Source organism: Lynx canadensis, chromosome B1 (assembly GCF_007474595.2).
Source record: "Lynx canadensis isolate LIC74 chromosome B1, mLynCan4.pri.v2, whole genome shotgun sequence".
Lineage (NCBI taxonomy): Eukaryota > Metazoa > Chordata > Mammalia > Carnivora > Felidae > Lynx > Lynx canadensis.
In genome coordinates, this window is record NC_044306.2 from 71,863,964 (window position 1) to 71,936,052 (window position 72,089).

Genomic DNA, 72,089 nt, shown 5'->3' on the forward strand with positions numbered 1-72,089 from the left:
GTGGTGTCCAAGAGACAGGGGAAAGAAAAAGCAGGACGCTGGTGTCCAGTGAGCAAGGGAGAACATGGCCCCTGGTGGGCTCCATATGGCGGAGGGTCATGTCACTGAGGAAGCTTTGACATAGATGGTAGTGGTTTCCAAGGAATAGCATATGCAAGCCAACAAAGAGAAACACTTTGCTTCTGAAGAAACAGCAAAGACCTGGTGTTTCGGGACGTTATTGATAGTAATCGCGCTCATTCACTAACTATGCAAACTTGACCGAAGGATCGAACCACTCATATGGATCTCATTTTTCTTATCTGTAAAATACGGGAATCTATAATGTCAAGGTGCCACTATAGACATTCATAAATTAAATCAAACAAAAGTCTAATGATCTAACATTGACTGTCAACTAACACTGTTATATTAAGCCTCTTTACTTTATGTTAATCATACTTGGAATGTGTTTGTCCTTCAGCCTAAAACCCTAATATGCATAGTTTCGTGGATGGGCAAGGTAGTATCCTAGCAACCAAAAAATAAGCATTTTCTTTGTGCTAAGCTAATTACTTTAATTTTGCTCACACACAAATGGAAGGGAAAATGCTAGAGCTCTGATAGAAACAAAAGTTCTTTCAGAAGATAACCAATAAAATTTATGTATTCATTCAGTCAACACATGTTTGTCAAATCCCCCACTAAATGCCAAGCACCTTGAGGATCATTGAGAACTTGAAGTCAGTGCCCCATGTAAAGTAGGGCTTTCATATTAATTAGAGTATTTATTAAATTAATTATTTATTCAAATTAGTAAATTAATGTGCAATGATATCCTTCCTTTAATTGAAAGTAGATCAAAGACAGCCACATACATTTGTTTATTTATTTATAAAAAGATTTATTATAAGGAATTTACTCATGTGATTCAAGAGATTAGCAAGTCCCAAGATCTGCAGGGTGAGTCAGCAAGCTGGAAAACAGGGATAGTACACAGTCCAAAGTCTGAAGGCCCAAGAAGTAGAAAAGCTTGATGGTGAAGTTCCTGTTTGAAGGCTGGCAGGCTCAAGACCCAGGAAGGGCTGATGTTTCAGTTCCAGTCTAAAGCCTAGCTTGAAGGCAATCACGCAGGAGGAATTCTCACTCCAGAGGATTAGCTATTTTATTATATTCCTTTTTGTTCACCTTCAACTGATTGGATGAGGCCCACCCACATTGTGGAATAGAGCCTACTTTACGCAGTCTACTGATTTAAATGTCAATCTCATCCGAAAACACCCTCACGGAAAGACCCAGAGCAATGTTTGATCCAAGATCTGAGAATTCTGTGTCCCAGTCAAGTTGACACATAAATGAATCACCATAGTGTCTAATTCTTGAGGTTGATGGAAAAATGAATATGAGTGATAACGATGCGGTAGAAAAGGAAAGAATTGCAAAATTTAAGATATTAGGAAGGTGGAGGGAAAGAGGAAGAGTGGGGTGTACAGCAAGCATATTCTATTCACTCGGATTATCCGATGCTTCTTCGTGAAGTTTGGAAAAGCAGTAGGTACAATGACTGAGGATCCAAAGTTAAAGCACCCTTCCCCCACCAAGTACCCCCACCGTGGTACTGCCACCGCTGAGTTGTTTTTTTTTTGTTTTTTTTTTTTTTCATATTTCTGGCTGTAAATGTATAGTATTTGCATGACTATGTGGCTGGGGGTTGGGGTACGGAGAAAAAATAGGTTTAAAAAATGGGGAAACTGACAAGGCAAAACTGGTATACCCTCCTCCTTTGCCAGCTCCTGCTTCTTAGAGACAGTGCTGCAGTTTCAAGGTAACTCACAAACACACGGTTGTGAGCAAAATATTAATGACAACCTTGAGAAGTCATACAGTTCAATCCTCTGCCTTCAAGTTCACACTTAGGTCTCCCAGAAATAGAATTCTATCTTTTTATTTTTCCCTCTCACCAAAACGGAACATTCCTGTGGTCAATTCATTATCAGAACTATTTGATTTCCTTTAAAATATCGTCACCCAAGATATTAGGACATAATAAGGTGTCTCTTAGAGTAGTAAGTACGCTGATAACGCAGTTATTGTTGCTACTAATAATGCGGTAGACCAGTTCCCTGCTCCACTGTCAATAGACAGCGATTGTGTGACAGGAGATTGACTAACTGGCCTCTTTGGAACTCAATTCCTTCAATAGTAAAATGAAAGTTTGGGTTAGAGAATCATTAGAGTCTTCTAGTTTTAATTTTGGATCTATGATTTCTAAAGCTCCATTTTTTTCCCCCTCTGTACGGGCTACATCCTGTCTTAAAAGGTACCATGCTGCCCTCATGTGGTCAGAAGTGAAATAATACACAGTCACTGAAACGTTTTGTTTTGTTTTGTTTTGCTCTGTTCTAATTAATGGCAAGGGAAATCCGATACTTGAAGTTAAAATTCATAAATGGTCAGTAACAATCACCTATCCACTAAAAGTGGGTCCACCTATCCATAGGTGATCAGGTTGAATCACCTATCCACTAAAAGTGTTAAGGTTTTACCCATTCACAGTGGTGCAACGTTTTCATGTAGATAGGTGGAAAATAACACAGATACTAACATTAGTTAACATTGATGACCACTATCTCAATTGTAGGCGTTATACATATTTTACATGTCTTATTCCATTTGATTCTTCAAAGGCTCTTTTTTTAATGTGTTGTTTTCCAGATGCGGGAAGTAAAACATAATTGGATCAAGTATCAGGACAACACAATAAATAAATAGGAAGACCAGTATCAATCCAAGTTGTCTGATGCTATAGCCAAGACTTTTTCACTCCTATATTCTCATCCAACCATTTTATTTTTATGAGAGTTCATTTTTAACATTCTTTTGTTTCAGGAGACATTCCTAAGGAATTGGACAAAAAGTCCTTGAAAATGTGATGAGATAATGCGTATGAAAACCAATGCCTGATAGGAAAATAAGAGCTCCAAGAATATGAACTTATTTGAATTCTGCATCCTGTTGCTAATAATGTAATGTTTCTTTTCTTAATAATTAATACTCACTATCAAGTGTGACGTGAATCAATAAAGAGATGATCTTACACCAACCGTTGAGGACTCATTTTCTCAACAGTTCAAATGTTATCAGGGTAAGTGCAAAAAGATTTGTTAAAATTTTTGCAATGAAAGGGGATTTGGTTTCAGGTTTATAGCTGTACTGACTGACTTCATAAGGCAGATCAGCAGTGGCTGTGTTTCACGTTGCAGAAGAGAAAAAGGAACCACTTTTAGTTTTAAAAGCAGATGGTGCTAACTCAAAGGATTGGCATAAGTCCTTAGAAGTGTGATAGTAGGACCCAGGGTACCTGGCTCACCCCTGGCTCTGCAGGCTACCTGTGGTTCTTCTTCTCATTAAACATGGTCTTATCTGCAAATTAAAAGGACTAGGCTCTAGGATTTGCTTATGCTCTGGTAGCTTCTAAATTCCACTGTCCTAGTGATTCTAAAAAGTCTTGGGTCACCTTCATCCATAGCCTACTTTGTTTAACAATGTCACAATCACTTCTCAGCTTTCTGGGCTAGGTTTCCGGAAGCCCAGTAGGAAAAGTTTGTGTTTGGTTAGGCTTTATTCAACTTATTCAGCTACTTCTCAAGCACTTCCTTGAGACTTGAGGTTAATGGTCTTATCTGTGCCTGTAATGACTTCTAGTGCATGCCATCAGCTCCTTTTAATGCATCACCCAGAGATGCTAGTGATTCGGTTTCATGTGACATTCTCTCTCCCCAAATTCCATGCAGAAATCATGCTCTGCTATCATGTTACCTCTATTTTCTAGAACCCTATTTCTTTAAATACCTCTAAATAAAGACATAGAAAAATCCTCCAAATTTGCTGAGTCAAGGAGAACATCTAACAGGAGATTATGGCTGTCTTCATAAAACTTAAACAAGTTACAACCATTAAGAATTACCTTATTTCTCTGATAATAATAGCTGGATCTTACACTAAATGACTACAAATGTAGTGTTGACATCAGTAAAGAAGATCAGTAAGATGCAGAAAAGACAAGAAAAGGCTACAATCTTCATAGATGAAATTATTTTTGTTTAAGGCCTTAACAATGAAGAGAATCAAGTCTACAAATCTACAATTTGGTTCTAAATTTCCAAAAGGACAATATTACAGCCAAATAATTACAGCTACTGTGAATCAACTTCTCTGACCCAAGTACTCTTTATCCACTACCTCTCATCCTCATAACAAGACCAGAACTAGAAATTATTTTCCATGTATATATAACATAATCAAGGCTCAAGAAGGATAAATAATTTCTTAAGGTCACACAGGCAATACACAAACAAATATAAGAACCCATGGTTGTCCAAATCCAAGACTGTGTTTTATCCACTATATTATGTTACACCCAGCTTGGCATTAGCTAAGGCCTTCTTCACCCAAGGATTACCCTGAATACTTTGTAATGTGCAAATACGGCATCAAAAATGGTGATGATCAGGAAAGAGGCAAAGATGTTCCTTCTCAGCACTGCTTTTCAACATCATACTTGAAGTCCTAGCTAATACAATAAGACAAGAAAAAGAAATAAAACTATACAGATTGGGAGGGAAAAATAAACTGTCTTTGTTCAGAGATGACAGATTTGTCCATGTAGAAAATCTAAAGAATCAACCAAAAAAACCCTGGAAATAATAAGTGATCACAGCAAAGTTGCAAAATATAATGTTAATGTACTAAAGTCAATCTCTTTCCTATATACCAGCAATGACCAAGTGGAATTTGAAATTAAAAAACACAATATCATTTATATTAGCACGCCCCAAAAATAAAACACTTGGTAATAAATCTAACTATATATATATATATATATAAAATCTATATGAGGAAAGCTACCAAACTCTGATGAAAGATATCAAAAAACTAAATAAAAGAAAAGATATTCCATGTTCATGGATGGGAAGACTTAACATTGTCAAGATGTTAGTTCTTTATAATTTAACCTGTGAATTCAGTACAATCCCAATCAAAATCCCAGCAAATAATTTTGTGGATATCAACTGTTTCTAAAGTTTATAAGGAGAGGCAAAAAACTCAGAAGAGCCACTTTGATATTAAAGCAGAATAGCAAAGTAAGAAGACTGACACTAACCACCTTGAAGGCTTCAATAAAAGCTACTGTAATCAATATAGTGTAATATTGGTGAAATAGCTCAACAGAATGGAACAGAAACCCCAGAAATAGACCCACATAAATATAATCCACTGATATTTGACAAAGAAGCAAAGATAATACAATTGGTCTGTGCAACCAATGGTGTTAGAACAATTAAACATCCACACACAAGAAAGTGAATCTAGACATTGATCTTATCCCTTTCACGAAAATTAACTCAAGATACATCACAGTCCTAAACATGAGAAACAAAACTTTAAAACTCCTAGAAGGTAACATTGGAGAAAACCTAGATGACCTTGAGTATGGTGATGACTTTTAAGATACAATGCTGGGGCACCTTGGGGCTCAGTAGGTTAAGTGTCCAACTTTGGCTCAGGCCATGATCTTGCAGTCCATGAGTGCAAGCCCCGTGTCTGGCTCTGTGCTTACAGCTCAGAGCCTGGAGCCTGCTTCGGATTCTGTGTGTCCCTCTCTCTCTGCCCCTCCCCCACATAAGCTCGGTCTCTCTCGCTCTCAAAAATTAATAAACATGAAAAATTTAAAAAAGATAAATAAATGCAATGCCAAAGGCACAATCTATTAAAGAAATAAATCATAAAGTAGATTTTATTAAAATTAAAAAGTTCTGCTCTCTGAAAGACAATACCAGGAGAATGAGAAGATAAGACACAAACTAGAAGAAAATATTTGCAAAGGACACATCTGACAAAGGACTGTTATTCCACGTATGCAAAAAAAACTCTTAAAACACAGCAATAAGAAAATGGGCAACCCCATTAAAAAATGGGCCAAACACCTTACCAGGCACTTCACCAAAGAAAGTGGTATACAGTTATATACAGATGGCAAGTAAGCATATAAGAAAATGTTCAATAACACATGTCATTAATGAATTGCAGATTAAAACAACAATGAATTACCATTACACACGTATTCAAATGGCTAAAATCCAAAGCAATGACATCATCAAATGTGGTGTGCTGTGACATGATGTCCAAGGATGTGGAGTGAGACAAACTTTCTTTCACTAATGATAGTAATGCAAAATGGTGCAGCCATTTTGAAAGACAGTTTGACAATTTCTTCTAAGACTAAATATACTCTCAATATATATATACATATATATACATACATATATATACATATATATATATATAGCATTTGTACTCCTTAATATGTACCCAAGTGGACTTGAAAGCTTACATTCACACAAAACTTACGCACGGATGTTTATAGAAGCTTTATAAATTGACAAAACTTGGGGGCAACCAAAATGTCCTTCAGCAGGTAAGTGAATAAACAACTTGTGGTATGTCCAAACAATGAAATGTTATTCAGCCTAAAAAAAAAATGAGTTATTAAACCTTGAAAAGATATGGAAGGGACTTAAATGCGTATCACTAAGAGAAATTTAACCAATTTGGAAAGGCTACATATACTATAAGATTCCAAATATATGACATTCTGGAAAAGGCAGAGCTATGGAGACAGTAAAAAGATTGTTAGTTGCAAGGGTCAGGAGATGGAGGGATGAATAGGAGCAAAGAAGATTTTTAGGGCAGTAGAATTATCTTGTGTGATTCTATCATGGCAGGTATGTGTCATTACACATTTGTCAAAACCCACAGAATATTCAACAGCAAGAGTGAACTCCAGTGGGGAATAAGGATATGTCAATGTAGGTCATTGATTGGAATAAATGTACCGCAATGATAGGGGGTGCTGATAGTGGGGGACGTTGCTTCTGTGTGGGGACAGGAAGTATATGGGAACTCTCTGTACTTTTTGCTCAATTTTGTCCCAAACCTAAAACTGCTCTAAAAAACATAGTTTATTAATTTATTTAAAAAATAGTGGTCACCAGAGCGCCTGGGTGGCTCAGTTGCTTAGGGCGACTGACTTCGGCTCAGGTCATGATCTCACAGATCGTGAGTTCGAGCCCCGCGTCGGGCTCTGTACCGACAGCTCAGAGCCTGGAGCCTGCTTCGGATTCTGTGCCTCCCTCTCTATCTACCCCACCCCTGCTCACTCTCTGTGTCTCTGTGTCTCTCAATAATAAATAGACGTTGAAAAAAAATATTTTTAAAATAAATAAATAAATAAAAATAAAAATTAGCGGTCAATCAAAAATGATTGAAGCCATACCATCCTTCGAAGCAACAAAACTAAATCATTCTGCAACTAACAGTGTCTGCAGTTTGGATACAAGTAGCTGTCTGTTTCATATGTGGCCTGAATGACAGAGTTTTCTACAATTATTTACCATAAGGCTAGATTTACAGTCAGGATGAGTCACCCTCATCTACACAATTTTCACCTAAAGACTGGTTTTCTTTATGCTTGTCTCCTTCCTGTGAGTCTTTGTTTTTCCTTACATCTCATCTTTGGATTTTTGCATAGGCAATAGAAGCCAAAAGGTATGTATTTCTCATAGGATCCATCTTGCTTAAGGGAAATTGAGAGCTAATAAACAGAATGTACATTAGTATTAGTGACGTAGTCAGAATAAAGGATACCAGAATTACTTTCTTAGCTCATGATAATGACAAATTTCCTCTACTTAACATTATTACATGAGAACGAAAGGGAGTTTTAGGCTCCTGCAAAATATTGTCATGCAAAATGTATTTTTTTTACTTGTGAATTCCAGATTTTTCTGAAATACTTACGGCTATGGAACAGTCAGCCTATGCAGAGGGAGGTGACGCTATTTTGCTGTGGGTGGTGAATCAAGGTTCTAAGATAACCCATTAGCTCTGTCTCCACCCATTAGCTCTGTCTCCACAGTGCCTGTATCGCAGCAGAGGCAAGCATTCCTCTGTTCACATTTATTCAAATGTCAGCAGAATAGAAATGAATTGAGGTTTCTATAGAAACTGCTTGTGGTTTCAGGTGTTTCTCGGGGCATTTTGTTCTATTAACTGTTTGGAGAAAGAAGGTATGCATTATGGCTTCTCATTAATGGCGTTCCCACATTCTCTTTTGTTTCACCACATTTTTGGCAGCCCCTGTGGCAGCCTTTCCCCTCCAGCTGAGAAACTAGAATGAGCTACTTCTAAAGCCTGACAAATCCTCCCCTTTAGCGGTGGCTGTTCAGACAGCATTTCTTCTTTTTTGGCCAGAGAGGAAATGTGAAAGTCTCGTATCTGGAAATTTATGCAACACATTTTCTTACTCAGGAGTTACATAGATGACTGTATGAACCCAATCAACAGCTACAACAATAAAAGAGGCAGGTGTGTGTAAGCGAGATTTCGTGGCATGAGTAAAATTTTCGCTGGAAAATCCAAGACTGAAGACAAGCAAATATTTCAATCCAATACTGGCTAATTAACTGCCTGGAGGAATGATATCCCTTTCCATAGCATAGGGAGAAAAGTTAAAAAGAAAAAAAAAAAAAACAACCATTCAATTCAGAAGCAGTCCAATAACTCAACTGCATTATGGGATGTCATGTTTTTCTATATGTTATATTAGAACATAAGAAAGTGCTCAGAGGGCACTACAAAAGGTATAATTAATAAAGAAAAGCCAACACAAAATAAAAAGAAGAAGAAGAAACAACCATAAAATACGCCTTGGAGTAACTCGGAGCAGCCTGGTGTAGCCAAAATCCACAGCAGGAGCTCTGAAATCTGACAGCTCAATTTACATCTTACTGTGGCCACTCACCACTTAGGATCTTGACTACATTGTTTAATTGGTCTACAAGTCAGTTTCCTCATTCGCGAAGTGAGGATATTAATTTCTACCTTGCACGGCTAATATAAGTATTAGAGGTAAGGACAAACTTCCTTATCAGTGTATTCATTACCCGAAACCCTGCAGCTATGAGGTCTGCAGGGATGCAAAATTCCTCATATCATGAAAACATCCACTAAAGAACTAATCTGTTACAAAACTAATATCCATTCAAATATGTTCCCCAAAGTAATACTAATATCTTTCTCAGCTTATGTTTCAAATTAGTTGACCATCTTTAGCTGATCGTTTGAAGTTATAATATTTCACGCGATTATAGTGATAACAAATTAATAATGCATATCTGAGAAGGTGCAGGATGTCGCGAAGTACGTAAATATGATGATGAACAGGAGAGGCTGCATAGCATAGACTAGTGCCCGATGGCAGACTCAATTGCTAGATGCAGTTACTAGATGCATAACCTTGAGCAAGTACCTTAACCTTTCTGTGCCTCGGTTTCCCCATCTATAAAATAGAAATGATAATACTATCTACTGCAGATATATGTCATGAGGAACAAATAAAGGTAAAGTGCTTAGCACATGCTTGGTAAATCATAATAAACCCCTAAGTGTTTATTCAGTCAAAATAAAAGCCAACAAAATAACTCTCAAACAAAGCCATGTAAAAATGAAGTGGAATGATTAAAAACTGGAGAAAACCCAGAAGGTTCTTGACAGGTTAGAAGCAACAATAAATAATGGTTTGAACAGCATAGAAGTTGAGAAGCATTTGTAAAAATGGATAGACTCCCAGATTGTTTTCATAGACAAAGATGACCATGTTTGACACTGGGCTGCTAAAATGAAAGATGAGGTCATGGTAGCTGGTCTTCCAGAGAGCACCAACTGAGGAGGGAGCATAAGGCAAGCTGACAGGCCACATACACGCCCAACTCTCCCCACCCCCAGGTGGGATATGTGTGATATTCTTCGGGCACTGCTGGCTGCCCAAGAACAAAGGAAAGGGGAAAAACAAATGGTTAACTGATAGAGATCCTAGTCCTGCAGGACCTAAGTCTCCATCACCCCTCCACAGTGATGTGGGAAACAAAGGCAGAAGGAAATGGCAGAGAGAACTAACTTTCCTTATAATCTGCAGCCCATTGACAAATGCTTGAGGGTGGTGGCAGAGTAAAACATTTCTCCAGAACTCCATACTGTCTTAATGCTCATGGTTTCCTGGAAGGAAAACAACCTTAACTTGACAACAGCTAGGCCTCCAGTCTCCTTGAGTCTTCTTTAGCATGTGAAAATCTCACTGGAAACTTCCCCTGGACTTTACCTCCTCCCAACTCCATTGTATAAAACCAGTCTCTCATGTTCCTGGGGCAGCTCTTCCTGCCCGAGGGTCCCGTCCCCGTGCTTTGATAAAATCACCTTTTTGCACCAAAGATGTCTTCAAGAATTCTTTCTTGGTCGTTGGCTCTGGACCCCACAGACCCCACTATCACCACAAAAACCTCATCACCGATGAGCCCCACCTCCCGGTATCCACACCCGGTGTAACCCCCCACTCCCACAATGCAGCAGGCTTTGTCTGTGTAACCAGGAACAGAGGGAAGGCATGCCCCTCCCAAGATTGTTATAGAACACCCTGCTGCTTCCATCGTAGTCATTCCCTTGCCAGTTCTCTAGCTCTCTAACCACTCAGCTGGAGGAAGACAGTCGTCATGCTACAAAGCAGCCCTCTGAAGAGCCCAGGTGGTAAGGATCTGAGGACTTTGCCCAAAAGCCTGAGAAGAACTAAGAACTCCTGCCAACAGCCATGCGAGCTTGGAATCAAATCCTCCTTCAGAGGACTACAGCCGTTCTGACTGCTTGTCCGTATCCTTCTGAGCCACGACATATAGCCAAGTTGTTTCCAGATTCCAGCCCCACAGATACTATGGGGGATAATAAATATTCGTGTTTTTAGGCCATTAGGTTTGGGGGCTCTTGTGATGCAGCAATAGATAACTAAATCACAGGTCAAGGAAGCTCCGTGCCATTTTGCAAATTCAATGAAAAGGTTGACACCTCTCCTACAGATGCAATTTACAGCGTTTAGAACAAACATTAGCAGATACTTGGGACCTTTACTTTTCAAGATAAAAGATAAGCCCTCCCCACTTTTTTTTTTTTATTATTATGTGATAGGTCATTTTGATTCCCCTTTTAACTAGCCTACAATCACCTGTACAGTCTTCTGTAGATATCTTCCAAATATCTGAATGTCTCAGTTCACCTTTTTCTATCTTTGGTCAACGTCTCCTCCTCAGCGAGGCCGGTCCCAAACACCTTACTTAAAATTACAACCCCACTTCGTCCCATTCCTGACTTTCCTTATCCCACATCATTTTTCCTTAATTCTTCTACTAATGTTACTGTGTATCTCTCCCCACCGGGTGCCAGCTCTACGGGGCAGGGATTTTTGTCTTTTTAGTCATGTACGGTTCTGACGTATCCTCATTTCCTAGAACAATGCCTGGCACTTAAAAGGTGCTCAATAAATGTGGATGTGAGCTTTGGAAGCTAATTTCGTTCAAACAGCTCTTTTATTGTACCGACTGGCCTGTGTTAAGGATCACTGCTATACTTAAATTTTCTGACTCAGTAGGTTGTTAATAAACAGTAGCAATGATCTAAAAGCAAACCTCCATTTAAAAATAAAAATTGTTAGATTGAGCGACTCACAAGAAAGGACAGAAGAGCTAGTGGCTGAGATGGGCATTGATCTGTGGACTTACTACCTAAATTAAATCCTTATCATTACAGATTCTAAGAGAAGTACGTGTCATCATATGTGCCTATAAAATGATTTCATGTCTTTCCTCTTCACACTCAAAACGATGTACGTTATTTTTTATTACCAATTTTGCAGCAAAGAATAGTATTATTCACTTTACCTAGACAAAAACTAAATACGTAAATCAGATGGTGGTTCTAAAAACTCTAAGAGGGGGCGCCTGGGTGGCGCCGTCGGTTGAGCGTCCGACTTCAGCCAGGTCACGATCTCGCGGTCCGTGAGTTCGAGCCCCGCGTCAGGCTTTGGGCTGATGGCTCAGAGCCTGGAGCCTGTTTCCGATTCTGTGTCTCCCTCTCTCTCTGCCCCTCCCCCGTTCATGCTCTGTCTCTCTCTGTCCCAAAAATAAATAAACGTTGAAAAAAAATCAAAAAAAAAAAATAAAAAAAAATAAAAACTCTAAGAGGGCTATGACATCAATTCTGAAGACTTCTGGAAGCCTTGCCTAGAAAAGAGTCTCATATAAAGGCCCATCAGAGCTGCTTTTATGGATGTGTGGCCTGTGCAGTCACACAGGACCTCATACTTAGAAGGGCCCATTACTCGGCTTAGTGCTCTGCTGATGCTGTCTTGGAATGCTTAATAATTTATGAATAAGGGCCTTTCATTTTCGTTTTTCCCTGGACACTGCAAATTGCATATGGCTGGTCCTGAGGCCCAGAGAAGACAGTATTACTCAGTTATCACTCACTGCCCACAGACGTAAACAGAGGTGGAATGACAAGAAGAGCATAAAAGTTCCGAGCGAGACACCCCTAACCCCCCCCCCCCCCCCCCCGCCGCCGTGAGAACTGGAGAAATAGCAGTAGCGGTTTAGTGCTTGCTACTCAAAGTGCGGCCTGTGCCATCAGCACCAGCAGCAGCAGCAGCAGCAGCGGCAGGCCCTAGGAGCTTGTTAGAAAAGCACTCCAAACCTGCTGGCCCAGAATTTATATTTCTTGTGCACTTTAAACTTGAGAAACAGAGCTGGGCTGTTCCAAGAGTAATCCAGGACACCTGCGACAACGGACGTTTGAAAGGGATCCTTTGGGGCGCCTGGGTGGCTCAGTGGGTTAAGGGGCTGACTCTTGGTTTTGGCTCAGGTCTCACAGGCTTGTGACACTGGGCACGACACTGGCAGTGTGGAGCTTGCTTGGCATTCTCCCGCTCTCCTTCTCTTTCTCTCCCTCTCTCTCTGCCCCTCCACCACTTGGCTCTCTCTCTCATAATAAGTAAATAAACTGAAAGAAAGAAAAAAAGAAAGAAAGAAAGAAAGAAAGAAAGAAAGAAAGAAAGAAAGAGGAAGAGAAGGAAGGAAGGGAGGAGGGAAGGAAGGAAGGAAGGAAGGAAGGAAGGAAGGAAGGAAGGATCCTTCAAGGGGATCCTGCAAGGGTCCTTCCACCAGAAGAATCCTTTTCCCCTTCTACCAAAAAATTCCTTTCCTGAGATGCTGCCAGATTGGGATGCTAACTGATTTGTACATTACTTGTGTTCCTTCCGAAGTCCATTCTCCAGGATTGGGTTAATATGAAATGATGTTGATGAGGGTGCGTGGGGCAGGCTGAGGGCAAAATACAAACTAGCATACTAACACCCCCCCCCCCCCCCACCTCGCCCCCAACTTGGGATTTGCGTGATACTCTTCAGGCACTCCTGGCTGCCCAAGGACAAAGAAGAGGAAAGCAAACAAATGGCTGATAGAGATCACAGTCATACAGGACAGGAGTCTCCATCAGTTTACAATGGTCTTGGTAAATTAAAAGATAAAGGCACTCTTATCAATAGCCTAATCTCCAAAAACCTATAGACTCCATTTCCTGGAGCCCCAAACATCACCCCTCAATAATGATACGGGGAACAAAGGCAAGAAGGAAAAGGCAGGTAAAACTAAATTTCCTCATAACCTGCAGCCCATTGACAAACACTTGAGGCAAATACAGAGTGTGGATGACATTTCTCTAGGAACCCCCCACCATCCTAGTGGTAATGCCTTACTGGAGGGAAAACAGCCTTTGCTTGACAATAGCAAGGCCTCAGGTATCTTAGGAGTCCTCTTCAGCATATCAAAGTCCCTCTGGAGGTCTCCCTTTTGACTTCATCTCCCCAACTTCATTGTGTAAAACCAGTCACTTTTCACAACCCCAGCGCAGCTCTTTCTGCCCTCGGGTCCTGTCCCGTGCTTTAATAGAATCACCTTTTTGCACTATACACATCTTCAAGAATTCTTTCTTGGCTGTGGGCCCTGGACCACCCCACCATCACCCCAAAACCTCATCAATGTGGCTTGAAAAAAATAAGAAGAAAGCATGAAGAATGGGCTTTTGGGAACTAAGCTGAGAAGGTGGAAAACAATTACAATAGAAGTGGGGGTGGGGGGAAGCTACCTTACCATAGAATAAATAGCTAAAACCAAACAATTAAAATACGCAAGGCATCTTACAAAATGTTTTAGGGGGATTACTATATTTAAATTTCACCACAAACTGCAGAAAGGCGTATTAACTACCTCTACCTTTCTTTGCAAATGGAGAAACAGGCTTGAGAGTTTTGAAATGGCCACAATCTCCAGATAAAGAAATTGTGCATTTTCACAACTGTAAATTTTTGTTAACGTATTCACAAACATCTGCTACACGAATGAGTGCCTTTGTGTAGATTCGCTAACATTTTAGAATTAGGTCCTGAACGTTAGAGATCGTCGTAGAAGGAATCACAGGCATCAAACCAAGTTAACTTCAAATACTGCCTGAATCAGTCTGAGATAAAAGGAAGAAAAATGAAGAACTTCATTCCGGAAGCGAAGGTGACACAGCCGTCCACATTGTCGCATACGGCACATGGACACTCAGGCTTTGCTGTCACAGCTGGGAGACGACACCAGAAAGCACGTGGCCAAGTGCCTAAGGCTTCCGCAAAAAAAACCCAGCGAGCACCGCAACGGTTTCCGGCTAACCGGATTCCCACCTACAGAGCAATGGGGACGAAAGCGGCGTCGGCGTCTCCAGCCCCCCGCGCCCCGCTCCGCCGCTCCCGCCCTGCAAACCCGGGAGGGGGAGGAGCCGAGGAATCGAAAGAGAAAGCAGGCGGCGGGAGCTGGCGGCCGCCGGCCTCCGGGAGCGGGGCGCGGGGATGGAGCTGCGGGCGCTCTGGCTGCTTTGCTGCTGCTTCTGCTGCTGCGGCCGCGCTGCGGACCCCCGCGCCACCTTCACGGCGACGGAGCCGCGGAGCCGCGAGCGACAGGCAGCCGCCTTCCGGGTACCGAGCGCGCGCCGCCCTGTGTCTGTTTCCTGGTCGCCCCTTCAGGTCCCGGGTCGGGGCTGGGGCAGGGGACCAGTGAGAGCCGCCACTCCTGGTGGTCACCCGGCCCGCAGCTCAGTGATGGGTTTGGGGTTTCTGACAAGTTCTCAAGTCAACCTCTCCCTCCGTTCCCCATGTGCCAGCTCTCCCTTGCCTGGGCTGACCAAAAGATTTGATTTTCCGGGGAAGATTCGTCGCGGTAGATTTATATGATACGCCCAAAGTAATCAATGGGTATGTTCAAAGTATTCCCGATTGGAAGAAGCACCCCTTTTAGCAGTCCCCTGGGCTGTTCTCAACGCCTTCCAACGCCGTTCTTTACAGTGAAAAGAACCAGATAAAGGCGGAAGAAACCCGTCAGTTTTCCTTCCGCAGGGGGGCGCTGGTGACCTCCTGTAACACAATGTTCTAAACAAAGAACCTGCATTTAGAGAGGTCACAGAATCCTTCCCATTTATGATTTGCGTGAACGGGGCCTCCTTCAGTTGGTGTAGCGACCTTAAAAATTCTTCTTCACTTGGTGGAAATAGATTTTGAAAAGGAGGAAGCATTTAATTTCCTTTTCACATTATTTTCAGAAGTCTTCATAATAATGCTTAGATTTGTACCCCAGCATTCAAACTCTAGAATGGACCGAATTAGCTGAATATAAATAGGTTTTTACTGAGATCAAGAGATACCGATTTAGAACTTGCCTCAGTGTGTTCTCTATATCTGATACCATTTAACAATTTTTTTAATCATGAAAGATGTCATTTCATTGTAAAAGAAAATTTATTTGTTCTAAATAAAAGTAAGTACGAATTTAGTAATACTGCTTTTTGGAATTTTTTTTTTTTTTTTTTTTTGCTGATATACTGTTGGGATTTCTCCTGGAATTCTATAGCTGTACTCTTTTCTGCTCCTCCTCTCTCCCCTAGAAAATTCCATTGTTTAGGAAGTCCTAACCTTGCCTGATTCTGTCCATTCTTGTGTTTTGCCCAAACGAAGATGTGTTTTATTGCTCTTGAGTTACATTCTAGCTTTTAAAACCAGAAGCACGGGTACAATTGTTTGAGAACAAACTTCCTGTCCTATATTCTACCCCTGCCCTGAGCTTGGTTGTATACTGTGGTGACCCACACCCTTTAGGGAGAATATAGTTCATCTCATCTATACTGATAATGGCATTCCTTGGCTGAATAAATAAACGCAATGCCTTACTCCTCAAGAAAATCATTTTGGAGGATTGTAGGCACAAGGAGGCCAGAGTAATAAATATATTTTTTAACTTATATAATTTATAAGGGTATGTATTTACTTATATAGTTATTCATGTTGGTCCTGTCAAGAGGCCATACCCAGGAGACGATTGTCTACAAAATGCAACTCTTCTCAGGGGCACCGGGGAGGTTCAGTCCATTGGGCGTCCTACTCTCCATTTCAGCTCAGGTCATGATCTCAAGATCCTGATGCATGGGGCTCCATGCTGGGCGTTAATTATTTCATTAATAATCCTTCCAGGACAGCTCAGTAAGGAAAAAATAAGATTACGATTAGTTTCAGTAATAATTTGCTTAAAAATAAACAGCCTAAAGCTATTAAGAGCATGAATGCAAAATGTCCTTTGTGTATTTATTCAACAACAAATAGTAATTAAACATCTATCGTGTGCCAGCCAAGTGCTCAGTGCGGGAAATGCGGTGATGAGTAAGACAGGCATTTCTTGCCCTCATTTTGCTTATAGGTTTAAGACACAGGCACACAGTAAACACATAAATCCATAAACAAATACATAAGAGCTAGAGTTGGAAACTTATCAAATGGTAATCCCCTGAAGTTTTATTGCTCCTGCATGGTTGGTTAGCGTTAGGAAATGGAAGCATTTTCTCATAGGTTAAGATAAGTTACAACATTCAGAGCCGGGGAATCTGTAAATAATGGCCACGTTTTCCCTCCAGATCGACAAGCCAATGTATCTTCCTGGGACATTTCCAGGATTGCCTCTTTTTCATAAAGACTTGTTACCCTTAATGAGATAGACATCTCTATACAGCTCAAAAAGAATCAGATTTATTTATTATTTACTTGTCTATTTTGTCATGCTTTGTTACTTAGTGCTGGGAAATACAAAGATAAAGACACACTTTCCAAATTCAAAATTTAATTAATCTAATGAGTTTCAGTTGGTGATAATTTTCACTAGCATCTAGTGTTTATTTGCAATTCATTTTATTTTTTCCAGTGTGTTAAACAAACATATTTAGTGCTTTTAGCATGCTTAGGGAAGAGGAATTATAAATGGATAAGAGATACCTTTCCTGGCCTCAAAAATGTACCTGAAATCAGATGGTAGTTTTCATACAAATGTCTATAAATCTGATCTGGGCCTCTTATGCAGTCTTTCATTGTGATCTTCAGGAAAGAAATCAAGCTTTGACTTTTAATACCTGAAAAATATGCCCGATTTAGTTACACATAAATTGCTCTGCAAAGTTAACATAGGTCATGTAAATTAACTTTTTTTTCTTGTAGGAAAGTCTTCATAGACATCGATACTTGAATTCTGTATTCCCTGGTGAAAACTCCAGTGCCATCTATGGAATAAATCAATTTTCTCATTTGTTTCCTGAAGAGTTTAAAGGTATGGTGTGATTGTGCCATTGGTTGTTTGGTTTCCGGATTTTTGTTTCCGTAATTTTTGATGAATTGTGTAATTGTGAATCTGATGACGTGAGTCATAGTTAACATTTATTACATACTGAACGTCAAGCATGTGCCAGGTGCTGACAGAAAAATTAATTCATGGTCCTTCTCTTGTAATTATTGCCTAAGATCTAAATGTTATAATTGTAGACGTTTCCATGTGGCTGTAAGGGCCAATGTTCCATCCTTTGTGCAGTTTTTTAGTGCTATTTCTATTCAAGACATCCACAGTTCCATGAGTTAGGATAAAACCAGCGATGTCAAGAAGACTCATTTTTATTATTTACCAAGTTCTAAAAGACAAGTCATTTTATGTGGCAACTCCTAGTACTATTGTAGGAATTCCTATCTTGTTAGCTTTCAGTGAGTGCATTTCATGTTACGAGAAAGCATAAAGGAAAATCTCAAATGGCAGGTTCTACCAGAAAGCTACTGTTTCTGTTTGAAAAGTTCCTGCAAAAAGAATCCCAGGGGGCCTCCCTATAATATAATGTTGGCTGCCTTTTCCTTCCATGTTTCAATTCAGCTATTTACTTAAGAAGCAAACCTTCCAGATTGCCCAGATACCGAGCAGAAGTGCAAACATCCATACCCAATGTGTCTTTACCATTAAGATTCGACTGGCGGGACAAGCGTGTTGTAACACAAGTGAGAAACCAGCAGACCGTGAGTTTCAGGAGTTGTTGTTGTTGTTGTTGCTGCTGCTGCTGCTGCTTTTCTCTTTTTAAATACTCTTAGTGTGGGAAGTCACCTTTGAGGTCCAGTTCAGTCAAACTTGTGATAGAAGCCATCATTTCTCTGGGTAAAAGCACAGAGATGATCTCCAATCATCCAGAAATGACAACTAAGGGAGAATCTCTGGTGAAATGAGAGACAGAGGCCAAAGCCTGACTGTTATTTTGAAGATAAGCCTGTCCCTCTGAACCCCCACCATTGGCATAGGCAATGTCAGCTGACCAGGGAAAGTCGATCCCCTAATCACAGGGATACAGTTTCAGTTTATCTGTAGTGGAAACCTCACCAGGTCTTTTAGCTTCCTGGTGTGTAGTGTCTTAGAGCAGTCACTATCTGGTTAGGATGATCCTTTTTTACTTCTCAGGTTATACATCCGTTGATATAAATTCTACCACCAGATCATTTATTTGCTTTATTATTGAATCCAGAGTGAAGTATTAATTAGTCAGAAACTGAATCCTTCCAGGAAGTGTCTGTATTGTATTAAAGGAATACAATTGAATTAATCTTTTCTTTTTTTTTAAACTTAAACAGACGAGGGGAGTGCTTTCTTTCTTTTTTTTTTAATGTTTACTTATTTTTGAGAGAGAGAGAGAAGAGTGGGGGAGGTGCAGAGAGGAAGACACAGTATTCAAAGCAGGCTCCAGGCTCTGAGCTGTCAGCACAGAGCCCGATGTGGGGCTTGAACCCACAAAGTGTGGGATCATAACCTGGGACGAAGTTGGCCGCCCAACCTACTGAGCCACCCAGGCACCCCAGAATTAGTAATATTGAATCAAAGTAATATACTGTAGGGGTGTCTGAGTGGCTCCATCGATTAAGCATCCAGCTCAGGTCATGATCTCAAGGTTTGTGGGTCTGAGCCCCACGTCGGGCTCTGTGTTGACAGCTCAGAGTCTGGAGCCTGCTTTGGATTCTGTGTCTCCCATTCTCTCTGACCCTCCCCACTTGTGCTTTGTCTCTCTCCCTCTCTCTCTCTCCCTTTCTCCCTCTCTCTCAAAAATAAACATTAAAATATTTTTTTGTAATTAAAAAAAAAACAAAGAAATATACTGGAGAGATATTTTTGAACAGAAACTGCCCTCCTGGGGCAGCTATGGAAAGGTAAACTAAAGCTAGCTATTGGTATGGTGCCCTGCAATCTGTATTTGCTTTTCTCAAGGTGTGGAAACCCACAAGTAGAGTTTGTTACTGCATATTTTCCTATGCCATAGGCGCTGGAGATATAGATATAGTAAGACACCTAAAGCAATAAAGTTGCTCAACAAAGACGACCAATTGTTCATCTTCCTTTCTTTGCCCAACTGTGCAGCCCATGTCCTATGATTAAGGCAGCAGTGCCCAATTGCAAATCTTACTCTTACCTGTGCCTTTTCTATGGGTCCTTCTTCCTTGTGCATGATCCTAGATTTCATTTCCTCCATCTTTCCCCTTTTTTTCAGGACCAACACTTTTATTCTTTTGTTTCGGTTTGTTCAATAAGATCCAGTTAATAGATCCAGAATCAGGAAGAGTGTCAGGCAATATTTGAGTAAGGAATGACCAGTATGGGTTTTTATCATTATGACATTTTATGGGCATACGTGATATGCCCATGCTGGCTCCTTGACAGCCTAAAAAAGTAAATCATTCAGTTCCCATGTCAATCAAGTCATGAGTACAATGTGTATGACATATCCTCACCCCATGTCACCTCATGGAGATGGTGGATGTCATAGCAGCAGAGTGTCCGGGGAGAAACAAGAAGGAAGTTGGTACACTTCCTAAAAGCAGAAGTCCCGTTCAGTGCACTGGTTAGTCTTTTAAAAGACCATCAGTTCGTCCAAGTGTTTTCTCAGTCTCTAAAATTCACTTTTTTCTTGCATTGTCTACTGTGCAATGGCAATACTACCAATTTATCTTTTCTTATGATTACGTTTTGATGCTTGAAAGAGAATTTTGGTTTTCCTTTCTTTTGGCAGTTGGAAAATCTACAGGATGGGCAGTATTTTGCAGCCCCCCCCCCCCCCGCCCCGCAGAGTCTGCTTATGTTAATTGACTTGATAACTTGTGATATGTAGAGATGTTGGCAAACTTGGTTTGGACATCATTTGAGGATAAACACTATGCTATCTCTCTTTTTAAACAGTGTGGAGGTTGCTGGGCCTTCAGTGTGGTGGGTGCCATGGAATCTGCATATGCGATAAAAGGGAAGCCTTTGGAAGACCTAAGTGTTCAGCAGGTCATTGATTGTTCATATAATAATTACGGCTGCAATGGAGGGTCTACTGTCAATGCTTTGAACTGGCTGAATAAGGTGATTTCTCGGCCTTTCGAACTCTTCGTTTCCGCTTTTGTTTACTTAGCATGCATTTAGAATGGAAACAGTTTACTCTCATATACCAAGGAATGTTTTTAAGTTCAGAAATTTAAACGACCAAAGCTTGAATTAATCAGAAGATTTCAAAATGAATTGCTTTCAGGCAAGTCGGCTGTTGAGAAATCAAAGCGTGAAAAATCTTACCTGAGATCTGTTTTCAGAAAAACATGTATGTTTATTTCTTAGCACTTCTTAATAGGTCAGTGCTCTTTTACATAGATAATTCGCATCATGTCCCAGAAGGATGAGAACATACGATTATTGATTTCCATAGAATTTTTGAATACTGAGATTATAAGGGATGTCAGAAATCAGCAAATGTAGTAACTCTTTACGTGGATGAAGAAATGAGCCCTGAGAGGTGAGATCATGTTGCCAAATTAGCAGCTGAGCCAGGACTGTGTCTTAAGTCTTCTGTTCCCACTGAAGGGCTTTATCCCATATACCACAGTGTCTCTCGGTGTTCTTAGGACACTCTCTGACATTGTCCTATATCCAGTATCCACTGCATGAAGCCAGACAGTGAGGCTGTTGCTATGTTTTGTAAAAGTGGTCAAGCTGGAATTTCCCAAATTTGAATATCCTTTCCTTGTTCATTTTCTGTATTTTGAGTCACTGCATACCAGAAGCTGCTCGGTACACATCAGGGGCAACCAAGAATGGTGTGGTCCCTGGCTTCTGTAACGCAGAATCAGGAAAGTAAGATTGCGTCTCGACAACTAAAAAATAAATGACGTGTGCCAGTCGAATGGCACAAAGATGTGGATAGAAAGAATGCTTGACCTGACCATTGCCTGTGCATAAAACGCTGTGCTGAGTGAGTCTCAGAGACTTGCTGACAGAACTTATGGCTTTGGAAGGAAAATGGCTCACCTTATTTTAACCTCAGGAGAAAAAGGATAAGACTTTATTATCCAGTGGAAGAAGGTTCTAAGGAAGGAAGATATAGGGAAACAATAGTAGGAGAGAAAGATAATTGAGTTTAATTACTTAGTATGTCCCTACCAAACACCTAAAGATTTAATCTAAGGTCTTAATAACGTAAGGAATATCCGCGTGATGAGGGCGTGGCCAAGTTGAATCTTATTTTGACATGTTGCAGTAAGTTCTATTTGATTTCTAAAACAATTGCATTTTAAATGAAGAACATTCTGGATGTTTATTTTCTCTTAGACGCATGTAAAACTGGTGAGAGATTCAGAGTACCCATTCAAAGCGCAAAATGGCCTGTGCCGTTACTTTTCTGATTCACATTCCGGATTTCCAATCAAAGGTTATTCTGCATATGACTTCAGGTAATTGTCTTATCCTAGTGTGTCTTTCCCTCTATTTCTTAATTTCTGATCCGTTGGCTATTCAGAATTAATAACTTGATTGAAGGCATAAGTGCCTACTTACTATTGTTTTAAGACCTGCTTTTTACTAGAGAGACCAATGGAGTGCTATGGATGCTGTTTCTTACGCATGATCAGCTTATTTTTCCATTTGTCATTAGAATAGAATTAACACATTTAAATCCAGCTTAAGGTGTAATTTATACTGACCACCTTCCTCTTAACAAATTGAGTTGTCATAATTGCCATTAGTATATTTCAACCTTACTGTTGAATCAATCCAAAATTGCTTTGTGTTACTCTCCAGCTAATATCGAGCAATCTACATAACCAAGAAGCATTTTTTGAACACCCTTGGATTTTTTAAAGCATTAACTTTAAGAAAAGCATAAACTGAAACTTAGAAGCAAGTAAGAGTATATTACTGGAGGTAGATTATGCGGCACGCACTATAGGCATGAGGGAAGCACAGGGGTGGATAAAGATAGGCCGAGGAAGGGCCCTGAAGTGTTGGAAGTTGAAGGGCAAGATGACTTTGGGTAGGTTCAGAGGGAAACAGTCATTAAAAAGGGCTTTAAAAATGCATGAAAACCTGAAAGCCAGCTAGAAAACCATTGTGACCATTCAATACAGTGCAAGATAGGTGTTCAGGGATAATAGGACAAAGGAAGACACAAACAACTCCTTTTTGCGTTTAAAAAAATGTAGAGGAAACTTCACACAGTCTTTTGAAACAGAGAAAGCAGAAAGTAAATTATATTCAGCTGAGGTGACAGACTACCCTAAAACATACTGATACTGAATATAAAAGAGTCTCTTGATCCAGATGGTGCCAACCCATGAGATCTGAAGGAAATCAAGGGTGAAATTAGATCATTGAAGAAAATGGAACCCCTCTGAATAAGCACGAGTGTACCAGAGGGCTGGCACATTGCCGGCACAGCTCCTGTCCACAGCAAGGACTCTCGGGGTGACCCTAGGAACCAAACACCAGAGAACTGCGATCCCACAGACGGAGGCTCCTCAGAATCAATCACTAAATGTGCAAAGTCATTGAGTGCATCATTCCACATCTTTTTGAAGGAAATGCACTTTCAGAAATGAGAAAGTGTGTTTCTATCAGCTACCAGTTCCTTGGGAGTAAAAGGAAGGCGTGTGCACGAGAAAGAACTCAATTTTCAAAATGTCACTTAAAAATTGCAGGGAATGCCTCATCATGAGTAGCAAAGTGAGAAAAAAAAAAAAATTAGGAAGAAACCAGAGAAGAATAGGCATTAGCTTGAATTAGAGAGTGAGAGAGAGAGAATGTAAGTCACTGGCATTGGACCTGAAGTATGATCCATGTAATTCTTTGGCTAAGAAGAAGAACAGAGGTCCCACTAAAAAAAAATCTCTATGTTTACACTGAATATAAACATTCTGATAATACAGTGCTAAGCTAATTGTGTTAGACTCCCCCAAGAAGATCTCTCTTTGATTTACTCATTCCTTCTCAAATACTTACTGAACTTTGTTTCAGGTTCTGGGGGCTCAGCAGTGAACAAAACAGACAAAAAACTGATTGTATTTTAGTGATAGAGACAGGCAATAAGGAAAATAAAAATATGTACAGCACGTTAGGTGTAATCATTTCTAAAAAAAACTAAGTAAAATGGTGGGAGGAAGAGGAAACATCAGGTTGAAGGAAGGGGAGTATACGGGCCAGGACGGAGCTTTTTGAAAATATGTCATTTGAGCAAAGACCTGGAGAAGCATGGGAATATAGCCATGTACACATCTAGGGAAATACTGTTGTCAGCAGGAGCTGTAAGGGCGAAGGCCCTGAGACAGAAACATGTTTGGCATATTTAAAGAACAATGACGCCCACTGGGACTGTAATGGAGAGAAGATGGACAAGACTACTAGGAGATAAGGTAATCTGGAAAGAAAAGAAAAGAAAAGAAAAGAAAAGAAAGAAAGAAAGAAAGAAAGAAAGAAAGAAGAGAAAGAAAGAAAGAAAAAAAAGAAAGAAAGAGAAAGAAAGAAAGAAAGAAAGAAAGAAAGAAAGAAAGAAAGAAAGAAAAGGTTACCTAGTAATAATCTCGGAGCAGCGTTAGAAGAATGGTCTTAGATATGAGACATAATAGGTTAATACCCCTCATAGAAAGTAAAGCCCCCCCAGAGAATATTGAGGGATTTTATGTAAAGAATGAGAGAGGAGAGAGTCAAGGAGGAGAACAGGCTTTTTGGCCTGAACAGCTGAAAGGATGGAATTAACTGTCACTGGAGATATGAAAGTCTAAGGCAGGAACGGATTCAGCAAGCAACATCATGTTCCAGCAGTAATCCCGAGAAACTCTGGAAGGGAAATGGAGAAATGAGACAGAACAGGAAAGGAAGGGTTTTCATATTAAGCAAAATAGAACTGAGGGTACTGGTCCTACCGGGGAGCTATTGGGGCCAAGGTAAACTATGCATTTCAATGTTATCCCATCCAAATTGATGATCACTGCATTCCGTGTCAGTTGAGGGTGCTGCCAGGGTAGAGGTGGGGGGGTGAGCTGGATTTCCTGGCTCTTTAAGAGAAGAGCCTCAGGCTAAAAACTACAGCGGGCCCCATGTTTGAAGCCAGGCTGTTTGTGCCCGTTACCGCCTCCAATACCAGCACCACCACCGCAGTGGCAAGGGCCAGAGGACTTGGGAAGATTTTCCACAGCAACGCTGTAACCAGGCACTCGACTAGGCCCCTAACACTTAAATACTGTCACTTCCATTGAGGTTTCTGAGACTCAGGGAGGGTCACAGAGCTCGTGAACTAACTATAGGGCCACATTAGAATTCATATTTGTCGAGCTCTGAAACTCATACTTTTTCCCTCCCTCTATTTCTCAGGTCATGAGCTCTTTAATTTTTCAGTAGTTTCAGACAGTGTGAGCCCACACACAGCTATCGGCCAAAAACTCCAAAAAATCTCATGCAGAGCCTGAAAAGATCTAAAACTAAGCCAACCAGCAACCAACCAAACAAGCAAAACCTCACTGAATCGTAAGAACATAGTCTAGTCGCAAAGGAAAATTACCATTTATATCCAGGCTTCTTCATGCATTTTTGTTTATCAGGCCCCAGGAAAGACCTTTCAGAACTCAAAATAAATATGAGAGTGACTATGTCAAGAAAAAGAGAAGGAACCCCGTATTAACAATGGACTGAAAAACTAGGGCACAGTATTAACACATTGAATTCTAGGAATGAGAAAATGGAAATCTACATACTCATGTAGAGTCTAAAACAGAAAAGACCTACCTTAGTCACTAAATCTTGACGACAGTAAACTTGAGAATTCTTTTAAAGATTGTAGGATTTGTATCTTACTGATCCATAAAGTGAATAGTAAGCATATGGGAAAAGATTTGATAACGTGTCCATTATCAGCAGCGTATATTTTGATAGTACACTTGACCCTCAAACAACACAGGCTTGAACTGCATGTTCCACTAATATGTGGGGTTTTTTCCAGTAAATACAATATGGTACTGTATTTTCTTTTCCTTATGATTTTACGAAAACTTTTTTCCCTAACTTTATTGCAGGAATACAGTAATTGAGTACATAAAATGTACAAAAAAATGGGTTAATCCACTGCTTATGTTATCAGCAAGTCTTCCAGTCAACAGTAGACTATTAAGGTTTTGGGGAGTCAAAAGCTATATGTGGACTTTCGACTATGTGGAGGTTCGGCACCCCTATCCCTGGGTTCACGGTCAATTGAAATTCTATATTGGGCTAATGGAAAAAAGATGCTGTTTGGAGTATATTTTGACTTGATAAAAGCCAACGTCTTTCTGAAACACAGATGGTAACAATGCTAGTCGGTTCTGGGGCTAAATGGAACTTTTGCCTGCTGGTCTTGACTGGCATGTCTTCCTATTTCGTATTTTCCAACATCTTTGATATCTTTTCTTTAGTGCTGCCTCCAAGCAGAGACTATTACTCAATTGGTTTTTGATCATACAATGTTAATTACCCTTTGCATTCTAAAAACTATTTCTTCTTCTTGATGTTTCTCTTTCCATCATGCTGTCCTTGACACTGGATCTTTGATGTCATATATTTACGGTATAGCTTTTGTTTTTTTCAAAAGGTAGAGACAGCTGTATCACTGTTTTACAGAGATAATCCTATTTGTCATATTTGGATAGCAAAATAGTCAAAATTTTTACTATAAAATATTCAAAAATTTGAATACAATAAAATACACATTATACACTACAATCTATGCTGAGCAAAATTGGTTTATTAGATAACTTAGAAATAAGAAAAGGAAGCAATATTTATTTTAAATGTAGAGTATAATTTATGTGTAGGCATGCTATAAAGTTTATACCTACAATTTTATCCTTATACTGATTTGCGACATAGATGACTTCAGTCACCTGCTGGAGTCACTGGGCTCCAGTGTGACTGAAATGACTCCAGTCTGTAGCTGGAATTTGAACCTAGCTATGTGGAACTTCACGGACTATACCCTACCTGTCCCAAGGTAATATTAACGAATACAAGTTATTATTACGGTAGCAAAAATTAGGATTGACTGCTCATAGATCTCCAAGAAAAAGATCTTCGTGTTAACAGGTAATATGGATAAATGTTTAGAATGAATGTGTAGTTTCTGTCTCAATAAATTCTCTTATGCACTCAATTTTTTCCCCACCTGTGGACAAAATATCCCCTTGATAGAAACTGATCTCTGGCTGGATATGACGATGGATTATTTACTCTTTCAAGCTACAAATCCAACCATAGCTTGCTGTAGCAATACACTCCCAAATGCTATCTAAATGGCTGGAAATATGAGTGACTTGGTTTCAGTGTCCACACACAAAGCTGACCTTTAAAAGTGTAAATAATGGTTTAATCACATACTTCCAAGATTGATGACAGCTGAGTGTTGTGTAACATTACGCTTTATCAGTACACGTCCATGTGTGAGAGCAATAACTATGTCTTTCGCAGTCTTTGCAATCTAGTACTGGTTCTCCTGGCACCTTGGCATCTCTTCTGTTGCATAATGACAGTCGCCACTTTGAGATAACCCTCCCCTATGATTTCTGCATTTGGCATTCCGTTAACAGAAGTTGGTCAGTTTCTTGATTCTCACATGGTGTGGCAGAGATATGTCTCCGTGCATTCAGTCTTCTCACTTTCCTTATTAGAAGAATCCCCTTAGAACTAGATGCTCTAGCTAGCTACAAAACTCCACTTCCCATCTTCCCTGAAGCTACTTAGTTAACCCGTAACTGAGTACTAGCCAATACATGTACATATAGGCATATGCACAATGTGCACGTTACTTTTCGGAAGTCTTCTTGACAGGAATGTAGCCCTTCTTTCTCCTTTTTGCTGTTTAAGAGATGTGTTAAATGGCTAGAGCTCCAGCAGCCACCTTGGACCACGAATTGACCTTGGCAATGGGAACCTCACATGGCAGAACGAGAATCTAGAAAGATTCTGGCTTCCAATATCTTGGAGCCTCATAGCAGTCCTGGGCTGTCGATCTCCCAGACTTCTTCTAGTTTCCGTTCTTTACATCTTCTGTAATTGCAACCAAATCTACTCCTAACCATGTACAGATTAAATAGATTATAAAATATCTTTACCTCAAAAACTAACCTCCTTAGGGCGCCTGGGTGGCTCAGTCGGTTAAGTGTCCGACTCTTGATTTCGGCTCAGGTCATGATCTCACGGTTTGTGGATTCAAACCCCGCATGGGGCTCTGGGCTGATGGTATGGAACCTGCTTGAGATTTTCAGTCTCCCTCTCTTTCTGCTCCTCCCCTGCTTGTGTTCTCTCTCTCACCTCCTTGACTGTATATTTCCTCTTTTGGTAGTGACCAAGAAGACGAAATGGCAAAAGCACTTGTCACCTTTGGCCCATTGGTCGTGGTAGTAGATGCGGTGAGCTGGCAAGACTATTTAGGAGGCATAATACAGCACCATTGCTCTAGTGGAGAAGCAAATCATGCAGTTCTCATAACCGGGTTTGATAAAATAGGTAAGTGCTGATCAGACTTGGTTGGTTACTTCCAGCCTGAACTCTGATTAACAAATGATCACCATTGTTTTTAAAATGCTGAAATTTCGGGGCGCCTGGGTGGCTCAGTCGGTTAAGCATCCGACTTCAGCTCAAGTCATGATCTCATGGTTTGTGGGTTTGAGTCCCGCATCGGGCTCTGTGCTGACAGCTCGGAGCCTGGAACCTGCTTTGGATTCTGTGTCTCCCTCTGTCTCTGCCCACCCCTCAGTAGTACTCTATCTCTCTCTCTCTCTCAAAAATAAATAAAAACATTTAAAAATCAATCAGTCATTCAATCAACCAAGCTGAAATTTGGTCGTTCTATGTCCTAAGTCCTCCTGAGACCCTTACAGCTTTTCAGTAGACTTCCAGGTACAAATGCCCTGTCATGCCCCCCCCCCCCCCGATCAATTAATACCTTGTTAAAATGATGATAATTCTTGATTTAAATAATGTGCATTCTCCACCTGGAATGTTTACAATACTTGTTGGGAAAAAAGACCTGCTTATTATTTTATCATATATATCTAACAGTTCTTCCCCCCCACCCCCCTTTTCCTAATTCCCTGGAATTGCGTGTATGTTTTCATTTCATGCTATCCAAATTCAAACGTGTGTTTTTCCATTATTAGAGTGTGACACTAACTACAGCTCCGATTTACTTGGCTAGTATATATTAGCATAACATTACATTTTTAATCTTTTGCTCAGAGCTACTATACTTATCCAGAACTAGCCTTTAAATAAACACGCATTCACAAAAAAATCTGAGTTTTTCAGGACTTGTTGCCATTTTATATCTTGTAGGAAATACTCCATATTGGATTGTGCGGAACTCATGGGGAAGTTCATGGGGAGTAGATGGCTATGCCCATGTTAAAATGGGAGGCAATATTTGTGGTGAGTCATGAATTGATGTTTAAAACTTCAGGCTAAATGTACAGGAAGATACTTTGACTATATTAAAATTATATATCTGTCCAGTCCATAGTATACTTTTACAGTAATAATTTTCATTCTTTAGCCAACTGTTACAAATAAAATAGTGTTGGGGCACCTGGGTGGCTCAGTCGGTTAAGCATCTGACTCAATTTCAGCTCAGGTCATGATCTCGTGGTCATGAGATCGAGCCCCATGTGGGGCTCCTTGCTGGGCCTGGAGCCTGCTTAAGATTCTCTCTCTCTCTCTCTCTCTCTCTCTCTCTCTCTCTCTCTCTCTCCCTCTCCCTCCCTCTGCCCCTCCTTATGCCCCTCCCCTGTTCATGCGCATGCACACCCATGTGCTTGCTCTCTCTCAAAAATAAATTAATTAATTAGCCTAATTAAATAGTGTTCTTAAAAGACACACTATTGCATATGTTCATATTTTGAAAAGGAGGAGAGACTTCCCTGGAAACAAATATAATGAGTAAAATATGATAAAATGGTGTAATAATTTACTGAAGTTAACTTCAAACACCATATAAATAATCAACTTAGGAGTCCAAAATTCTCCAAAAACATCACCTAGTTCTAATTTATTTTATATAACTGTATGAATTTTCCTCAATTTGTGCATTATCATATTCGCTCAAGGATTATCAAGAATCACTTTTTCTTTGTATCAAAATGCATGAAAATATGAGCATTAGGATGGTCTCTGATTTAATATGTCCCTTGTCACACCTATAGATTCAAGCAAAACAAGAACTGGGATTGAGAGGCTAAAGCAAATACCAAATATACTTATCTTACTGAATAACAATTTTTTTTGGTAATTAACTACAACCAAAATTAAAACAGCTAGTTTGGTATTTTATGCTGTATTCTAAAAACTTATTTAAACCTATATTCTAAGGTTTTTGATCTAGAAAATCAGCATAGTTATGAATCAAGTTTGAGCCAAACTATATTACATATGAAAGTGATCATTTAATTTCTCATTACAATGATTCCTAACATGCATACAGGTTTTTAAAAGTTGTAGAACCCTCCAGATAGACTGAGAAAAGAGAGTACAGAAAAGTTTGACAGTTTATATTTTGATTCAATCTAGTGACTCCTGGCCAATAGTTGCATAAAGTGGGATCCATGAGAGTCAATCAATGATTTGTTCTATCACCCCAATAAAATATTTATCTTCAGTTATTTATGAAGGAGAGTGATCCTCACAGAAATCTTCCAGCCAGAGCACTAGCAACCCAATCAGGCCTCCACTTTTTAGCATCATCGGGGGCTTTCACATTTCTGGAACTTGCAGGTAAATTACTGCTGCCATCCATTGAACTTCTGCTGCTAAACATAAATGATCTCTGTCAAAGTGGTGGTGCTTGGATCTAGGCTGCTTCAGAGCTCTGGCACGAGAGTTGCAAGAACATGATTCAACACTGATTCATAATTGCCTCATTTTGACTCTGTATCCCTCCCCCCACACACACCTCTTCTTCATCCCCCATCTACTGAGGGTGAGTTGAAATAATTTCTCCTGTCTACCTGTTTTCCAATTTGATTTTCCAAAGCTTGCCTGGTTAGTAATTATGTAGGGATCCAAATCCTTCCTGAAAATGAGTATTTCCTGAAAGTTCATACCTGGTGATGATCACATTTCTCTTATGAATGATGTTATGACACAGACAGCAGCCCATGGCCCCAAGAGATTTTAAATACATAGCTAATTACACTGAAATCCAGTCTTCAAATGGACTGTTTATTGCTTTCGCCATGATATTGAGATGTATGGTCTTGTGTGCCAAGAAAGCATAGCACATTTGTGATTTATTTAAATTTTGTGCAAGTTCCAAGTTTGAATTTTCAAATTGTATTTAAAACAGTCCTATAAATAATTGTATTGCCTCTAAGCAATATATATGAGTGCAATAAAGATTTCAGATATATTCATCTATTCAGGTAATAAGTCTTTGGGGGGTTTTTGTAGTTTCTTGAAACAAAAATATTAGTCATGTCTTCTAATATCTTCTTTTGAAGTTGCCGTATTTATCCTAACAGCTATAATCATTCCATTATTTTTTGGAGGAAATAGACTAGCACTGATGATTTCTTTTTTTCTAGGTATTGCAGATTCTGTTTCTGCTGTATTTGTGTGATTTGTTGGGCAGATCAAGGGACAACTACGAAAATGAAGGTTCATAATGGAATGGAGCATAGAGTTCATTCTCAGTGTTATTTGCCTGTAGGCCATCAGCTCAGTGGCCTGGAAGTAATCTGTGGAAGAGTTTCCTACTTTAGGATGAAGGTCAGGTTAAGAATTTCTTCAATTTGAAGAGACTTATCTGGTTTGATTATTGTTGGTTTGCTTGTTTTAATGATATACTTCTAGTAAGATTAAAGAAGGGATAGGAATTGCTTTTCCTTTGTAGAATATAATCACTAGCCTTAGCTTACACTTATATAGAAGAAAGCCAGCCTAAAACGGGGTATGCTTCTCACAATTCACAGCCCACCGAGATGGAATTTCTTAAGGATTTTGAAATGCCAATTGCTTTACCTCCACAAAAGACGCATACCCCTTGAACTGTAGAAAGGTCATGTATAAAGAAGCAAAAGGAGAAAGGCACTTTTTAAGAGAAATAGATTGAAATTGAAGGACCGATATGGCAGCTATATGGTAGGAAAAACTCAAGTAGCATTGTCTGAGCGACTATTGTTAGGAAACTTTGTCAATAGGATTCCAATGGGTCTTTTTTCTTAGTTTGTTCTCCCTGTGTTGAGGAGCAATGCATTTTCCCACTCTCTTTCTCTTACTCTTTACTGCCACTCCTAAATTTTCCTAGTGGCTTGACTTCCCTGACTAAAGAAGTCTCCTATTTTTACTATTTTATAACCATTTATTTGGCTCCATTTGTTTCTAAGCCTTTATCAAACCAGGATCTCACCTTTCGGTTCCTCCCACCATTCCTAGGCACCACCCCTTTCAAAGCCTAATCCCATCAGTCTGAGGTCTCAGCCAAACTGAATTTCCCAGGCTCTCTGGTTTCCCACTCTTCTGCTTATTTTTTCCAGATTCCCATTAGAACCACATTTTTGTGCATCTCTGCCTTCCTCCTGGTTCCTGGTTCTTGATGCTGGTGTTCTCTTTTACAAAAGTCATTATGTGTGGGTATGTGGGAGTGTAAGAGCCTCAGGGCATAAGAGCTGACCTACTCAGTGAACAGAAGCACAATACATAGTATTAAATGGATTAATATAAGAAAATCATATCCAATATTGCATATGCAAACTTTTCTGAAATTTATGGTTGCTTTCTAAGGTGGAATATCTTAACAAAAACAGAATTTTAGACGTAACAGCAACCTCTAAAAAAATTGAGGGGGCGCCTGGGTGGCTCAGTCGGTTAAGCATCCAATTGACTTCAGCTAAGATCGCAATCTTGCAGTTCGTGAGTTTGAGCCCCACATCTGGGCCTGTCCTGACAATGAGGAGCCTGCTTGGGGTCCTTCCTCTCTTCCCCTCTGTCTCTGTGCCTACCCTGCTCACACGTGCTCTCTCTCTCTCTCTCTCGAAATAAATAAGCATTAAAAAAAAATGAGGACGCCTCATTTTCCTCTTACTTTTGATCTTTATTTCTCCATCCCCTTTCTTACAAAAAGAAAAAAACAAAACAAAACACTGTATTTCTTTGTTTTACACCAAACCAAAGCAATCTCAAAATAATGTGTGTTGACCCAGGTGTAGAAACGTTCCAGGAGGAAAAATATTGATATTCTGATTAACATTTTCATTAGCCAAGTAGGTCAGAAAGGAACCATGTCCTGGTTTATCTAGCTTGTATTTATTTACTGACTTCTGTACAAGTGCTCTTCTGATCATCTTTTTCAAATATTAAATGATTTTTAATTATAAAATGAATAATACCTCTCAGCTGTTCTGGCTTTTGATGGCATTTATAATAAAACAACCTATATTTGACTTCGGGTGAAAAAGACTCTTTTGATAAGCGTAAGGCCTACATTTTGTGAACACAGTGTTGATGTGCTTTACATTCACATGTTTTCTCGGCTCCAAACCTATATATTCAATTTTTTGGTTTTCTCCATAGACACCTTAACCTCAATGTCTCCAAAATTATTCCCCTTTCCCTCCTTCAAAGAACAAACAAAACAAAACACAACGAAATGAAATAAAAATATGTCTGCACCTCCTAGAGTCTCTATTTGGTTAACATCATCAACATTATGTAATCACCCAATCAAACATAGTGGGGGAAATTTTAGATATTTAATCAGGTCAGCTACACTTTAGTAACCCATCACTTAACCCCCTACCTCCTCTCCATTTCTACCATCCTTTCCTAGATGCATGTTCTTTAGAAATGTCTTATCTCCACTAGTCAGTAGTCTACTTACCAGACCCCATATCCCTTAATACATAGGTTCTCAAAGTATAGTCCCCAGACCAGAAGCCACTTGAGGACTTACGAAACACTTTGTTTTAATTAGTGCTCCAGGTGATTCTGACGGATGTTATTATCATCGATTTACCGTGTGTTCCCTGGATTTGCATTTCTGTGAGACATTATTATCATGTTATTCCCCTGCTTTAAACCGTTGGGGAGCTATGTAATGCCTAAAAGATAACATGCCAACTCTTGGGGCACCTGGGTGGCTCAGTCAGTTAAGCATCCGACTTTGGCTCAGGTCATGATCTTGAGGTCCGTGAGTTCGAGCCCCGCATCAGGCTCTGTGCTGACAGCTCAGAGCCTGGAGCCTGTTTCGTATTCTGTGTCTCCCTCTCTCTCTGACCCTCCCCCGTTCATGTTCTGTCTCTCTGTCTCAAAATAAACGTTAAAAAAAAAAAAAAAGATAACATGCCAACTCTTTTAAATACTTTTTACAAAGAAGCCCCTTTTCTACCTTCTTCACCTCAGTCTCTGCTGTTCTACATGGGCTTATGCCATGCTCCAGCCCTAACTAGCTACTTGAAGTTCACCCAGTGAGACTAAAAGAAAAGCAATGAAATTTTCACATAATAATTGGGAGTCACAATGAAAATCATCAAGATGTTCCTGGGTGTGATTTCACAAAGGGAAAAGATACTAAAGATCTCAAAGTGAATACTAAATTACACAACTTTATACAAACTCTGCATCCCCTTTAAAAATTTTAATTTGTAGTGGATCCTTATCATTAACACTAGAAACAAGTTTGAATGGGAGCCCAGGTAGAAACTGGCATTATAAATTGTTTTGACTTTACATTAAGAATTACTAATATATCCTTTGGGAAAAAAAAAAACAAAAAAACTCTTACAACTCTATAGTTTAATCACACCAAGAAGTAAAAATAAAAAGAGCTAAGTCAAATCATTTAGTCTGTTAAAACAATAAACCTTTACAAATAGCATTCATTCTAAGATTCCAAGGCATCTTGGTGACAGAGTGTCTGTTAATGTATTTTTTTTTTTATTACTGCATGAGAAAAGCAAAAGTTGAGGTATTTCTATCCCTGTCATATGGATAGTCAACTGGGGCTTAAACTGGAATTTGTACCAGAGCAGATAGTTAATAAATGGCAGTGCCGAATTTGCTCCCAAGCTCCCAAGCCATTGCTTTTAGCCACCATTTTACTTGTCTCTATAATTTTCAGCTTAGCCACAATCAGGTACTATGTACATGTGCCCATGTACACACACACACATACACACATACACGCACACACACAAACATGCTAGGGCCTTGTAAGTAAAAGCAATTCTATGTAATTGTCCAGAGACAAACTAGACGTGATCCTTATAAGATAAAACTTGTAACTGAGACCAAAGAATAGTTCAATTTCATCAAGAATTTGCGGCTTGCTTATAGATAACCACCCTAGGTCAAGGCTGATAGGCATTTAAATTCCTTTGATAATATTTTGCACTCCCTTCATAAAAGAAATTTAACTAAGTATTGCCAATATCCAGGCCAATATAGAAAAAGAATAAAGCTCCTGTCTGATCTAAACTCTTGGTCTAATACTTACTAGAAATGAACTGAATCACTGTTTAGTCTATTTTCTCCTCCCTTCTGGAAAGTTCAGGGAACTGTCACTCATGTCCACTTCAATCCTGTGTTGACTATACCTCCCAGACCATGAGCACTGGAACTGGAAAAGCACCTTTGCCTTTCTGGTCTAGAGGTGCTGGAAGCAGGAACCTCGCCCAAGGAAGGAGCTGGCCTACAACAGGGAAGAATAAAGCCAACACCTACAGAAAAGAAGAGATGAGACACAGAGGATCCTCAGAAGTTCCAGGAATATGGTACTCCAGGAACTGGATGCATCCCCAGGCTCCTCTCAATCCTTTGAGCTAGTGCAGTAATTGCCAAGTCCCCTCTGGGCAAGCTTCAGATAGATTTCTGTCATTGGTCATCGAGAGTCCTAATAAATACGAGCAATGTTTCCAAAACAATATATGGCAAAATATCTCTTAAACTTTTTGATTGTACAACTCTTTGTGTAGAATGACACATTTTATTGCACAAAGTATTTGAAATTGCTGAAGTTTCAAGCTTATTAAAGTACGAAATGAGATAATGATTATTATGTTAAATGGTTTACCTTAAGGTGTAATTATTAGGGGACATTGAGGTTTTAATAGGAAAACCTTCTACGTACAATGTTACAATTCAGCTGAATTAATTTCTTTAATTCATTATTACAAAAATGAGTTAATAAAATTATTTACAGAATTGAATCAGAGCACCACAATGCTTACCTATATATATATATACATATATTACACTGGGACTCTTGATGTATCATGACAACTCATAGAAAATTTTAAAAAACACAGACTGAGAAATCGATGTCTTCATAGATTTGGAGATGAGTTTAATCTGATTCATCACTGCTGAAGTAAGAGCTGTCACAATATTCAGCCGTGTAAAGGAATTTATGAATAATTGGGTTCATCTTCGGTATCCAGTGTCGGGGAACCAGATATGTTGAAAGATTAAATAAATCTACAAATACCTTGTACCTGTCACTGGAAAAACACAAATATACAGATGTAGATTCATTGACATGAAATATTTAAAATCTTTCAACAAAAAAATTTCATGATTTTTTGCCACAATTAGTATTTAATATTATGTTTATATATTATAAATTACCTTTTATGTATTATATATAATATATACATATATATAGTTAAGGAGTATAATCATTAAGATGGCCTTATTTTCATTCCATATCCAAAGTTCATGCCATAAAACAATTATTACATGTTTCGTTGATCCTGACCAAGTTGGTTCAGATTAAAACCTAGAGTCTTATGATTGTCATGCTACCTTCATAAAGATAAGGGTGTGTTCTTGTGTCTGACTTTTAAAGGAGGGTATGCAAAATTTTAAAAAATGAAAACACACAAAATTCTTAGTTCATCAGAAAATATTTTCCACCTGCCAAATAGCTGTCAAGTAACTGACATGAATGGATTAATAAATTGAAGTACCATCTTAGATTCATAATAAATGTCTATAAATGTGGTTTTAACATTTACAATAGCTCTTGTGTGTGTCAAACGTTTTAACTGTTGCAGTTTTATAGCAGAAGAGCATTTGCCTTTGAGGTTAAATTAGAGTTCAAGTTCTGCTCTGTCACTTGCAACTCATGTGATCTTGGACAAGTTGTCTAAACCTCAGTGTCTTGGTCCCTAACTCTGTAAAATAAAAAGTACAATCCCTTCCTCTGACTGGGCTTTTGTAAAGACATAATGAGATCATGACACGCTAGAAATGCTAGTTGTGTTAATTATTCCCACCACCCACTGATGTGGGGGTTCATGTCCTACAGGCAATCATGTTCTGTTTCATGCCTAGAGAATGTATCCCCAGGGAAAGAGAAGGTATTGTAAGGACTGTGAAAATTCAAACCTATGAATCTTATAAATCTTTTAGTCTAGAGTTTATTCCTAGGGAAAGTGAAAATTTATAAAAATGATGAAAAATTGAACATGCATGTTTTATAACTTGTCAATCTGAAATTGGGATAGGGATGAATAGGGATGAAAGCCATGTACAATATAAAGAATTTTGGGGACTAAATGTGAATATCTATTTATTCTGGAGCTGATTCTCCTTTCCCAAAGAGCTTTGCAAGTTTCCCTATTTTCATATATGTCTATCTCTATATCCATCTGTAATATTGTGAACATTAAGAGAGTTAAGAACACAGATGTCCTAGAAATCTCTCTAGCATGTTTTAAGTGCTAAATAAATATTGACCCCTTTCTTGTAAATACTCTCTGGGCACTCTCTGGAGTAGATGGAAATAGTTTTTAGAAAATAGTCATACCAGGGAACAAACTATTTTTTCACTATGTCATTCACCTGGGCACGAGGACATTAGTGGAATGAATGATAAGTGTTTGAGTCTAGTCCAAACTTGGGCCAGAATGAGTTGAAAACATTCCTATGTGGATGAACTCCCTCATATCTTCACAGGTCATGCAGCCACTGGTACCTTGCCCCATCTCATCTCAGGATGAACTTCCAGGACTAAGGATTTTTACAACGACCTCTCTAATAGGAATACCTTAATCTAGCCAGCATGAATGTGTTGTCAGCGGTTCAGATGGGAGCAAGTATGAATCACATTTCCTAGGTAATGCACATGTATGCGGAGAAACAAAAAATCAGTGACTTCCACCAAGAAAAGCAGGTGAATTTCCCCATCTTACCTGACTGTTGAGCGCAGATACTGATAACCAGAGGACCCACCAGTGCCAGCTTTGCTGCCCAGCATTCTGTGCACCATGCACACGTGGTTATCTAGGCAAACACACAAATTAACTCCATGGATATTTTTCTGCCTTTAGTTCCACAATGGTCTAAAAACAAGGGGTTGGTAATGATTACTGCTTCTGAGAAAAGGTTCACACCTTATCATCACTTAGCCATATGGAAGGTTTACGTGTGAGAGCCAGATGAAACCTGTAGGTTGCCTGGCACCCCACTTAGTTCAGGTTACATGCATATGACTCCATCCATCATTATGTTTAGCCTGCGAACACAATAGGGAAGCTTAGGGCCACATTATGACTTTCAGGAGCCCTTGCCACTTTTGTCTTCACGCATGGGTCCCTTCTTCCATGAAACACACACACACACACACACACACACACACATATATGTATATGTGTATATACAAATGTACATATATATGTATATATACACACATGCACATATGCCTATATATATGAACATACACATATGTATATATGTGCATGTGTATAAAATTATATTTTAAAATTGTGTTGGCTTAAAGCTGAATAAGTTGTGGTTATATATTGACACTTTTTTTAACCTATAGTTAACTTTTTCTTCTGATTATTAAATAATACATTTTCATGGGCCCCTAAAGGTACTCTGGGCCCTAGGTGTTGTGCCTGTTCTGTGTACCAGGTAAATGGCCCTGGAAGAGAGTAATTGGGCTGATTTGAAAAATAAATAAATAAATAAATAACTCGGGCTGATGTAAAAAAAAAAAAAACAAACAAACAAACCTCATTCCCACACAAAGGAGGAAAGAAAAGATAGTGGGAACAGGAGCAGACAGAGAAAAGGAGTAAAGAAACAGGATGGGGAAAAGGATTATCAAGGCTGGGTGGTAATGTTGGGAGGTGTGGGCAGACTTACATCTCCATTTGGTCATGAGTGCGTCTATGTCCATGAGAGAAGTCAGCAACTGAAAAGGGACCTGGAATCTAGGCTCTTCCCTAAAGGAGAAATAATAAGTCTATTGAAGCAAATCCAGGGTGTTCAGAGGGGCAGGAGTTTTCTAATCTGTTGGCCCCAGAAACAAATGTGAGCTTTGCCTCTTAAGAGCTGTAGCAGCTCTGGATTACTGTCTCAGTCTTAGTTTCTTCATCTCAAAAATGAAGATACTACTGCTCATCTTACAGCATTTGTGTAAAGAGTCTAGAATATTCCATATAATGTACATGAAGTAACCAGTCAGAGTCACAGCTAACATTGATTCTTATTAAACGGTAAATATACACTATCTCAGATTCACCAGCTAATACCACTCAAAAACTTCTTCTGGGCAAAGATATTAAAACACAAAAACAAAAACTGCCCTTTATTTCCTCTAATCTATATGTTTTGTCCTTTCTTCTAATCATTCAACAAATCTCAGTACATTTTCTGCTTCCAAGGTGTGAACTTGAATGGCACAGATTTAGTAGGAATTTAGGAAAAGAGTCAAAAGATTTTATTGATATTTCTGAAGAAATGAATTTAAGAAGATTACAAAAATCAAATAAACACAAGTAAGAGGCCCAATAAACAGAGATTTTACTTTTGTTGCTGTTTTTAATGTTTGCTAGTGTGCTCTCCATTGTTCTGACACATTTAAGTTATGACACATGAAGATGAGGCCTTTATACACGTTATGGGAGTAGGTGGACATTTAAAAGAAACCTCAAACACTTCAGACAGTGAAGACAATTTTACTTGAAGTTGCAGGATAAAGAGAACAATTTATAAAGGTGTTTTCACTTTACCCAGTTGTTTTTTTAATTTCATAAAATAGGAATAACTCTACAACCTTGTGTAATGATGGGACACATTTTATGACAGAGTTTCTGAGGTAGATTACACTTTGGCTTTTTAGGACACTTAACGTCGTATGATGTATTGTGGAATTTAATTACAAAGATATTTAATTAACTAGTGTGTGTATATATGTATATTTCTGCCCACTATAGGGATAAAATTATACTCATACTATCTAAAAGAAAAAACTAGTGAACTTTCATAATTATTTTCTAAGTTTTACCCCAAACCAAATGACTTTTTAAAACTATGATTGCAATTTATGAGCTCTATGCTTTAATGTTTATTTATTTTTGAGAGAGGGAAAGAGACAGAGTGTGAATGGGGGAGGGACAGAGAGAGAGAGGGAGACACAGAATCTGAAGCAGGCTTAAGACTTGAATTTACGAACCACAAGATCATGACCTGAGCCGAAGTCAGATGCTTAACCAACTGAGCCACCCAGGCACCTAAGCTTTATACTTTTTTTTTTAATGCTCTAAATATTTATTAACAATATTTACGATAAAAAACATACAGAACATGTGAAGAAAATAGAAATAAATGGCGTAGCTACATATTGAATTGACTGCTAAAAAAATAAGCTTTATACTTTTTGTGTTATCTGTATCCACTCCTCAATTTCTGCTTCTACTCTTCTAATTTGCTTTTACCTGTAAAAATATATCATCAAGGCCCCCTGAAGTGCTCTGTATGACAGTCTTCTTTCACCTGTAAGATATATAGCAAGTTTTAATTTAATGAGAAATTTAGGTCAGTCATATTAATTTTGGTCATCACCTTAAATAATTAAGTTTTAAATGTAAAGTTTTATTTAAATTTTTTATTCCTTAGATTTTAAAAAGCAAACATATATATACATACTTTAAATACATATGTAATACATATTATACATATACACACTTTAAATATATATGTAATATATATGCACTTTAAATTTTCAAAACCTTTAAATATCATATTCGGAAAACTTGATATAGAAAACACTTAACTTCCATGATAAAATACATATATTTTTCAAGTCAAACCGTAAAATGACTTACTTTTAAAAAAGTTAAATAAGATTCATTCTGAGGTTCATTTGAAAGTAATTTTCTGATTCACTTAAAATCACTTAGATTACTTAAAATCACTCAGCTTCAAGGAGTACAACCCTTATATAAAATCTCATAGGGGTGCCTGGGTGGCTCAGTTGGTTAAGCATCTGACTTCAGCTCAGTCATGATCTCACTGCTGGTGAGTTTCAGTCCCACATCTGGCTCTGTGCTGACAGCTCAGAGCCTGAAGCCTGCTTCGGATTCTGTGTCTCCCTCTCTCTCTCTCTGCCCCTCCCTCGTTCCCACTCTCTCTCTCTCTCTCTCTCTCTCAAAAGTAAAGTAAAACATTAAAACAAAATCTTATATGTGTGCTCTAATAAAAGGCTTTGCTCTATCGGCAGAAAAACAAAATTTTGCTATTATTTACAGAGGTTTTATAGAAAACTGGGCCTAACAACATTTAAGTTTGCAGAATTTCATACTAATTTCATATACTGCTATGCCTTATACTAATGTTATAAAAATTAATATTTACTTCTATTCTGCCTGTGTGTGTGTATGTGTGTATATATATATATATATATATATATATATCTTATATAAGTTTATAACTTGTAAGGCATATAAGTACTTTATAATAAAAGGTCCAAATACAAATGAACACAAAAATTTTAAACATATAAAAGAGTTATATAATGAAAGTATTGATTATACTGGTCAATTGGTTTCAGAAAATAATAGCCCAATGTTAATTATGCCAGAGGGGCTAAATACGTGCTTTCCCTGGTCTGCTTGGGAAACTTCTTTCCTCTGGCAAGCCACCCCAGCCCTCACAATAGTTATTCTTTTGGTCTCCTGCTGCTACTGTACTGTTTACAATTACACCGATTGTCTTCATTTCCATCCCTATTAGGCTGTGAACTAATTGCAAACTCATATTCAATTTCTCTTGGTATCCAGCGCGGCTGACGCATATTACAAAAGCTTCTGACTAAAGTCTTTAAGATGAACTGAGCATGTGAACTTCTTCATAAGGTTGTAACAGATAAAATGAACCCAGTTCTTGTTTCTGTAAGTGGAATATAAATTTTCATTTTATTTCCCCCACGTGAGGTTTGATATTTTGAGCTCACAGGCATACATTCCGGGAAAAGGATCCTTAGAATAAAATACCTTTACTGAGGAGATGTTCATGACGTTTCTCATCAAATAAAGAGAGTAACACCTCTTTTTGTTTCCGAAATTCAGCCATTTGTTCCTCCTTTTCCTCCGATTCTTCCTTAGCCTTTAGGAGAAATATTGCATTAATATTCCCAAGAGAGATCATAGATTCTTATTTTGGAAAACATCTTTTGTGAGAAATAGACTCACCAGGAGCAGAAAGGGTATATTTGGAAAACTTACTGTAACATCTAATATCACAACAAATTATGACATGGGTCTTCTTGACACTCACTGGTTCTATCCTTTTATTTAAGTTTACGTGATTTGTTAACCTCATGAGAGATTTTCATCAATATCATGAGAAATGGACTCAGATTGGGCAAAACCGGAAGTAACTACGAGTAGTCGGTAATGATCTAATTTTAGACAACAGTTTTTTATCACAGGAAAGGAAATAAAGGAAAAGTTAAGAATTTCCAGTCAGAAAACTATTAACTCTATTAATATTCTATACTCAGTATTTTATAAATATAATTTCTTAGATACTTTTCACCCTCAGATATTTGTTCATTTGATATCTATTGATTCATTTCAGGAAATTCTTACTCTTCTGCCTCCAACAAATGCTTTACTTATAACTCAATTAATTGAGCTGACACAAAAATTAGTTAACTCAATTATTTTCCATTTGTCTGAATGATGGCTCGTGTGGTAAGAACTTGTAGGCACATGATTGTCAGTTAATTATTCATTTATTTAGTAAATGTCATGCTAAGGTGATAGAGATAAGGTGAGTAAAAATTGAGTTCCTTGGGCGCTTGGGTGGCTCAGTTGGTTAAGTGTCTGACTCTTGGTTTTGGTTCAGGTCGTGATATTACAATAGTGCATTTGAGCCCTGCATTGGGCTCTGTGCTGACAGTGAGGAGTCTGCTTGGGATTCTCTTTCTCTCCCTCTCTCTCTTTGCCCCTCACCTTCTCTCTCTCTCTCTCTCTCTCTCTCTCTCTCTCTCTCTCAAAATAAATAAATACATTTAAAAAAATCGAGTTCCCTGATCTCATGTGCATATTATCTGATGGGAATAAGACACACAAATAATCACCTGGGCATTACATTGCACACATTGATAGTAGCATATAGGAGAAGCATAATGCCATGATAAATTATAGTAATAAGTAGGTCAGGGGAGATCTTTCTGAAGGAGTTTTCCTTGAGCCACAACCTGCAGAATGGGAAGGAGCCACCTGCGGAAGAATATTCCAAGCCCAGAGAAAAACATATAAAAAGACTGTGAGATGGTGGTAAATTCAAAGAACTAAATTCAACTTAAGGAAATTCAGTATGGTTGGACAACATGAGATCAGAAAACACCTTGAAGACTATGTTAAAGACGTTTATCTTCATTTTAAAAACAATAGGGAGACATGGGTTTCATGCAAAAGCAAAATGTGATCAGTTCTGCCCTTTGAGAAGATTGTTTCAACTGCAGTATGGAGAATAGATTGGGATGGAGTCATATTGGGGAGAAGTGTAGAATAGTTGAGAGAATATTATAAGTCCAGGTGAAAAGTAATAGTTTGCACTTGATTGGTGGTGGTACATTCAATGGAGATATCTGAGAGCTATTTAGAAGGTAAAATTGGTAGGATTTGGTGATAACTTGAAGAAGTGATTGAGCAAGAGGGAGGTACCAAAGATCAATTGTACATTTCAGACTGGACAAACAAGATGGTTTATAAGAGAAAAACTTCTTCAACTTGTAGAAGACTAAGTTGACATGAGAGAGGAAGGAAGAGAAAATTGTTTTTAAGTTTGGTTTTATCATTATGTTTTTGAGAGGACTAGGAGGAAATTATAAAGTAAGGTGTCAAATATGTAATTTGAAATGAAAGGAGATATCAATGCTGGAGATAAATGTTTGGGAGTTATTGGCATAGTAGTAACTATTGAAACAGTGAGTATAAATGAGTTCATCTAGGGAAAGAGTAGAGAGAGAATACAGGGGTCTAAGCCAATGCATTGTGAAATCCCACCACCCACAGGTCTGAGAAAGAAAAATGAGCCAATAAAGGAAACAAATCAAGACAATAGGGCCATAGAATTAAAGGAAGACCGAATGTTATGTACCAAATCCAAGGGGGAAAAAATATTCAAGTAAGAATAAGTAGTCATTATTATTGAATGCCACTAGGAGATCAAGTAAATTAAAAATGGCCATTGAATTTACATACCTAGAGGCCATCTGTGAATGATGGGACAAGAAGATAGACTGGTCTGGGTTGAGGATTAGACGAAAGAAAAAGAAATAATTATGCTAACTACTGTTCTAAATACCTTACCAATATTAATCTAATTAAATGCTCATAATAACTCTACAAGGTAGATACTCTTATTTTCTGTTTTACTAGGTAGATACTCTTATTTTCTGTTTTACCATTAGTGAAAGTGAAGCAAAGGGAGGTTAAGTAACAGAAGAAGTTCAATGTTACAGTTATTAAGAGGTGAAGGTGGGACTTGAACCCATACAATGAGATTTCAACGTCCCTGCTGTAAGCACTACTTGATATAGCTTCTCCAGATACAGCCTCTCCAGACATAGAATTGAAATAATTCTTTCAAGAAATTTAGTAATGAAGAGAGGACGGTGGCGGAGGGGCTGTAGCTTGAGGGAAATGAGGAATCAACAGTATCTTTCTCAAGTGAAAGAAATTTGTAACTGACAGCAGTTAAGAAGGACCCAGGATATCTTTGGTTGACTGGTCTTCTGTGAGCCTACTTCTGTCTAGAATTGGTCATGATATGAAATTTTTGATAGAAATAAAAAAGGTCTATTAATCTTATATATTTATCAAACACAAAATCTTGCCCAGAATGAACTTATTACTTTAATTTCTATTGTACATAAATAAAATAAAATCAACCATGTAAAATATTTTGTGTAGATGCATTTGTGAAAGAAAAAGAATATAAGAAAAATGAACGTTTAAAAGAAAATTAGGGATTTGTTAAATAGAATTTTCAATACTTCATCTGTAGTAAATATATTTACTTATGGCATCATAAGTACCTGAATTCTTGTGAATTCTTCTTCCAGGCCCTTGAGAATGTTGTTTTCAAGCTTTCCCCAGAAGTTAAATCCATGTGGCTCTAAACCTGGTGTTCTTTCCAGCCATGCCTGAAGTATTATTTTTTTTAAGTAAATATATTATAAAATTTCAAATATATAAAATACATTGTACTTAACATCTATGAACTTGAAATGGGAAGTATGTCATAAGTTTTTTTGTATATAAATATTTCTCTTTCCCTTAAATTTATTCATTTAATGAATAGCAATTTATTACATTTCATTTCTTAATCTTTAAAGCAATCATATTAATAATATTTACTCTGTATTTATTAAGAAATGTGTTATTACAGATTCCAATTTTGTTCTATAAGTCTATGAACATATCTAAATGTTGTTTTAATGAAGTCTTCTGGTTTATTCTCAAAATACCTTATGTCTTAGGATATGAAGGAATTATGACATGCATATCATATGCTCTCTTCTAAATGTAGGAGCATGGTATCTAGGCAACTTTGAAATCTGAAATCAACTAAACACTCAGTTATTTTAAGAGTCCACAAACCTTTTTTTTTTTTTTACATATACAAGACTTTTTAATGTAGAAATGAAACAAAATTTGTGCACCTATGGATTCTCATCTGACCTATTTTTGGTTTTGAAATTAACTTTGTGACTCTTTCCCTCCGTATCTTTATGAGCTGTTATTTGGAGTTATATATACTATATTAACCTAAGTCCACATTTACAATACCCAGGGGATCCGTGTGCAAAGTATAAGTCACTAAAAGAAATTTTTAATTTGCAAAGGAAAAACCCTTGTGAAGGAAATCAAGACCATATAATCTTTATTTAATAATTTACTTGTGAAAAAACAGTAATCCCTCAAGACCTTTTATAGACCCATGGGGAATAAAGATATGAAAGGAACAAATTCTGAAGATTATACTCTTAGTAATTTAGTTTAATTGAGAAAAACACACAACTTGTGGAACTTTTCAATAATGGAATATTTTAGAGAATAAAGCTCACTGAATAATTAACTACACTCGGTGTTAAAATCAGCTAGTTAAATGTTGTTTAACAGGGTTGTTTAAAGGAATTGTTTTATAAGATAAGAAGGCGATTAAATATTAACATAGAGTTGTTATATAAATATTTCTGAAATTCTCAAGGGAGTTCTTAATAGTTTAAATATTTCAATTACTTGAGTTGAAGCATTCCTTTAAAGTCCTTCTGTTCTTATTTACCATGAATGTGACAAAACCTTTGAGTTTTAAAACTTCCTTGTAGCAGAAGCGCAATTAACAAGATGTGGGGAGTTAGACTTTAGAGACAGTATTTGAGCATGTACCTCCACTAGTTGAAGTAGTGTTTTTTCCTGCTCGGATTTAAGTAGCAGTTCATTATCTTCTCCTCTGAAGTTATCACGATAATGTCTTCTGTTGTAAGGGACCCTCAAACTCTGAAGAACACCTATCTTGTTTTCTAACAGTCGGAATTGCAAACTCTGGAAGCCTGAGGCTGGAGACAAGTACTCTCTTTGAGAATAAAAGGAGGAAGGGAAGAGAAAAGAAAGATGACAGGAGTTGACATTGTAAATCACTGTAATGCTTTCTTCTGTTGTGAAAGATCGTTAGTTTTACTCTCTTGGACATCACCGAGAACACATAACTGCCTAGAGTTGGACCTGGGGTTTGATCTTCCCAAAGAAAGAAAATTGAGCTACCTAAACATCACTGTTGCTGTCAGTTAATCAATTTAAAGACGGCATGTTTATATCGTTTGGGAAATGGCATATATGTGTGTGTGTTTTATATATATATATATACACACACATGTATAGATACATATATGCTTATGTGTTTGTGTACCAATTTGTTTCCTAAGGTAAAGACAGGTGTACATTGAACAACAGTATTTTTATTCTATAGTGCTGAAAGATTCTTTATAAATATTATTTAATCCCTCTTAAAATTTATATTCTTGGATGTTATTATTGATCTCACTACTTAGTATTAAGTATACCAACGAGATCCTACCAGTAAAATAAATGAGATATTGCCTCACACAAAACAGGCAATCCAAAAATGTTCTTATCCCACCCTACAACCACCCAAACTCTTCTCTCCTTCTAAGCTTCCTTCATCTAATTGGTTGTAAGACTTCAAATTTTTAAATCCACCACAAGGGATTTTTAAACCCCTGACTGTCACACATGTTGGAGACAGCCTATTACATCATTAAATTCACCTGGTACTCTTAAAGAAAATCTCTTCTCAAATTTTGGCATGAAAAAAGCCTTTTAAAAAGTATAAATATGGCTTTGCCTGCCTGGAAATGCACAGCTAACATTTATAGTTCAATTCATAACTTAAACTGACAGTTTTGCTGACAGGCATCCCATCAACTCTTGTTTCCCTTTTATTTTTAGTTTTTAATTTCTTTTTAATTTAGTTCTATGTATTGTATCAGCCACGTTAGCCATTTTGATAAGTTGTCTAAAATTCATTGCAGTGGCTTCTTGGCCTTTTGGCTAAGATCAAGTGTAACGTTCTTTTGAGATAAAAACAGGGCACAAAAAATGAATTGAAATTAAGCGATCATAATATTATGTCCATATGTAAAAGTGAGTGATGAATGATTTTTAATAACTTCTCAAATGCTTTGAGATTAAGATCCCCGCATGTTTATAGTGACACAGGGTCAGGAGGACAGGCTCCTTACTCACACAGCACATGGCACACATGTTCTCTTCTTACCCCACTGGAATGGAAAGGTAAACCGCGCTGCATTATTACAAAGCCACATGTACACACCTGAAATCATTGAAGTCCAAGGCTGTCATCGTTTCCAGAACAGAAAATTGCTGCACCAGTAGCTTAAGGATCACTGCCACTCGGTGCATTCGAGTAACAACCTTAAGCATGTTCCTTTCATCCCTAACCTGAGAGTTAAGAAATGAAACATCGAGTAATCAGTTCTGATTTCTAGAAGATACAAGATAGACTACAAACCACAGTGCATTCCTATTAACTTTCTCTCTATTTTAAAGAGGAACACTGGAATTAACATTTGCCATCCATATATATTGAATATGAATAGCAACTATAAGTTGTGTGCAAAGATTGTGTGCAAAATTGGAATCGGTAGTCTTTTTTTTTCAACGTTTATTTATTTTTGAGACACAGAGAGAGACAGACTCTGAGTGGGGGAGGTGAAAAGAGAGATGGAGACACAGATTCCTAAGCAGACTCCAGGCTCTGAGCTGTCAGCACAGAGCCCAATGTGGGGCTTGAACCCACAAACCATGAGATCGTGACCTGAGCCGAAGTCGGATGCTCAACCGACTGAGCCACCCAGGCACTCCCATTAGTCTTTCCTTAAAATAGAAAATTATACGGAAGCAAGTGAGAAGTCAATTTTGGAACCCAATGTCCAATGATTTCAAAGTAAATTTCTCTCTTAGTTTGTTTCTAGAAATACAGGTCAAAGAAACATGGACACTTCTGTGTTAGGGTTAAGCAACACCTTGACAAATCTGCTCTTTACTGAGGGCCCAGAAGTTGCCATTAACATAAATGGGAATTGTATACATATGTGTAGGAAGAGTACTGTCTGTGCAGAGTTCTCTAGGAGCAGGGGCTCAAAGGCAAGGACCTCAGGCTGTGTGCTGCTTGGGGAAGGTGTGTGGGAGCAAGAGGCAGGCTGGGAGGTGGGAAAGTGCCCTTCAGCTCTGCTCTGCTCTCCTCCCACTCTTGAGCCTCTCCAGACTTTCCCTCTGTATTCCCTTCTTCCTCTTCTCTTTTCTCTTTTTCTTTCTTCTACTACTCTCTTCCTGCCTCTTCCTTTCTTACTGTTTCACTTCCTCATCATTGTTCCTATCTTCCTACAGCAAATATTCATTACAAATACAATCCTGAGGGGCGTCTGGGTGGCTCAGTCGGTTAAGTGTCTGACTTTGGCTCAGGTCATGATCTCACAGTTTGTGAGTTCAGGCCCCACATCGCTGTCTGTGCTGACAGCTCAGAGAGCCTAGAGCCTACTTTGGATTCTGTGTCTCCCTCTCTCTGCCCTCCTTCCCTTGCTCATGCTTTCTCTCTCTCTCTCCCTCTGTCTCTCTCTCGCTCTCAAAAATAAACATTAAAAAAGAAAAGAAAAGAAATACAATCCTGATACCTTTTAACTAAAGGATCTATATTAGCTATATTGGCAATCTACCATCATACATAACAACTTTCTTCAAGGGGGAAAAAAATCAAGTTCTAAACAAGGGGCCTGAAACTGAAACTTGAAAGGACCCTTAGAGCCATGTGTAGCTGGAAGGCAGCAATGGCATGGGGAAAGTATCACTACATTCGTGTCCACTCAGAAAAGTTTTTTAAATGTTTCTGCTAAGTAATAATTCCCTCATTAGTATTCAGTTTTTCTAATTAACAGTACTTTTCTACATTCTCCAAAAATATATATATAAATCTAATATTGTGATATAATAACTCACATGGCCATTCTGAAAGATCTCTCGGACAGAATCTAATTCCCAGAGGATTTGCTTAAACCAGAGTTCATAAGCTGCAACGAGAAAAATCATTGTCAATTGAAAAGTTATGGGACACTTCTTGACCAGAATCGCATGAAAGATATGGCTAACACATTGAAAAAGAAATAAAATGTCATTTAAAAATAATAAATGCCAATACAGCCTTATTTTATGCTAAAAATGTGTATCAGTCATAATGTTATCATAGCCTTCTTTTTTCGATGTTTTAATATGCCAGTCACTTTATCTGCAAGCTTTATATTCATTATTATTATTTTGATTTCTCTCAACAAATATGTTGTCTAGGTCTTTTAATATATAACACACAATCTAATTCTAACTTACTGTTCGGATGCTGAAGGTGTGTGGAAAAGCAGTGATACCCAGCTCCATCTATAAACTGAGACATTAACGGCCACTAACCTAATGAATATGACAAAATTTTGGTTTCTAGAGGCTTAGAATATTATGGGAGGACAAGCTCATGAATGGTCTAAAACTTCATTATACTCTTTTGCTCCCCTCAGTACCTAGGACAGGGCTTGGCATAAGATAAACCGTGGCTAATTATTTTATGAATAAATGAATTAAATAGCCAGTGTAGTTGTTACATGAGTATAGAATATCAATAATCCTAGAGATGCCTAGTGCATTCTATTTGGTGCTATTGTTTGGGTAAAGAGTATGTTTCTGTACTAATGAGAGGAATCAAATTATAATTTTAAATTATATTTAAGGAGACCTTCAGGGATTTAATTTTCATATTTGGACAAAGAACAAATCAAATATTTATTAACTGGTTTCTGTATCTTTTTTCAAGTTTTATTTTGTGTGGCTTGTTCTGTGACCCACTGACCACATGTTGTAGCTGAAGGATGGAAGGAAAGTCTCCCTATCAAATAATGATACTTCCATTTTTTGGATGCTTATTATGTGCCATACCTTGGGCTAAGGGCTCAAGGCACATTAACTCATTTCGTCTTCACAAGAACTCTATGAACAAGAAGATAAAGTCATTCTCTCCATTTTATAGACAGAGAAGTAGAATCATTGGTCAAGACACCTGACCAAAGTCACACTATTTATAATGGTAGAGGTGGGATTCTAAACAATTTTCTGTCCCCAAATTTGTGCTACCCTGCCACAATTCCTCTTCTGCTGATTTTGTCTTGGCCTAAGTCACCAATAAAAATGTAAACGTGAAAACAGGAGAAGTAACAACATATCAAGCCACTTATTTTCCATCTTTATTTTTTCACTCTGAGGACTTGCTCATTTTAACCAGCCAGTTAAACAACCATTTGAGGAAAAGATACAAAGAACTGGTAGGAAAAAGAAGCATGTTTAGAAATGGGGCACTGGCTACCATGAGTCATTGGTCATGGTCAGACATTCGACAATATTATGACACCAACAATCTTAGAGTAAATTTTAATATTCTGGGGTCACGGACCTCTTTAAGATACATATTCACGAAATTTTGAACACAATTTTAAGAGTTCAGGGACTTTCTAAACTCCCAAAGTCATGGATTCCTATGTTAAAAGCCACTGCCCAGAGGTAAGAAGTCTGGAGAGAATAAACATACATTTTAGGCAAATTTAACATTTACATTTAGTACCAGATTTATATACGATTGTGTAAAGTCACAATACATTTCAGTGATCTATTTCTTGAAAATAGTTTTTTAAAGTTCTAAGTTGAAAAGTAGTAACTTGTTAGCTTGCAATTTTTTTGTGAATTACAAGAGACAGAAAGTTTCCTTGGATTTAGGAAAAAGGGAAAGTCCTCCCTGATCCAAATAACAGTAAAAAAAAACATAAAGAAGACAGTTATAAACCCTAGAAGGATGCCTTATGAGAATTTACCTGGCAGTAAAATATTCTCGAGGATTTCTAACAGAAGGGATTTTTTAGTCTTTGGCCATCTTATAGTTAAAAGAATTGTAGGTTTCCTCATTATTGTTGGGAAATGCCTGTGGAATAGTTACTGTCCAACCTTTTGTTCAACTTACCTTGATGAGTTATGATAAAAAGATGTTCATCATGGATTTTATTTCCTTTTATTTCACTTTGAAGTTCTTGTGCGTTCAAAACCTTTTCCAACTTTAAACAAAAAATAGAAAAACAAATTTTGTATAAACTTCCATAAGATGGATAAATCATGGGGATCTAATATATAGCATGGGGATTATAGTTAATAAACTGTTGCTAAGAGAGTAGGTCCTAAATGTCCTCACCACAAAGAAGAAATGGTAATTATGTGACGCCATGCAGATGTTAGCCAGTGTTATGATGGTAATCATTTTGCAATATATGTGTGTCAAAGTAACATGTTATATACTTCAAATTTACACAATGTTATACATCAGTTATATTTCAATAAGGCTAAAAAAGATTTTAAAAAAGAAGGATTAATTTTGAAATTGCAAAACTTGTTTGTTTTTTTTTTATTAATTTTAATAAGAAGTAGAATACAAGGGGCTCCTGGGTGGCTCAGTCAGTTGAGCATCCAACTTTGGCTCAAGTCATGATCTCGTGGGTTCATGAGTTCAAGCCCCACATTGTGCTTGTTGCACTGAAACTACTGTCAGGATGAGTCCTTCAAATCCTGTCCCCCTCCTTCTGCCCCTCCCCCACTTGCGTTCTCTCTTTCTCTTTCACTCTCTCTCTCAAAATTAAGTAAACATTAAAAAAAAAAAGTAGAATACGATACTGAAAAAAAATTCCCCAGTTCCCAAATTCTCAGGAAGCAATCTATTTTTTCAACAGTGCATGAATCTTATAAAGAATGAGTTAAATTTATGATTTTTATTCTCTTCAGAAGAAACTATACTTGGTAGGATTCTATCATAAAAAATACCATTACACTCACTGAGAAATCATATCCCTCTGCCTCTTGAAATGAGTATGATAAAAATTTGGTCACTTGCTGAGCTCACTGTTTGTCTTCCACTCTTTTGTTCCCTAAAGAGCCTATTCTAAGAAGATCTTAACATTCTTTATCAGCTCATCCTCAGCAACCCATCAATGAAAGCATCAAAGGGTCTAAATATTTCACTTCTTAAAAAATATGGAGGGAAAAGTGGGTGATGGGCATTGAGGAGGGCACTTGTTGGGATGAACACTGGGTATTGTATGGAAACCAATCTGTCAATAAAGTCTATTAAATATATATATATATATATATATATATATATATGACAAACACGCTGTAAATTGACCCCAGACTTATTGCCAAAGACCTCATTTGTAATATCCCTCTTTCATTTACTAACGATTTCAAGAAAACATGTACCTTCAACATTTCTACTTTATGATAAAGGATTTAATAAATGAATTTTTCTGGATACATTCGCAATTACCTAGGCTGGGATTTAGTGACTATGTCTTATTTACACAAGTTGTGAAATGCCTGCCAGTTATCTACACTTTATCTTATCATTTACACTCTTCTGCTCAAGATAATGTCCTCTGCTTCTATTGTATCTCTGCCAGAGAGGTGAATTTTCACATATGAGTCTCTTGAATTATTCTTTAAAAAGCTGAAAAGGCATACATTCCGTGAAAAGGGATATCATTAGGTCCAGAAAACTTTTTGGTGACTGAGAGAAAAAAAAACACAAAAAATCCCAAAACATGAAAATGTCACTTTGTGGAATTTAGCACCTAACAATGGAGGCTGAGCACTGTAAGGGCTCTCCCACTTACATGCAGGTAGTTTCCGTAGATAAGTCCTCCTTTGCTGGCTCTATTCACACCGGTTTGTGATTTGTCGTCTTCACTGCCTTCTATGGACAATTTTTTAAAAGCACATCTACAGATTAAATAAGTGAGGAGAAAACAGCAGATCTTGAGACAGCGTGATAACTAACAACATGAGTAGTCAAAATTCTCCTACTGTTTTTAAAGTTGATTTTCTAACAAGAGAATATGGGCGACAATTTTCAATGTGTTTGAAATTCAGAAATTGAAGCGTTCTTACTTGGCATTTCTAAGTGCCTAACCATACTTAAAATAGAGGTAAATACTCACCCAAAGTTGTTTCCTAAAAATGGGCACCCACTCATGGTGAAAATGTACCGTCTGAGAAGCTCCAAGGTTTGACTCTGAACAGGTGATATCACTGACCTTCCCAGATGTTCCACAGAGGCCTTTTATATATCCTCCTCGCTCTGCACCAGCCAATCAGTTCTCTCTCTGTGCTCTTAGGTAGGCTCTAGTTTCAACTGGTACAGAAGCTGAACTCTGTAAACTTTAGTGTGGATCTGTGTGGGGGCCAGTTTGTTTGCTAAAAAAAAGTGAGTATTCTGCCAAACCAGGTCATTTGACTAGCTAAGTTCTGCTTTTATATCCAAAATAACAAACATTAAATAAAGCAATGGAGGCTATTTTTTTAAAGACATTTAATTACTCTATTCCAATAAAACATTTGGCATAACATTTTAGGATATATAATATAATGAGCTTGTAAAAAACAAGTTATTTATTCTCCCAGTCTCATATTTCTATATTCTTACGAGTGCTAAGCCAAAAGCTGAACTTGGGTGTCTCTGAGAGACGAAATTCATTATATGACAAAGGCAGGGTACATGCTCAAACCTCATTTCTGTCTCGTGTTCCCTGGGCTTCTGGCCTGAATCTCATCTGAAAGTTACGAGCAGTTGGGTCGTTTGTTGTATTGTATTGGAATTTAAACGGACATTGCTAATTTACTGCTTACCTGTAGCATAGCATTTGTAGGACACTGGGAGTCATCCACACTAAGGTACTTTATAGATCATGTAAAAACAATAATAAAGTGCCCACAATTTGAGACAATGTCGGTGATAAAATATTTTTCCCAGAAAACATTATTTATTTGTCCAAGTTCTAAACTATGGCTTTAAAAACTATTGAGCCAGGGTAGAAACTCCATCACCCTGTTCTTGGTACACCACTGCTACATGTTAAGAACTACATATACAGCCAGCATTTCCCATGTATTTAACCCTCAGAATGGTCATCTGATGTCAAATTCACCAAAATAATTAGACGTCAGATATGTCATTTTTAGTCTTGGCTCTGCCACTGATGAATTGTGTGCCATGGGAAAAAGTGATTTAACTTCCATACATGATCAGCTACCAAATGGAAGTGGTTCAATACTCATCAGAATTCTGAAGGTCCCAATCCACCCTGAAATCTTGATTTTTATGACTATAATAAATTATAATGTTTAATGCAGCCTTACAGAAAGAGAAACAGCATGAACATGCCATGCCATAAAGAGAACTGGGAAATCGGCGAAACCATACCCTAAACCCCTTCTATTCCCTTTGGGTTTTTACAGGTGACTCTGGCATTGCTCACACAGTGGGGAGGGGTTGTCTGCAAAAGAGGCAGAGCGCCCTTTCTTAGTGCCCTGCCCATGGTGTCTGGAAGCAGAAAATATTTAATAACTTTCCTTTCAACACATGGTTGTACAACGTGGTATGTGTTTACAAAGAATATAGGTAAATTATTTATTCTACTCTTTTTAAGTCTTTTGGATTGAGAAGCGTTCTTCCCTTGAAGGTGAACATACTAGTGAAAGAAATCAGGAGATGTTCTTTTCACTACAAATTAGAAAAAAACGTAGATATTTTTGAAGCAACACCGTTTTCTTTTTTCTTTTTTCTTTTTTAAATAGGATTCCACTTGGGTTTTCTAAGTAGTGTCAATTCAGTGGTTAACCTTAGCAACCCAGGCACCAATTACTCAAGGATTTGAATTTAGTGCATCAGGGAAATTATAAATTAATCTAAGAAAAGCTTGTTTCCTTCAGCCAGGAAAGTAACCGACAATGCCTCAAATACATATATTCCCTTTAATTTTTGCAATCAAAACTGTTATAAAATATATGACTGGTTGTATACATAGATATATATATATAGATATAGATAGATAGATATAGATATAGATATATATACATAAAATGTTGCCACTTGGAAACCAATTTCTCAATGTGATGTTTACCTCAGATTGAGAAATCTTTCTCCATGATCAGATGTAAAACCTCTATAACCAATATAGTCTTTGCTGCCCCAAGATATTTTATGTACAGATATTTTACACAGATCTCCCAGAAATACACTTTAACTCAAAGAATCAAATTTGGCGATGACATCCTCAGGCATTATAGCAGGTAACTACAGAACCTACTGGTACAAGGCAAGGATTTGTAGTAACTTCTAATCTCATTATACACCCATATGCATATAATTCTGCTGTACACATTAATTACAGAAGGGATACATTAAAGGTAATATTGACTGATAAGCATGCTTAGAAGACATGAGTCATGACCAATTCTGGGCCTAAAACAGACTCTAGAAACCATCTAACCTGTTTTAGGAGTAAAAATACCTAAAACTTGAGAGATAAGATGACTTTTTTCCTCACATATGTCATAAAAAATATTAAAAACAATTAAGACTACTAAAACCAAAACCTACATCTCTCGTTCTTCCCTTGTGATTTTAAAGGATAGGATATAGAGAAGTGAGCTTGTGAGATGAAACAGAGGCAAGAATTAGCAGGATCTGGCGTTGGGCAAAATTTAGAAAGTGAATAGGAATTTTCTTATTTCTTCAGTCATCACTGTATTGGTTTCCAAATAAAAGGCTATATGAACCTGTTAACCCATTATAGAATGTTCCATTTTATTCTTTCCCATAATCCTCATAGTTTAGAACTAGCCCTGCCCTGTACCCAACTGTTCACATTTTTCTTTGTCAACAGTTAAAGATTGTGGTAGACATAGAAACACTAAACCAAGAAGGGAGTTCTCATGGATAAATGCTCCAGCATCTCATTTTGCAGAAGATAATTCTGAAGGTACTCTGCACCCTTCTCCAACTATCCTGGAGGAATCCCAGTTATTTAGGGCATTGACCTCACAAATGAATCCTTTGGCTTTTCTTCTTTCCCTTCCTGTCTCACACTCCTGCTCTGTCATTATTATTCATGGGAATGTCTCCCAAATAAGTTCCCTCTGCTCAAGTCCCTGTCTCAGGCTCTGCTTTGGAGAAAGCCTAATTAATATATATAGATCCCCTAACTCATCATGAGATTTAATACATTTAAGAACTGAACAGTTACTTTTTGGTTTTTCAAAATATTTTTCCTTGCTAAGCAAAGAAGGTTCTGTGAACATAGCAGCCATTCAAGAAGTCTTTCATTTGGTCAGACAGAATGAATTACCTTTTATTGTATCATGTAGTCAATTGTTGTTGATGTTGCTTTGTTGTTGTTGTTAATGCTTGGATTGATTCTCATAGTTGGCAGTCTGAGGAAAATAAAAACTCCTTGGCCAGCATTTAAACTTAGTTATACAGTAGAAGCTTTTCAAAGTCAATCTCATAAAACTCAGGAACAGCCATCCATAACTAATATTTGCTTATTATGACAGACCCAAGGAAAGGCAGACAAGAAACTACTAGGACACCTATTTCAAGGGAACGGGTACTTGTGATGTTAATTAAGGATCAATTAAGAGATTATTTCTTCCCCTGTGTGGATTTAGGATGACTAGTTTCCAAGGAGAAAAAAATATATATTGGGAGATATATTTATGTAAGGTGACTCTAAGCCATTTTGTAGGTAAGAAAACTGTTGTGTCTCACACAGCAAAAAAGGATCAGAAAGGAGCCAGGCACCAGGTGACATTTTTGTTTTCCTGGTCTATGGAATGTGATCTTTGTGGAGAAATGCTTACAGATAAACTCATATTGTACTTCCATATTTTCCTTATTTTTTGAAAACCATGAATATTAGAAAAATAATTCCATTGATATTTCAAATGTAAGATGTAGCATTTTCAAACACAAGGTTTTAAAAACTGCTTTTGTCCACTATTGATGATATAATTTGTGGTAAAACTCCAATTGACATTTTAACATTTATTTCATCCCCCAGGTCAAATTTGATATATTGCTGTTTGAAATTTGCCAAAAAGTCATGCTTTTTATTATAAAATTTTATAGAATATTTTTAGATTAGTGTACTATTTATAAATGAGAATTCATTTTAAAATTATCTGAATAGGATGAATTGTACAGAAGCACTATGCTATAATCTCCATAAATAAGTTTTGAAAGTATTAAGAACACATTTTAGGGGCGCCTGGGTGGCTCAGTTGGTTCAGCGTCCAACTTAGGCTCAGGTCACGATCTCGCGGTCCGTGAGTTCAAGCCCCGCGTCGGGCTCTGTGCTGACAGCTCAGAGCCTGGAGCCTGTTTCAGATTCTGTGTCTCCCTCTCTCTCTGACCCTCCCCCATTCATGCTCTGTCTCTCTCTGTCTCAAAAATAAAAGTTAAAGATTTTTTTTAAAAAAAGAACACATTTTATAACTAACCAAATAAAATCAATGAAATGATGAAAAATCTTCATATAGCCCGATATACAGTTTGGATCATCTGAAATTTTTATTTTGGTAAGTCCAAATGGCTAAAAACCAGCAATTTCATATGGTTCATCTTATTATTACTAAAGTAATACTTAAAACCATCTTTAAAAATACTATTAAAGGGGGTTTCGAGTCAGGAAAATTTGCAAAATGCTCAAATAGACAAGTCTGTTCTTTGAAAAGGAAGAGGGAAGAAAATTCTGGTGCTACTAGAATAAACATATATTAAAGACATTTTTTTCTACATTTGTTTATTTTTGAGAGACAGAATGAGACAGAGTGTATGCAGGGGAGGGGCAGAGAGAGAAGGAGACACAGAATCCAAAACAGGCTCCAGGCTTTGGGCTGTCAGCACAGAGCCTGACACGCAAAGGGCTTGAACTCATGAACCGTGAGATCATGACCTGAACTGAAGTTGGTCGCTTATCCAACTGAACCACCCAGGAGCCCCTGGAATAAACTTATATCTTTAAACATTCAACAGAATTGACATAATGCCCTAATTTATTAGGAGAGAACCGAAGACTTCACACTCTTAGATTATGTAATTTTCAGATTTCATTCCCTCTCACTTTCCACCTAAACATCTTATAATAAATCCAAAGCATAGACACTAAGTTCTGAGAATCTTCTAACTTCTCGTTGCTTAGAATAATCTCCCTGTCCCTCCACCTACTGAACTCTTACTCATTCTTTAAAACACATTTCAGGGGTGCCTGGGTGGCCCAGTCGGTTAAGCATCTGACTTCAGCTCAGGTCATGATCTCACGGTCCGCAAGTTTGAGCCCCACATCAGGCTGTGTGCTGACAGCTCAGAGCCTGGAGCCTGCCTTGGATTCTGTGTCTCCCTCTCGCTCTGACCCTCCCCCATTCATTCTCTGTCTCTCTCTGTCTCAAAAATAAATAAATGTTTAAAAAAATTTTTTTGAATAAAATAAAATTAAAAAACACATTTCAAATAGCACTTCCTCTATGATACCCTAGGTAACAGTAATTACTTCCTTTCCAGTGGTTCAACAACAAATTTTTATTTTAAATTCTTAGCATTTATCACATGTAATTATTATCCCTGGGTTTTCTGCCTGACTTGCTCACTAGGCTTTATTGCCTCTAGACAAAGAGTACTGTGTGTTCCTCCCCCTTGAATCTTTTGTATGAAGCCAGGTAAACAGAGACACAACAACTTCTTGACGAAAGTGAATGTCATCTTTTCACCACCCTTCTTTCAGCAGAGTCAAAGATGAATTTAAAAATTCAGGTATGAAACAGAAGAGTGGCTTATTGACAATATTGAGAAACACGAGAAGGAAAAAACCTGGATAACCGATGAAGGCAGTCAATGAACTTTGGTTTTAAAATTCTGAAGCTTCAGGGTGCCTGGGTGGCTCAGTCGGTTAAGTGTCTGACACTTGGTTTCAACTTAGGTGATGATCTCATGATTCACGGGTTCAAGCCCCACGTTGGGCTCTGCACTGACAGTGGGGAGCCTGCTTGGGATTCTCTCTCTCTCCCTCTCTCTGCCCCTCCCACATTCTCTTTCTCTCTCCCATTCTCTCTCTCAAAAATAAATAAACTTTAAAAAATCTTTAAAAATTTTCTTAAAAATAATAAAATAAAATTGTGAAGTTGCAGGTACTGTGTGTTGTGTATTTCTACTTTATCTTTGCATACAGGCAGGTCAGTAAGTCAACAGTTTGCTAAGCACCTTCTCAGTAAAAGTTGTTCAGGTGCAGCTAACTATCTTCTGTGCCTTTTGAATTCTCATGAGATCGAGATTAGATCGATCATTCCCCAACAATTGGCCAATTTTGTGAAATTCTTTGCACAAATGGATGGAGAAAATTCAATAAAGGATAAGAGAAAAGAACTATGTTTTTGTAACATCTATATGCCAGGCCTTATGCTAGAGTTGTTCTATAGGTTCATGGATTTAGTCATCTAAGAACTGTGACCACAGATGCTGGTAACTGACAGAGCCAGAATACAAATGGAGGTCGCTCTCTCTGAAGTCTTTTCTCTTTCTCCCACAGAAGCTGCCTTGTAACTCCCAACTGTTAGACTTCAATAACACATTGTGACAATAAGAGAAAATATATATTGGCCCTTGCCCCCGGTTCCCGGCACAGAGTTTTGAAACCCTTGTAATTTCCTAAGTGATAAGAGCACTAGGAACATTTCTGGTTCTTATATTTGGTCTTTGACCCTGGTTCCTGATACCACTCTTAAAAACTTTTTAATTTCCTGTGTGAGAAGGAAGTCTTTCGTTCTATTGAGGCCACTCTGGGTGAGGTTTTGGATGGTTCCTGGATGAGCAATGGTCACCAGAAAGAACAAGTTATGATTAGAAGCTTGGAATTTTCAGTCCTGCCCCCCATTCTTCTGAGAAGGGAGAAAGGCTGAAAATGGAGTTAATGATTGATCATGTCTATGTGCGAGTCTCCATAAAAATCCTAGTAGTATGAGGATAAGAGAGGTTCCGAGTTGGTGAACTGGTGGAAATGTGGGGAGAGTAGCACACTCAGAGAGGGCACAGAAGCTCGGCACCCTTCCCCAAATATCTTGCCCCATGTACCTTTTCATCTGGCTTCTCATCTATACCCTTTATCATGTTCTTTAATAAAAGGCCACCTTAGTAAATGTTTCCCTGACTTCTTTGAGCCACTGTATAGTAAATTAACTGAAGGCAAGGAGAGGGTCACGGGGACCTCCTATTTGTAGCCAAGTGGGACAAAAGTTGTGGGGAACCTGGGGACCTCCTACTTGTGATTGACATCTGAAGTGGAGTGAAGGCAGTCTTGTGAGACTGAGCCCCTAACCTGTTGGATCTGACACTATCTCCAGGTAGATAGTGTTGAATTGAGTCAAACTGTAGAAGACCCAGCTGGTGTCCAGCTTTCTTTTTCCTTCCTTGGAAGTGCCTTTTCTTCTTGTCCCTCCCATGTTTTTTTAGCTGGGAGCTCATGGTGGCCTCTGTACCCTGTTACTCTAGGGCAGAGACCCTGCCTGTGAGGGCCACTTATCTTTTCTGTAGCCAGTGCTTGGTGAAAACATGAGTAACCACAGTCTGCTCACCAGCCTCCTATCTGTTTGATCTGCGGTTTAATTTTCTGCCCACCCTTTGTCCTGTTCTCACCTGATCTCCAGGTGGGATTTTAAAGTCTTCAGTGGTTGCAATAACTAGGGACAGAGAGAGAGAGAGAGAGAGAGAGAGAGAGAGAGAGAGATTGCTTGAAGGGGGAAAACCTCCATGCACTTGGTGACCAAAAGTAATCTGAGTTTTTCCTTTCTATATACTTTTACTGATTCTCCTCTTAATCAAAGATTAAGTTCCATGTTCTGCATTACTGTAAATCTAAGAATACCTTTAATTATCTTATGCAATAAAGAAGTCATTTTTTCACGGTAATGATTTATTTGACTTTGATTTAAACTTTTATTTAATGATGTGATAAAATCACAATATCCAGAATCTGATCTTTATGACAGATTTACTAGTTGCTCCAGGAAGTAAGGCATTGGTGAAAGAATAAGTCTAGTTCCAAATTTGCCTCAAGGCTTGGGTCTATTTAAACGGCCAAATTGAGGGGCGCCTGGGTGGCGCGGTCGGTTAAGCGTCCGACTTCAGCCAGGTCACGATCTCGCGGTCCGTGAGTTCGAGCCCCGCGTCGGGCTCTGGGCTGATGGCTCGGAGCCTGGAGCCTGTTTCCGATTCTGTGTCTCCCTCTCTCTCTGCCCCTCGCCCGTTCATGCTCAGTCTCTCTCTCTGTCCCAAAAATAAATAAACGTTGGAAAAAAATAAAAATAAAAAAAAAATAAATAAAAAAAACGGCCAAATTGAAAGAAATATATCCAAAGTTAATAAGATCAACTATCAATAGGATACCCAAAGACTCATATCTCTGATGTAGAAACAAGTGCTTAGTATTTTTTACATTTTATTTCATAATGTCCTAGGTATGATAAATATAACCTAAGGTTTAGAAGTTAAAAGTTACCTATTCTCATCATCTGTCCAATAACAGAGATTCCTTTGAAATAGTGTACCAAAATATAAACAATCTTGAGTGATGATTTAAATTACATTTATTATAAGGTTATTTAAGTTTGTACTAAAAGTATTCATTCACTCAGAATATTGAGTCTGATGACTATGATAGGCAGTGTCCTAAGCCTTAGGATTAAAATGATGAACAGGACAGAAAATATCCATTCTTTCATGAAGCTAATACCTATAATGAGAAGGAAATGACAATAAAAATTAAGACAAAGTAAGAAATAGAATGATAATTTTAGATCACGATAAGGGTTATGAATAAAATAAAATAGAGTCATGAGACAGAGAATAATGGAGTGGGAAGGCTTGATTGATAAGGAAAGGCCCCTATGAAAGGGTGACACTAACTAGGTCCAAATGGCAAAAAAGAGTAGGCCAGACTCAGATCTAGGTGAACATAATATCAGCTACAAGGATGTTTACATCTTGCATAGAATTTAAACTTCAGGGAAAATTTATAAAAGCAAACAAATAAAACTGTATATCCAATAAATTCAAATTCATAAATCCAACTTAATGTTCTGTTACAACTGTGTGACCAGCCAGAGTGTGACTGCACTTGTTTCAATGCAGGTCTTTCTGAGTTTTGCTTGCCTCTAATGACAGGGACATGTGACGCTCAATTCTGCCAGCACTTTTGTCTATTCATACAATTATGACACATCTGTTCCTACAGAACACGGCGATCATATCCGGGTTTTGCTTAGTATTAAATGTCATCTATCTTTTAAGCTCGCCTGTATTCTACTCTCATTTGCCTGAGAGAGTTACAAATGTACTGGGTAATGGGTGATGACTTGAATACAAACATGAATGCATAGCTTCTTTTCTTGTGGGTGAAATACAACCAGAGTTTTCTCCTGACTACATAGAAAGCATCCTCAAGGCTAAGAGAGGCAACACAGACTTCTCATTAGCCCTGACCTTTTGCAGTTGAACATTCTTGCCATGAGTGTGACAAAATGTCAGCTTAAATTCTGAAACTAAATAATGCAAAAATATTCTGTTTAGTGGAAATGAATAACTTATTTTCAATATATAATTGCTCAGCATTTTGGTATGCTATTTTCGAATTTAAAAGATAAAAGATCGTGACGATGCCATTTGTTGACGTTTTTTTCAAATTATCTGTTCCAGTACAGATATTGGAGGAGAATTATTGTGTGAATTTGTTTTTAAAAGTAATTCTGATTAAATCAAAGTGTGTTCTTTACAAACAAACAAACAAAAACAACAAATGAAAACAGATCCATAAGACATATTTATTTAAATGGCAAAAAAAATTAGCCTACTCTAGCTACCCACAGATCTTAGACCAGCCCTGTTCCTATCCCACGTCTGACAGAAGTTAACCCCATGTCATTCTACCTTTTTCTACAGCAGGAACAGGAGTTCTGTTGTACCTTCCAGCCCAAAGCACTTGGCTTGAAGTCTTTAACCTAGGCTATCTATTTCTAACCAACTGAGAAAAGGAAAGTCCAGAGAATTTCAAAATATTAACTAACTGCAACAACTAGTAAAGACAGAATTGAGACAAAGCCATCTGTCCTGGCTCCAAGAATGCAATGATCGTTCTCCTATATTACACTGCTTCTCTAAAAGGAGACTGAGTTGATGAAACAAAACATATGCAAGTAGTTGGTAAAATATAGTTATATATTTGTTTATACTCCCCTTGTTCCAAAAGGAAAAAAAAAGACTAAGGAAATTTACAATATACATTCAATGAACATGAAAAAAAAAATGCACCTACAACTAGGCAGATAAAGAGAAATGGTCTAGAGGAAAATGAATGTAAGAAAATAGGATTCAGCCAGAAATGAGATTATTATAATGCAAGCTGGAGGAATCTAAGCAATTTTTAGAGATGGGCCAAAATTTGGCTGTTCTAGTAGCCAATATGAAGAAGGAGATTACATAAGTATTTGACTCACAGTCTTATTAAAATAAAGATAAATCAGTTATTGGGGAAATCTACAAACAGTTCTGATAATAAGACAAAGACAAGTTTCCTTTATTCTATTATAAGGAGATTACCTAGAATATGGATGAAGGTGATGACGGATGGCACTAATCTCAATCAACAGATATTCTATTGAGGATCATGATGTGCCTAAATTGCCAATGAAAGTTTGTTTATTTGCACACTTCAGTTGTAACTCATCACTTTGGTGGGGGATGGCCTGGAATAAAACTTCTCATTGATTTCATAGGAATAATGGAAATAAAGATTTCTGTCATCAAATGCTACCTGTACACAAGCAGGAGTAGGCCCTGCAAATCCTCTTAAAACCTTTAAAATTCCCACAATAAATTTCATATAATAAAAAAAATAAAAAATAAATAAATAAAATAAAATTCCCAAAGTGCATGGTAAATCACAAATTTAGGTGATTCTTCTTTTAAAATCCACAGAAATTTATCAAAGAACTAGTATTATATAGAATAAAATTTGGAAAATCCTGTACTGAAAATCCTAAATATAGTGTCCCTCATCAAAATCTTGACATTTCAGCTGGTAACTTGACGTTGTTTTGTGTCCAACATGGTAAAAATAAATGAAATACAAGGAGAAGCACTGTGATTATATAACCAGTGATTGGTGACCAAGTGTGCTAATTTTCATCCAGGAGGCAGGGGTGAGAAGTGGAGCTGGAGTTTTCCCTGGAGAAGTAAGAGTCTCTCATGTTAGTGGAAGAGGGAAACCGAGTTCTTTGTGTGCCGTCTCCCCTGCTGCAGTATGTAATAAACATAACCTTACAAAATGTTTTCATGGGGTGCAAAATTAAATGAATAATCTCCCGAAGCTTTCCTTAATTCTTGGAAGATTTGTTTGAAATCCTTCCTTTATCAGATTATCTCAGAGCACCATCTACCCACAGTGAGATCGAATTCCTCTGATTTCAGAAAGTCTATTATTTATGAAAACACATCTGACAAATGTTTGCTTTGTCTCTGCCTTTAAAGAACAGGTTTAAGGGTGCCTGTGTAGCTCAGTCGATTAAGCACCTGACTCTTACTTTCAGCTCAGGTCATGATCTCACCGTTCGTGAGTTCGAACCCAAGTCTGGTTCTGTGCTGACAGCCTGCTTGAGATTCTCTCTCTCTCCCTCTCTGACACTCCCCAGCTCATGTGCATACATGTGTGCTCTCTCTCTCTCTCTCAAAATAAATAAATGAACTTAAAAATAAAGAAAGAAAGAATAGGCATTATATCCTCCAGAGAGCGCAATAACTTTTCTTACTCATGGTAGACACTACAAATTTATATGAATTTGATTTAATGATATTACATGATTGATTTAATTATACAGAATGACACTACAAGACAAATAAAAGACTATAGACTGCACATGCCTTTGAAGACTGAAATAAGTGTGATATTTTTTCTATGTAAAAAAATAAGTGTGATATTTTTTCTATGTAAAAAAATTTTCTATGTAAAAAAAAGGAATGTATGCTTGAAATTAAAATTATTGTCAATCTTTCAACCAAAAAAACTTGTCCAAGTCATTCCTAACTGACAATATGGGCTAATCCAGAACAATGATTGCTAACATGTGTTGAGTTTACCCTGTAGCAGACATGTTATCTCATGTAATTCTTTGTGAGATGATACTATACTGATTATACAGATGCAGAAAAGTTACCTTGGAGAATTCAAGTGACCTCTCATGGCTACACAGACAACAAATAGTTGAGTTCACATTACAAATCTCAAATCCGATGTCAAACACTATCTTAGTCCACTTGTGCTTCTGTAACAAAAATATCATAAACTGGGTAGCTTGTAAGTAATAAATATTTATTTCTCATAATTCTGAAGGCTAAGAATTCTAGGGTCATTGAGTTGGCAGATCCAGTGTCTGGAGAGAGCCTGCTTCCTCACTGGTCCTTACATGACTGAAAGGACTAGGGAGCTTTGTCGGATCTCCTTAATAAACACTAATCCCATTCTACCCATTCTGGAAGGCTCCTCTAACCTCATCGCCTCCCAAAGGCCCAACTCCTACCAGCATCACTTTGAGGGTTAGGATTTCAACATATGATTTTGGGGGAGACACAGTCAGACCACTGCTCTTTCTATTTTTATGCTGCCTTCCGATAATCAAGTAATTCTGTCACCTAAATGAGTTTATTATCTTGATATTTGTCCAAACTGGTTGACAAAGTATAAACAACCTGATGAACCAAAAAAAAAAAAAAAAAAAAAAAATAGCAAATAGGGTAATCACAACATGTAAGAGGAAGGAATTCTATAAAAACAAAAATAATGGTAACTTTAAACTTTTTTTTTTTTTTTTTAAGTCATCATTCTGACTTGAGTGGATTGTGGCTTATTTTCAGCAAAACTTTTTGGTCACCTCAGTCTAAAAAGACAATTGTAAAGAAGCCACGGGCTCTGAAAACCATAGCTGCTGCCACCAACCAAGGGACAGATGTTATTTAACAGAAGATAAAGAACCAGTGCTCCGTCATTGATTGTTCAATCCATTTCACACATCAGTGGCAATTTCTCAGCAGTTCTGCAAATACACTTATGTCAATAGTTGCCATTCCAGCTTTCTTTTAGCTGTCTGACTTGGTGTCTTTTCTGAGAAACATGTGTGTCCTGCTGAAGGTTGGGATTTGCTTCGTATACAGGGGACACATGAATTGTCATAGTAAGGGAGGACAAAGTTTCCCTCAACCGTCTTAGGGTCCCTGGCTGTGTCTGAAAATTAAACTGAAAAAACACAGATTAACAAGAAGAAAAGATACACATCTTATTGAATTTGTTCAAGTACATGTACATTCATAAGAGAATGAAGACCCAAAGTGATCAGAACAGGAAGCTTTTATACCTTTTGGACAATAAGTAAATAGATAAATATATAACAGGACCGAGGGGTTTGGACAAAAGGGTATGGTGAAGAAGTAACTAGAAAGATAAAGGTTAGGTTAATAAGGTTTGTTTGCAAATTACTCTGGGCTGATAAAAGTCCATTTCCAGTAAAACGAGAATTCATTTCCTGCCTTTAAGCAGAAAGGGGGGAGTCTTTTCTGCATGTACTGCCTCTTAATTGCCTTCAGCTTAAAATCACTTTCAAGTCAAAGAAATATATTTTGGGGTGACATATTCTGGTTTCCTTCATTATTGACTCTTGATCATTTGGTTGTTCTTTGTATTTTAATCTAACGAGGTATTTAACATACACTCACATCCACACCCCAATCTTATTCACTTAGCTATTCTTTTCAAAACCCTTTTTTTTTTTTCAGGAAAGAGGTTACATCAAATTAAAGGACCTCATGGAGAGAATAAGTCTTTGATTATTTTGATTCAAACAAAAATATACATGTTGTAACAACATGTTAATACAAAAAGGGACCAAGTCAAAAATGAAAGTTCCTAGAGGTCCACCTCCCGGAAATAACCAATCATTAACTTGAGTTTTATACTCCCTGAATTCTCCCCTGTCCAGAAAAATCATTGTTTTTAATATTATAAATTTAGGCAAAGCTTTCTTACCTCTGTTGAAAAATGTAAGTATGTATACAAAAATGCCCATTACACAATTCCTCACCGTCAGCAATGACACATTCATATCCTAAGAGCTGTAAGCAAACCAGTGTTTCTTGCTTAACCTATTATTTTCACTCACCTGAAAACCTCCTATAAAGATACTGACTCCCAAAGAAGATCTCATTCTCATGGCTTTAAATACAATCCATTTGCCATATGCTATTTCTTCTCCCTCCAGCCCTTGTACCATGGGAAGGGACAGAAATTCTACTTACTTGTTTTCAGACTATTCTTTCCCTAAAAACTCCATTACTCTTCACTGTTGCTACTACCTGCTGACTCTTGCATCATCCTCCTTGTTTCTCATTGACTTTTCCTACCTGGTTATTGTCTGTCATTCTCCTCAAAAGTTCCCCTTTGTTAGCTTTTTGAAATTTTCAATATATGTATAGATGATCCTGCCAACAGCTTTGCCATTTAGTTCCCTGAACTCTCCTCCTCCCCTGAGGACCTTGAACTCCACTGTCTCTTGGCCAGTCACTCCGCAGTGATCACCCGGACCCACACCACCAGTGCAGGAGCCATTAGCCACATGTGGCTATTGGACCCTTAAAATGTGGTTGGTCCAAATATATATGAGTGTAATGTATACATCAAATTTCAAAGACCAAACACTAAGAATGGAAAATGTCTCCTTAGTAATTTTTATGTTGGTTACAGGTCAAAATAATACTTTAATTTATTGTTAAGTAAGATATATTACTAAAATTAATTTCACCTGTTTCTACCTTTTTACATCCACAAGAAAATGTTGTACTTGTCTAGTACAAGTGCCACACTATTGAATTCACGTAATCATAACCATGACCCTCAAGTGGGCTTTTTACATTGCCAGGAAGTGATTTGATACATCCCCAGACCATTTATCCTATTACTTTTCACACCGTCTACACTCTCCTCTACCCCTATCTCTACTCTCAGTTGAAGATTCTGATTTCATTTTCATTGAAACAGTGGAAACAATCAGAAAAGAATTTCCATTTTGACTCTTCCATCGCTTCCTACCATCAACCCCTACGTACTCTGTGCTCCTGCCCTTTACCATAAATGAACTATCCACACCAAACTTTTCACTTGTGTATTACATCATGGCACCTCAAGAGCTTTGCTCCATCAATTATGGATTCTTTCTTCTACATGGTTGCACTTTGACTCTTAAGTGTATCATATCTATAAGAATGTAAACATGCTGTTGTTTTTGAAACTCATGAAAACTTTCGTTGACCACATTTTGCGTGTCAGAACTGTTTTTAATTTTTCCATTTAGTACTAACAATCCTCAAGAGAGTTGTTCATATGCACTGTCTCAAACTTTTCTTCTTGGATTCTCTTTTTGGCCACTGGAATATTCATACTACCCCTTCTCTAACTCTGTCACAGTGTTTAGCTCAATGTCAAATTTCAGGTCTCATCTTGCTTGAATCATTAGCAGAATTTAACACCGTTGACTACTCTTCCCCTGTGAGTCACCTTTTTCACTTGGAGACAAGTATATCTCACTCTCTTGGTTTTTCTCCTGCTTTCCTCTCATTGGTCACTCCATACGGTCTTCCCTTTTCCCATAGTTTTTAAAATTGGAGATTAGGGGTCAGTCCTTGATCATCTCCTCTTCTCTAGCTACACTCCCTGGCTTGATGACTCTTTCTAATGGCCTTAAATACAATCCAGTTGCCACTCATTCCTAAATGTCTGTCTCCAGCCCAGACCTCCTTTCTGAACTCCAGACTCAACCCTCTCCAAATGCCTGCCCAACATCTCTACCTGAATGGCTAATAGGCATTGCAATCTCAACAGGTCTAGAACTGAGCTAACCTTGCCACTTCTGCAAAATCTACAAAGAGCCTTTATTATCTCACGTGATAGCAATTTCGTTCTGATTGCTCAGGTCAAAACTCCTGGAGTCATCCTTCACTCCTATCTCTTTCTCACAGTCCACGTGTAATCCACAAGAAAATCCTTTTTGCTCTACCTTTAAAAATGTAAGAATCCAACAGCTTCCTACAACCTTCTCCACTACCCACTCACTCACCCCACCCACCCCCCACACATATGCTATTCCCAGTACCTTAAGCAAGAATAAACATAAATAGGTTCACGTCATTCTTTAAACAAATTCACAAAAATTTTCCATTTTATTAAAATAAAAGATAAAACTCTTACAGTGGTCTACAAGCCTAGTATTATATGCCTTCCCATTATCCTTCTGATCCTCTCCCCTCTCTTTTTCTTACTACAGTCCACTTATATTGGCTTCTTTGCTCTTCCTCAAAAACAAATAGCTTCCACACAGAACCTTGGTTCTAGCTATGCAGAGTACCTGGAATGTTCTCCTCTTGCATTCTCCTTTACTCCTTTCAGTGTTCTCCTTTACTGCTTCCAAAACTGTTCAAATATTACCTCCCCAAATATGTCTACACTGCCTACCCCACTTATTACAATAATTGACACCATTTCCTCAAAACTGAAAAATCTTGATCTCTTCTGCCATGTTGTCTTTCTTTCTTTCTTTCTTTCTTTCTTTCTTTCTTTCTTTCTTTCTTTTCTTTTCTTTTCTTTTCTTTTCTTCCTCTCTTTTTCTTCCTCTCTTTTTCTTCTTCTTCTTCTTCTTCTTCTTCTTCTTCTTCTTCTTCTTCTTCTTCTCATTACACATTTCATCTTCCAACTCATTAGGTAACTTACTTAGTGATTAAGTTTATTGTCATCTCTTCTAAACTAGAAGCTCCACAAAAATAGGGACATATGTTTTGCTCATTGATGCATCCTATACAACTGCAAGCAGTATCTGGACCACATTAGGTATTTTATCTTTGTTGAATGAGGATAATTAACCCTGAGAATTTAATGCTAACCCAAGTACTGTATAAAAATACTTTTCATTATTCTAGATTTACTGAAAATGTTACAAAGAATTTGGTCTTATGATGCAACATAAATGTTCATGAATTTTCTTGCCATTGTAATAATGTTTGTTTAAAAAATCCTCTACATCTAAGGGGCGCCTGGGTGGCTCAGTTAGTTAAGCGTCTGACTTCAGCTCAGGTCATGATCTCGCGGTCTGTGAGTTCAAGCCCCACGTCAGGCTCTGTGCTGACTGCTCAGAGCCTGGAGCCTGTTTCAGATTCTGTGTCTCCCTCTCTCTCTGCCCCTCCCCCACTTGCACTCTGTCTCTCTCTGTCTCAAAAATAAATAAACATTAAAAATTTTTTTTTAATTAAAAAAAAATCTTCTACATCTATCTGACGTTCATCTGGGTTGTCACATTTGTTTTGCCACAGAGCTGCGCATGAGTTTCATCTCACACACAGTCTCAGCAGTCACCTTTTAAAAACACAGTTGAACTAGGCTCTTTCATCAGGCTTAAAAGTCTTTTTATTTATTTTTTTTCAGTTTTAAAATTCTTATATTTGCCAAGGAACCTCACAACTTTTTATAAGTCTTAAAATTCATCTGATTTCTCTTCAACATGTGTACTAGGACAACTGTAACAAATCACCACAACAAATGTGGTTGCTAAAAACAACAGAAATTTATTATCTCACAGATCTCTAGAAGTTTAAAATCAAGATGCTGTAAGGACCATACTCCCAATGAAGGCTCCAGGGGGACAACCCTTCCTCAACTTCTCCAGCTTCTGGTGGCTTCTGGAGTCCCTTGGCTTGTGGCTACATCATTCTAATCTCTCCCTCTGTTTTCACATGGCCTTTCTCTGCGAATGTCTCTGTATCCACATCTTCTCTTTACTCCACACAGATGGCAAATTGATGCTGGTAAACCATAAATCCAGAATTATTTCATCATCTGAGATCCTTAAACAAATCACATCTGAAAAGAATCTATTTCCAAATTAATTTACCCTGAGGTTCTAGGTGGACATGAATTTGGAGAGAAACTATACCACTGTAGTATAAAATTCACATGGTGAAAATTTTTAAATCATTTATACTATATTATTCCTCATGCCTCTTGAATGTTCAGCTTTTGAATTTTGTTATCTTTGAGTTGTGTTTTTGTTTTGCTTTGCTTTGACTTCTTTTTTGGTAAGATATACTAAGCGCACAACTTATAACCTTCCTTTGGAATAGTCCTCAAAAATATGAAAATAATGACAAACGAATATTTTTGTTCTGGCAAATACATTTCTCTCAAATGTTCTATTGCACAAAAAGGTAAGAGGTTAGAGTGAAGAAAACAGAAAGAAACAAAAAATTGCAGCTAGTATGTTTGTATAATTAGACCCTGTCCGGGGAACCTTGACCCACAGTGTCATGTTCTATATGGACACACGATTTTGCAACTTTCTGGGCCTACAAGTTAAGCATTAGTGGAGTCCTTCCCCCTATCTCGACCAATAACAGGAACGTTTTTCAATCCTGTGAGCAAAACCACAGGGTTGAGGTGTATAAACAGAGCTGTTTTACTGACGGCCTGGCAGCAGCTGAGTAACAAACAAAAACCTCCCACACAGTGAGCCAATAGCACACCATGGCAAGAAATGGAGTAAAAAACTCATTAGCAGATTCTCAAAAACCTTTCATTTTCAGAAAGTTGAGCACACCAGCTAGGGA

The 72,089-nt window shown here is 37.9% G+C and overlaps 2 protein-coding genes across 4 annotated transcripts; one reads left to right on the forward strand and one right to left on the reverse strand.

The window, feature by feature from the left end:
- Positions 1-14,780: 14,780 nt before the first annotated feature.
- On the forward strand, positions 14,781-36,064 carry CTSO (cathepsin O). 3 transcript variants are annotated; one of them, XM_030312855.1, is made up of 8 exons: positions 14,782-14,932; positions 17,489-17,597; positions 18,186-18,325; positions 20,523-20,690; positions 21,927-22,048; positions 27,955-28,118; positions 28,947-29,039; positions 35,202-36,064. In XM_030312855.1, the coding sequence occupies exons 1-8, from the start codon at positions 14,807-14,809 to the stop codon at positions 35,246-35,248; spliced, it is 969 nt and encodes a 322-aa protein (XP_030168715.1). In that variant the 5' UTR covers positions 14,782-14,806; the 3' UTR covers positions 35,249-36,064. The 3 variants fall into 3 exon arrangements, with proteins under 3 accessions (XP_030168717.1, XP_030168715.1, XP_030168716.1); XM_030312856.1 differs by lacking the exon at positions 35,202-36,064 and adding an exon at positions 31,187-31,978 and having other exon boundaries at positions 14,786-14,932; XM_030312857.1 differs by lacking the exons at positions 28,947-29,039; positions 35,202-36,064 and adding an exon at positions 31,187-31,978 and having other exon boundaries at positions 14,781-14,932.
- TDO2 (tryptophan 2,3-dioxygenase) lies at positions 35,921-53,611 on the reverse strand. The gene is made up of 12 exons (XM_030312854.1): positions 53,512-53,611; positions 53,188-53,293; positions 51,492-51,582; positions 49,439-49,509; positions 47,757-47,884; positions 46,292-46,478; positions 44,938-45,045; positions 41,882-41,993; positions 40,325-40,382; positions 38,751-38,830; positions 37,793-37,883; positions 35,921-36,097 (listed from the first exon to the last, which is right to left on the reverse strand). The coding sequence occupies exons 1-12, from the start codon at positions 53,544-53,546 to the stop codon at positions 35,944-35,946; spliced, it is 1,221 nt and encodes a 406-aa protein (XP_030168714.1). The 5' UTR covers positions 53,547-53,611; the 3' UTR covers positions 35,921-35,943.
- Positions 53,612-72,089: the final 18,478 nt, after the last annotated feature.

Excerpts from the sequence above, each read along its gene's own strand:
- CTSO (XM_030312855.1), top strand. The coding sequence starts at position 14,807 with ATGGAGCTGCGGGCGCTCTGGCTGCTTTGCTGCTGCTTCTGCTGCTGC. Across the intron at positions 22,049-27,954 it reads TATTCTGCATATGACTTCAG|TGACCAAGAAGACGAAATGG; the intron begins GTAATTGTCTTA and ends CTCTTTTGGTAG. Across the intron at positions 29,040-35,201 it reads AATGGGAGGCAATATTTGTG|ACCATGAGCACTGGAACTGG; the intron begins GTGAGTCATGAA and ends TATACCTCCCAG.
- TDO2 (XM_030312854.1), bottom strand. The coding sequence starts at position 53,546 with ATGAGTGGGTGCCCATTTTTAGGAAACAACTTTGG. Across the intron at positions 45,046-46,291 it reads CACTACTTCAACTAGTGGAG|GCATGGCTGGAAAGAACACC; the intron begins GTACATGCTCAA and ends ATAATACTTCAG. Across the intron at positions 37,884-38,750 it reads ACTCATGACCAAATGGAGAT|ATAACCACGTGTGCATGGTG; the intron begins GTAAGTCTGCCC and ends GTGTTTGCCTAG.